Genomic DNA, 72,089 nt, shown 5'->3' with positions numbered 1-72,089 from the left:
TTGTTCGAGCCTCTGCCGGACCTACAGAATCAGATTGTTAGTAGTTATCTCCAATTTGTCTTCACTATCATGAAGCACTCGGAATACCTGCTCGGCCATCTCGGCATGCTCATCCCAAGCCGTCACTAAGTCGACCTAAAGCTTCTCACTAAGAAGCTTGTAGGTATCACTTTTTTCAATGAGGTTTCGAACCTCAACCTCGTGCTCCTCCCGGATTCGGTGGAAAGCCTCGTGATGGAACACTGAAGCCTGCAAACAAGGGAGAAGATGTTAGAATTATCTACATCTCTGAGTTTAAAATAAATAATAGAGAAACCTTTGAAGTTACCCGATTTAGAGCATGTTGGGCCTCATTAAAAAGACAAGCGGCTCCCACCGCGTTCATCACGGCTTGGTCTTCCTCGGTCACTAAGGATCGAAGATATCTAGAAATCCCCATGGGAGGAGAGAAAATCTTGGCATCCGCTGGGATAGAAAGCACTATATTCCGTCTACGGTCTCGATTAACACTTGGGCCCGGGAATCAGTCCACCAATTTTGGGCTCGATGAAGAACTGGTAGTGCCCGATGACGGTACTGTCTTCGGTACTGGTAAACCACGAAAATCGGTGACATCCTCCAAGGCAGCAGACTCAAATCCATCCAAGAAGCATGGATATTGGTCACCCCCTGAAAACCTTCGTAAGAGAGACCTTCCAACATATTGGCCTCGCGGATCATAGCGTCCGAAATTTGAGGAGATCCAGAATTATCGATCACTCCGAGCTCGTCCCTCGAGACATATCCGATCTCCCTTTCGACCATCTCAGCTTGGGATAGGGTGGCCTCAATTCTTACTAGTTCAGGAACATCGGCCAAAGCTCCCTCTTAGATCCGCAAGTTTGGAGGACTTTTGTATCAAAGTACCAGCCCATACGCGGGCCACTAGTTGGGAATTATCTTCCTCTTCTCCTTCTTTGGGCTCATTCCTTAATCGGCTGATTAGTTTCGAAGGCATAACACCAATGTCCCCCTTGGGCTTTCGAGACTTCCTCGCCGGTTTTTTCTTTTCCGAGCCCGGGGAACTCGGAGCCCCTTTTCTCTTCTTCTCTTTAGCCTGCTTCGGAGTAGGTGGAAGGAATTCTTCGTCACCAGATGGGGGCCTCATTGCAACATTCTTTCCGAGGCCTGGAAAAGAAAAAAGATGAGTAAGCTCGAAGAAAAGCATAAACAATCACCATTCTAAGAAGGAAACCGAAAAGCTTCCCTCAGATCCAAAAGAATCGAGGGCCCTGCGCACGAAGCAGCATGATTCAACTTGTTCGAAGACAGAACCTTGTTTAGAAGAATGTTCGATGGCCCACTAGTGATATGTCTAGGGCCGGGCGACACCGAGTATGTTCTGAGGAAAGTTCACGAGGGCACTTGCGGAAATCATTCCGATGTCGGATCATTGGTTGAAAAAGGTAATCAGAGCTGGCTATTACTGGATTGACATGGAGAAAGATGTGAAAGAGTTTGTTCGAAAATGCGACAAATGCCAAAGACATGCACCAGTGATTTACCAACCCGGGGAGCTACTCCATTCGGTCTTGTCACCATGGCCATTCATGAAGTGGGGAACGGACATCGTTGGCCCTCTTCGATGTGCACCAGGTAAAGCTCAATTTATTTTATTTATGACTGATTATTTTTCCAAGTGGGTTGAAGTATAGGTCTTCGAGAAAGTTAGGGAGAAGGAAGTCATCGACTTCATTTAGGATCGCATCATATGTCGATTCGTGATGCAATCCAAAATTATGTGTGATAACGGAAAACAGTTCATCGGCAGCAAAGTAACCAAATTTCTTGAGGATCACAAGATCAAAAGAATACTATCAACACCTTATCATCCTAGCGGAAACGGGCAAGCCGAATCAACCAACAAAACCATCATCCAAAATCTTAAGAAGAGGTTAACCAACGCCAAAGGAAAATGGAAGGAAATTCTACCCGAAGTTCTTTGGTCATACCGCACAACTTCGAAGTCCAGCACCGGCACAACACCGGCGCTACTCCATTCTCTTTTCCTTCTTCGAGCTCGTTCCTTAATTGGCTGATTAGTTTTGAAGGCATAACACCAATGTCCCCTTTGGGCTTTCGAGACTTCCTCGCCGGTTTTTTCTTTTCCGAGCCCGAGGAACTCGGAGCCCCTTTTCTCTTCTTCTCTTTGGCCTGCTTCAGAGTAGGTGGAAGGACTTCTTCGTCACCAGATGGGGGCCTCATTGCAACATCCTTTCCGAGACCTGCAAAAGAAAAAAGATGAGTAATCTCGAAGAAAAGCATGAACGATTACCATTCTAATAAGGAAACTTACCATGATTACGGGCCTCCTATCGACCCTTCGACAACTCTATCCAAGCACTCTCTGAGTACGGCCTCTGTAACACGAGGCCTTCGACCCACTTTCTAAGATCTGGAATTAGGTCCTGCATCTGGGCCACAACTGTAACGCCAAAAAATATCAATAAAGAAAGAAATAAGAAGTAAAGCAACGAGATTAAACCTTCTAAGAGAAGTGCTACTTACGTTTCATATTCATATTCCATTTCTCGGGAAATGGCATGTATTCAGTAGGGATTAGGTCCGAAGTCCTTATTCGAACAAATCGGCCCATCCAACCTCGGTCCCGACCTTCATCTATGCCCGAGAACAGAGCCTTATTGGCTCGGCGAGAAAGCTTGATCAACCCCCCTCGATAAATTTGGGGACTGTAGAGGAGCATAAGGTGGTCGAGGGTAAAGGGACATCCCTCGATTTTGCTCATAAAAAATCGGAAGAGAATCACTATTCTCTAGAAGGAGGGGTGGATTTGGCCGAGGGTCACATCATACCTCATTCAAAAGGTAATAATGATGGGGTCTAAGGGACCCAACATAAAGGGATAAGTGTAAACACTTAGAAACCCCTCCACGTAGGTAGGGATAGAGTCCTCGGGCGAAGGAACCACCACATGCTTATTGACCCAGTTGCAGTCCTGTTTAACACTAGGGAGGAGTTTTTCGGTGATTGTGGATATGTATCTCGAGACCGGTTCACATCGGCCCACTACCAAGGAGGCCTTTTCAACCCTAAAATCAGTAACAGTCGGGCACCCTGCCGGAACGAATTCCTCAGGGCGGGGTTCAGCCGCAGCCTCATCACCGGTGGGCTGTGATGAAGAAGCAACCTCTTTTTGCGGTACTATCTTAGAAGTTTTTGCCATTAAAGAACAGGAGAAAAGAGAATTAAGATAGTATACAGATTGATGAGAATTCAAGAAATTTGGGTGCAGAAGTTGTAAAGAAATGGGCATTTTGAAAAAGAGCAAGAGCAAGAAGAGCTTTTGAGCGTGAAAAGTTTTGAATGAGGAAAAAACTAGGGTACTTATAGCTTGCTGGTGATGGTTTAGAGCCGGTAGTGGCCGACCAGCGACTGACAAGCATTCAATGCCTTGATAGCTGGACCGACGGGACATTTTGAGTTGTTGCTTACATCATGATTGGGTATACAAGTGACGTTCTTTGCTTACATCATTGCCCGTCGAGACGGAACTCGAAAATTCATATCGTTTCTTGTCATCTTCACTCCGAGAAATGGGGGGACTATCTGTATACGGTCAAAACCGGGCTTGCCTTTTGCATGACTTATCAAGAGTAGAACATGATAGTGCTAAGTTCAAACTCATGTTATATCGAACCATGGTACGAAGGCAGATTGCCGAGCTCGTGACTCAGAGATCGATTAAGATCGGGGTCGGCCAAGATCGAGACTGAGCAAGATCAGGTCGGCCAAGATCGAGACTGGCCAAGATCGAGGTCGGCCAAGATCAAGACTGGCCAAGATCGAGATTGGCCAAAATCGAGACTGGCCAAGATCGGGACCGAGCAAGATCAAGTGAAGCTTACCGAGCCAAATAATAAAAAACCAAAATATCCGCAATCAGGCGAGAATCATGGCAGAAATCACAGCGCAAATCAAGGAGCGGCCGACTTATTAGCCTATCATGAGATTCCTAATTGTATTAGCATTGTATTAACAATAGGACTCCCCCACTATATAAAGGGGGTTTAATCATTTGTAAAGACAGATCTTTTCAGGCAATATAAAGAAAAATACTACCTTCTTCTAGCTTGCAATATCTTTATATTCTGTTCTTATATTACTTGAATCTCTACTTGGTTTGAGAGTGATCGAACTCGAGGGCCAAGGATATTCGATTCGTTTGGTTTGCGTTCATTTCTTTTACAGTCAATTTCAATATTAATATACATATACATTTTCTCAATTTGTGCAAAGCTATATCACGTATCCTTAAAACTACATATAAATTCAATTGTTATCCGTTTTTTCGGGTAAACAAATATACTCCTCCAAGACCTCCCCCTCTCAACCGCATCCTCTATCCTTATCTTCATGTCCTCGAACAAATTCAACATAATGAGATCAAGATTCATATATATGTTAAAAACTACAATATATTAATTTACATTTGCTTTGTTATTAATATACTTTTTGAAGCATTCCGTTATATTATCCAAAGGCTTAGAGAAAGATGCAGAGCTATTACAAATTCAAAAGAGCAGAAGTGTGCAACACAAAGGAGCAGAAACTAGTACCACAGTTGTTGATTGATCAAACTAGAACTCGATTACAAAGACAAAGCCAGATGAAATATCAAATGTCGAAATTACAATAAAAGGAAGTCTGGAACTAGCAGTAACTAATGATAAAGGAACTAGAAGGAGATGAGGAATACAGAAGAACTGGGAAGAGAAATAGAATCATTCATAACAACTAAATTGCCTGCCTCGCAATGCCGATTTCGTGGTGCCTAATACTGTTGCTCAACCAATTTTACCCCTTGTCACGTTCATTTTTCCCTTTCCAGACATAGTCCTCAAGTCGTTTAGGCGGAATGATCGTTCTAGAAGTCTTGCATGGCATTCCCATGTGCTCTGCTTGCGTGGCTTCCACGTCATCTCTATTTTCATTCACAACAATAGCACTTTTGACACTTTCATCGAATTTATTTATGTTTGGCAAATGAGTAAGTACTGTGAAACTTTATCTTGCGGTGTTCCAAAACACACAAGATATGAGTGAGTCACTAGGATAAAGATTTTTCTCTGATTTATTTTCTTCTCGTCATTACATATGATGAGCATATTATGAGATAAGCGAGAGCAAAAACTTTGAAGCATTCAATTCATTCAGTGCCTTCTCCTAATTAACAAACAACGGTTAGAATGATTCATGAAAGGATCAAAATGGAAGTTGGAGCAACTGCTGTGAAGGTACGGGCTGTACTGAACGTAGGCATTAGTGTTCGAATTTTCAAGAGTCAAATGAGTTTATTTTACTGCGATATTTTAATAGAACTTTTTAGTATTTTGAATTACTAATTATTGTGACTACGTATTTTTTAAATATATAAATTTTATGTCAAAAGAGATTAAAGATTTTATGCTTAAATTCACGGTAAAAATTATATAATTTAAATATCGAAAGGGGAAAAATGCCACATAAATTGAGACACAAGGAGTACTTTAGTAGTTGAAAAAATAATTACTTTTGGCAGAAGTTTGTCCATCTATCACTTTAGTCCCTTCTAGTTTCTATTATGTTTTTAGTGTTACGTAGGGATGGCAATTTGAGCTCAAACCCAGTTAACCCTCCCAAAACACTGTTACGCATTTGCCCCCATTCATTTACATTTAGTTCCTATCTAGTGACTAGGAGTGTACATGGACCGACTTTGTTTGGTTTTTATCAAAACAAAATTAAACCAATTATTTGGTTCGGATTTTTTGGATTTTTTTGTTACATGAATATTATTTCAATCTTACTTTATTAAAGTTACAGATAAAATTTTGATAAGTAAATTGTATGAGGTAAAATTGGTTAATAACAGATGGTCGAATGTTAACATGACACGTGGAACTGAAGATAGGCAAGGGACGTGCCAGGAAACAGCCAATATCGTATATAACGGGTGTGGCCGGTACCGGATAGATTTCGAAGGCAACGCAGTCGATGATAGAAGTATAAAGATTTGCCATCGGATAACATTCAGTGAGGGAATATTCGCTAGCACTAAATACGCGGCCGTTACAGAGAATATTTGCATTCAAGGCTTGCCGTTATATGTTCATCAATGACTTTTTTATTATCATTTAAGAGGAGCTTGATCCTAGGATCTTGTTTCCCTAGGTAGAGCTATATATAGCGGGGCAACATCCATTGTAAGGACATGAAACATTCTGTGCACAAAAACTTTATTTTACTATCTTTGCTCTCAATTCAACAGCTTTCCTTTCACTTTGTCATAATTTTCTATTCTGCTCTCGGAGACGCTGAGCTCGAAGCTAGACTTGTTATCTTCTTTAATTTCAGTCATTAAATCTTAATTTTAATCCTATATGTTTATCATTTTTAGATTAAATCAATTTGCTTGTCTATAAATCACATAATAAATTTAACTGTACTATTTTACGGGTAAACAATTTGGCACCCACCGTGGGGCTTAGACAGCCGCGCAATTGCTTTGATTCATTTTTTTATTACTAACTAGTTTTGGTTCTCTCCTTAGTAAAAATCAGATATGGCAGCTAATAATGTAAACAACACATACAACGTTGAAACACGTGAAGAATTATTCCAACGTGATGACTTAATCAGTGAGACTCGCAGCGAAAGGGATGAGGCGGCCCCGCTTTGAGATGGTCAATATCCTCGGCATGTATGGGAGCCAACCCCTGATGATGTAGTGGAGGAACACGTTATAGAAACGGTCAAACTGTTGAGGGAGCAGCAGAAAGCAATTATGGACCATCTCTCAAGACAGGATCGGGAGATGACAGAGTTAAAACAAGCAGTGTCCGATGCCTCCAATAACGTGAACGGAAGACGCCTGATTCCTCCAGTGTTCCCCCAAATCAAACGGCTCAGAGAATCGATAACAACACCCCAAGGGGTGAAGTCAGTTTCGACGAAGCCAGAGGGACCGGTAGAGGATCTGGGAATTAAAACGAGAATGTTCCCTTCAAAATCGAGCTCATGAGGTTTATGAGAGAAATGAACGAACGAATGGATCAGAATGCAAAGGAGTTTCACGTTCGGATGGATTAGATTCCAGGCGCATCACTAGTGCTAAAGGGTCCAGATTCGAAAAAATACACACAGTTGTGGTTTAAGCCGAGTGCAGCATCCGCACTAATTTCGAAGAGGTTCAAGATGCCAGACATACCAAAATATGATGGGACTTCGGATCCACAAGAGCACATCACAACCTACACCACGGCTGTGAAAGGAAATTATTTGGCTCAACATGAGATTGAGTCGGTCTTGTTGAAGAAGTTTGGTGAAACCCTCACAAAGGGGCCTTAACATTTTACTCTCTCTTACCCGAGCATTCAATTGATTCTTTTGATATGCTTGCAGACTCGTTGATTAAGGCCCATGCCAAAGCAAGAAAGGATCAGGCCAGAAAGGCAGAGATATTCAGAATTTTGCAGGGCGAATTCGAGCTACTACGAGAATTTGTGATCCGGTTCCAGAAGAAAAGGATGCTATTACCGGTGGTTCAAGAGGAGTGGGCAGTAGAGGCGTTCACGAAGGGTCTAAACTCGTTGAGTTATATGCCTCCCGAAAACTAAAGGAATGCCTGCTCGAGTTTCAAGCAACCACATGCCTCCCAAAACCTGAAGGAAAGCCGGAATGACCTCAAATTTTGCACACAAGTCCCAAATGACATAACGAAGCTATTCCAATTCCCGGAATCACAATCCGAATCTGATATCATTAAAGTCAACCCTCAGTCAAACTTATGAATATTCCAAATCTTCAAATTGCCAACTTTCGCCAATTAGCGCCAAAACCTTCTAGAAACATCCAAATGTAAATCCGGGCATATGCTCAGGTCCAAAATCACCATTCGGACGTAAAGGAACCATCAAAACTTTGATCCGAGGTCAAATACTCAAAGGTCAAACTTGGTCAACTCTTCCAACTTAATGCTTCCTAGTTGAAAATCATTCATCCAAATCAATCCCGAATCACCTGAAAACCAAAACCAAAACCAAAAATTCACACAAGTCATAATACATCATATGAAGCTACTCAAGACTTTAAAAAACTGAACGGAATGCAAATGCTCAAAAAACGACTGGTTGGATCGTTCCTCGAACATGCCAAGAGTTGTTCCAAAGCCATCAAATCACTATGTAAACTCAACTTGCACATACCCGGGAGTTATCCCACGTTACCCAAATCCATATAAGCCTGACAATACAACATAATTGAAGATCCATACTTCAACCTTAGTCCGTAAAGCTTAAAACCCAATTTCCAATATCCAAAATTCGTTAGAAGACCTAAATCTCGCTTCTACACACTGTATAAGTCAGAACAAGGTGTATCAAGACATAATCATAACCCAAGATATAATTACATGATATACCACATAACTCGCATACTTGTAGTAATAATTTCCAATCACATTAGCTCCTCAAAAACAAACCCGTTACTTATAATACACATCATATCAAATAAACCTCGATCAAAACCTTCGTACACTGCCGATAATGAAAGAAACACGCAGATACTCATAACCACTCATTAGATCAACAAGTCATGGAGCTCTCTCTCTCGTCTGACAAGAACCCAAGTTAGGTTCTAAGCTGACTTCCAATATTATTCTTCCAAACATACCATAATCAAATCCGATGGCACCCATTCTAGGTCCAATGCCTCATCTCATCAAACACAACTATTCTACTAACATGCCATACCAATACAACCTAAATTCACAAACCGTGCAATCCGTGAACAATTAAGCAACAATTCAAATGTATTCAAATGAGAGAACCGTCCCGCAAGCTCAAAGAGTACCACCACAAATGCAATGCTATGAACCCATCACACATAGTAGAGCCAAGACACACGAATCTATCACAACAGATCATATCCCAATAAAATCCCTGCTTCAATGCGTGACCCCATCCAAACATCGGTCCATATGAAATACCTCAAGCCACAATGCTCAAAATCAACAACCACATAAAATTCGACATCAAGTACACAAAGTGCATGAACATAACCATGGAGAAGTGAATAACACAATATTCCACAACCTTGAAAGACCATGACCGAGGTGCAATCAACCATTCAACACCCCAAGAGACAGCTCGCCCGAATTCAGCTACAAGGCCCAAACAGAACAACATCATGTGTGCATACAACCAATAGATCGCAACCCATCATATCATAGAAGAGTAACGCATAGAACATATCAGAACCCGAACAAGCTCAACTCTAATCGAATGACACACCTTTCAACACTAACAGTGCCGAGTCAACAAATCCTACCCGGTGTAGAATACACATCCTCATTGGGCATAGTAATGAGCCCGCAAATCAACTCCAGTAATTCCCAAATTGATAAATAATCCTCCAAAAGCCCACAATGACCTAACCATAACACATACTACCATCTGGCTAACTTTGGCCACATCTTCACAGTCCGCAACTGCGAAACAATCTGCTTCTAAGAACTCCCAGTCTCCAAATCTATAGAACACATGAATTACCATAGCTGATCCCAACTCCACCACTCGAATGACTAACACATCTCTCAAACAAAATCATCCCACGAGAAATACTTCTATAATTCTCCCATGCCACGTAGCAAAATCTGCATATACGCCGTCGATCAATGAGGCGAGTATCGCAATACCAATAAAGTATCTGAAGTCAGAACACAATGCACCTTCTGAAATATGCACTTCTCAGGTAATACCAATTAGTGACAGGTGTTCATCTAAACATTTGAGACCGTCCATGCCATCTAAAATTCACGGTCTTCGCTCCAAAACTGAACTGCCACCTTGTAAATGAAAATCTCCATCCCACACGACGCACCGCATCTATTATGCCATCATATGAAAACACGAGAACCCCATTATCAACTTTGAGTGATAAGTATAATACATACCCGATTAGTCAGAATCCTTCCACTTGATCTCATCCAGGAAAAAATCACAATACTCAACATACTCCTCATGCCGGTAGAAAAATCCATTTCAAACTATGGTAGAAATCATCGAGAACTCTACGAAACCGATATGCTCATAACCAATCCATTAGAACTGAATCCCTCTGACTCAACCAAGTTACGCAGGTCGCCAAACCCAAGAGTATTGCCACAAGATACCTGTAGGGACTCACCCCATCATAAGAACCAAAGGAACTGCTTATATCCATCACCATGCTGATTCGAACTACCACCAAGCTGTCATATTTCTCCGACTTTCTTCCAATATACCTTCAAGTTAACACTTCCCCTTGCCAGTACATGACGACCCTTGGCCCAACGCTCACCACAAGAGATCTCAGTATGAAACCGCATTGCCCTAAAGCCCATAAGTCATTGTATTCCCTCTTAAGCGCCCCAAAGTACCATAACCGAGATACCCATTATGAGGAGACATTCTATGAATCTGATGTTGTCTTCTTAGCCTCTCTGATGGTGAAATGTAGAATCCATAATGATATAGAAATACCACGGGCCTCGACACCATCCAACGCAAATCTCAGATTCTAGCCATATACAAATCCGAAAAATTCTCAATTGCCATATGTGAATCTTAAATGCATTAGAACCTTCCCGAGAGTTATCCACCCTATTCTAATCTCAAATGCACCGCCCAAACGAGCCAAATGATCTGTGCTCCATTAGCACACCAATACCCAAAGAAGTAATACACACCTCTAAGCACCCGAGTGGATCCCCTTTTCTTAGTACATTACCTCCATCACGAATGACAAACCTAAACCATTCCGAGACTTCCATATATCCATAAGGTGTAATACATCATCCATCCAGAAATTTCCTTGCTTAAGTTATCCTCAAAACCAACCTCTGCAAGTCATAACCGATCCACAAGCATGCCTCGGATCGAAACCAATACAACACATAACTATGCAATCAAATCGTCGATAACAGACTCCCCCACTTGGCTCGATAACATAGAAAAAAACATCTGATAACTCACAATACCCATACTCTATTACTGCCATAACCCCGCACAGAAATTCAACTAAATCCTTCATAAGCTCATGCAACACAAGCCATAAAATACTTTAAATCATCTGCTGAATTCAAATTCATCCTTATGATAATCACTCAAATTGCAACACATATAACCCATTGATAGAAAGAAATTCTCCACATAACATCATAAGGATTGTATATTTGTACACCACCCCGCAGGACATACCCCACATGCTTAGTCTCAAACTAGCATTTCTTTATGCCTTTTCATGGCAACAACCTCTATGTAATCACTAAATCTTCCTGAGTTCGAACTCGTCAACAAGACATAAGAATTCACTTCATCCCATAACTGGACAACATGAAAGATCCCTCAACACAATCATAACTTGAGACTGTACAACATATCAAAATAGAAATCAAGCATCCAATAGTCCTTTTCACATCATAAACAACCCATCTCGTCACATCAAAGCAATCTGAACACATCCCGTCGTCACCTTAAATTCATCATATAGCTATCCAACCACTATAAGACCAAAAGCACATGTTTACACAATTGAAAACACCGAGCCCAAGCTACGGTCCATCCCCAGACTCAAGTTCTGAATATCTCTGCCTTTTTGGCCTAACACAAAAACACAGAAAATACATCTCACACCTCATCCATGGAATCACAAGCCATCGACGCACAGATGATACTGAGCGCTCACATACGCATCCGAGTGAGTGGAAGGAATTCAAAGAGATATGTTTCAAGCTGAATCAACATCGCACGATAAGGAAAGATAGATGGAAAGTTTATTCTAAATGACATGTAGCCTCTCGAAGATAGGCATGGACGTCATCATACCTATCCGTAAGACTCTACTAGACATTTTCTCATAACTGGTAGAACCTATGTACCTAGAGCTTTGATACCAGCTTGTCACGACCCAAAATCCATCTAGTTGTGATGGGACCTAACCCAACCTGCTAAGTAAGCCAAATGATAGACAACACAACTCAAATAGGATAACAAGAATCAATAAATAACATAACCGAGCTTTCTATACAAAATTCCAAGGATTGGTAGTACAAGTCATGAGCTTCTAAGACTTAGAATTTACAAAGTTGGTACGAAGTAAATACATCATTTGTTCAAAATATACATAAACAGATTTATAAATCTAAAACTATAATGAACAAGAGGTAGCTATAACCGGAACACAGGTACATCTTCAATGCCCAATCCCGCCATACACAGCAACATGAACTCTAAAATTTGCACGTAAGGTGCAAAAGTGTAGTATGAGTACAACCGACCATATTTACTCAATAAGTAACAAACTTAACCTTAGGTTGAAAGCAGTGGCGAGCTCAGAAAATGGCCAGAGTCCAACACCAATAGCCAATATTAACTCATAAGAATATAATGGAGGTAGTAAAAGTAATATCTCAAAAGATATTATGCTCAGCTCATTCAAAGGTTCGGAAAAGTAGACATGCTTTCCAGGTATAATAGTCAAATCCAAATATTACAACTGAAAGTCAACTTAACATGAGTTTATCAATAGAACTGTATTTCCAATTCACAACACCAAATAAGAATTTTCATTCACCAATTAGCATGAGGAAAATATGTCTCTATGCCTACATGTCAATATGCATGCCAAGTCATCAATTACCATATACCGTCTAGCATAAAGGATATCCATATCTATGCCTATATGTCAAATGTACATGTCAAATCATGAATGTCACAGTACAGTCTAGCATGAGGAAAAATGCATCTATATGCCTACATGCCAAGTATGCATGTCAAATGAATGATTTCACAGTGATATTCCCAGGTATTATCACCCTCAATATACTCAAACTGTCTGTCTCAAATTTCCACTTCATCACACACATACACACAATCACTCCGCACTGTACGGGTGCCTGGATCATAAGTCCCTCACCAAAGCACATGTATATATATTTCACTCTACCTGCGCTCACTCCTAGTATGTCAGACTCCAGAGGGGCGGATCTTGCCCATGCGCTAATCAAAAGCCTATAAGGCCTGCTGCAGCATGCAACCCGATCCACAATAATAAATAATTGAATAAGGCCTACTGCAGTGTGTAGCCTAATCCATATTAATAATAATAGAAATAAAGCCAATATGGCCCGCTGTGGCATGTATCCCAATCCACAATAACACCCTCAACACGACTCTAAGGCCCACTTCAGTCATCAACCTCTCAAGTCTCATGGGCTTACAAATATCATACCACTCAGCCCAGCAACTCCACATATGGAAAACCAATGATAACATGTAATGTAACAATGAATGATGAACAAAGACTGAGATACGATATGCAGATGATGAATCATGACTGAGTGTATAATTACAGTTACATCAGATAACTCAAAATAACATAAATAGTCTCATTAGGTCTCAACAAAATAATCACATAGCCTAAACATGTCTTCTAACATGATTCACAACTCAGATAATCAAACAAGTAGGGAGAATATGGATGCAACAAGATATAACAGTAAAATAAGTCCGGTCATAGTCTAACAGTCAACTTGAATCATGATTACCCCGGTGCATGCCGACACGCTCGTCACCTAGCATGTACGTCACCCCAATACATCTCTTTTAACATAGTTTCCAAGGTTAAATACCCTCAAATCCAAGTTTAGATATGTTACTTTCCTCGAACAAGCCAAACAACACTCTACAAATGCCATCCCACATAAATCAGCCTTCGAACGGCTCGAAACTAGCCAAAAGCAACTCAAAAACATCAAATAATGCCTAAGGAAAACAATCCCAAATGATAAAGGTTGAATCTTTAATCATTTACTCAAAGTCAACCAAAAATTCAAACCCAGGCCCGTACCTCAGAACCTGACAAAACTCACAAAATCTGATAATCCATTCAATTACGAGTCTAACCATACAAAGTTTACTCAAATTCGATTCCGAATCGATGTTCAAAACTCAAAAATTCACTTTAGGAAAGTTTAGACAAAACTCCCCAATTTCTCTTTTGAAATCATCAATCAAAGGCCAAAAATGAAGATGGAATCACAAAATATAATAAACAACGGGTAGAAAACACTTACCCCAATCCATTTGGTGAATATCGCCTCCAAAATCGCCCAAATCCGAGCTCCATAGCTCAAAATATGATAAAATGTCTAAAACCTTCGAAATAGAGTACTTATAATGAATGAACAGTCATACCTATCGCGATCACGGGATTTTCTTTGCGATCGTGAAGAAAAAACTCCACTACCCAAAAATGCACCACATGTTCGCGATACAGCCCATGCGAATGCACTGCCCAAAGACGCCAAAACTCTGCGAACGCGACATGACTTACGCGAACGTGGTTAAGGATCCATCAACTGTCAGCTCTCATTTGCGACTCAATACGAATGCGGTAATATGATGCGACCGCGAAGACCAATCCTCACAAAGCTATATGAATGCGACGGGAATTCTGGGAACGTGATGAAACAATTACCCAGCTCCAGATTACACATCGCGATTGTATCCACAATATCACGATCGCGAAGACCATCTGAGACATCAAAAAACCAGCAGTTCAAAATGAAAGGAAAAGGTCTGAAATGGATTCGAAGCTCACCCGAGCCCCTCGGGACCCCATCCGAACATACCAACAAGTTTTAAAACATAACACAGACCTACTCGAGGCCTCAAATCACATATAATAATATCAAAATCATGAATCGCACCTCAAATCAAACTTTATGAACTTTCAACTTCCAAAACTCGTGCCGAACCATATCAAATCAACCCGTAATGACCTTAAATTTTGCACACAAGTTACAAATGACATAATGAAGTTATTCCAATTCCCAAAACCACAATACAAACCCGAAATCATCAAAGTCAACTCTCAGTCAAACTTATGAACATTCCAATCCTTCAAATTGTCAACTCTCGCCAATTAGCGCCAAAACATTTTAGAAATATCCAAATGCAAATATGGGCATACACCTAATTCCAAAATCACCATCCGGACCAAACAAAAACATCAAAACTCCGATCGGAGGTCAAATACTCAAAGGTCTAACTTAGTCAACTCTTCCAACTTAAAGCTTCCTAGTTGAAAATCAGTCTTCCAAATCAATCCCGAATCACCTGAAAACAAAAAACCAACGATTCACACAAGTCATAATGTATCATATGAAATACTCAAGACTTGAAACAGCTGAATGGAACATAAATGCTCAAAACGACAAGTTGGGTCGTTACCTTAGGCCTGAGTTTGAGTAATACTTTCCTGTAAGTGCTTGAGTAATGAATAAAAGAACGGACTTTCTGACACCTAAGCTCTGAGTTGTGACTCTGTATATAGATTATTCTTATTTTGGCATTCGCTATGATCCTGTCTATCTTAGAGTAGAATTGATCCATCTTGATTGATACTTGCGCCATATGGGGTGAGGATTTCTTAAATATATTCCATGTTTTGCATCATAGTTTAGTACTTGCCCTGCATATTATTGAAGTAAAATAAAAATGTTGCTCTGTTTAGAAGATGATGATAGGATTTCTTTGATATGTCTTGTAAATTTTAGCCTTTTCAGATATTGTATCACTAGTAAGCCCTTTAAGCCTATAACAACCTGACCAGTCATTTTGTGTATTTAAGATCTATTTCCCCTTTTGATTCTCCACACATTTGTATTTATGGTTTCATGACTTGCGGGGTTGGTTAGTTTCCTTCTGGGAAGGTTTTGGATTGACTTGGACCCTTTGGTTCTTGGTTTTGAAGCCTCAATTTAAAATATTGACCAAAGTTTGACTTTTGTGAAACGATCCAGGAACAGTGTTTTGATGGCTTCGATAGGTTTGTATAGTGATTTTGGAATGCCCGAAATCAAATTTGGATGTCCCTAGGCTGATGTGACTTGTTTTGCCGAATGTTGGAAATTTGAGTTTTAGAAGTTTTCCCAAGTTTGACTGTAGATTGACTTTTGGCTATCTGGTTCAGAATTTTATTTTGGGACTTGAATAGGTTCGTTATGATATTTGGAACTTATCTGCAAAATTTGGTGTCAATCGTAGTTGGTTTGATAGGACTCGGATGCTTCGTTGCATTTCTAGAGGTTCTTGAACTATTCTTCGAAATTCATGCGTTTTGATGTCCGATTTGTAGTTCTAGATATTATTTTTGTATTTTGATCGTGCGAGAAAGTTTGTATGATATTTTTAGACTTGTGTGGATGTTTGGTTTAGAGCTCCAAGGGCTCGAATGAGTTTCGGTTGTGTTCCGGGATGGTTTTGAACTGAAATAGGACTGTTGGTGTGCTGATGCCTCATGTGTCGCAATTGCGAACACCAACATCGCAATTGCATAGAAGGTATGGAACATGGTAGGCTCGCTTTTATGATGGGGATGGGCTTCGCAAATCGAAGCCAATATCGCATTTGTGACTTCCTCTTAGGTTATCCGGAGCCTCAATTCTGAGGCGTTCTTCGCACATGCGAACCCAGTGTCGCAATTGCGGCATCTGCATTTGAACAAAAGGGTTGGGAGTCAGGATTTCATCTCATTTTCTCTCATTTCAGAACCCTAGACTCGGTAGGAGGCGATTTGGAGAGGGTATTTTCATCTACAATTATTGGGTAAGTTATTCTAATCAATTTTCAACTATATTTCATGATTATATATGAGATTTAACATCAAATTTATGAGAATCAAAGGGAATTTTTAGGGATTTTTGTCTATGTTTTGAAAAAATGAATATTTGTGATTTGAGAGTCGATTTGGACTCGAATTTGAAAATAAAACACATATATGGACCTCATGGGGTGTTATGGGTAGTCAGGAGATACCCTTGGACCCAGGTTTTGACCGAGCGGGCCCGAGGTTGACTTTTGTTGCCTTTTAGGGATTAGTGAAAAATTCATAGCTTTGTTAATCGTAATTGGTTTCCCTTTCATTGTTTGACGTTATTAAGTCATTTTTTGTTAGACTCTTAGGGGAAAAGCCATTTTTGAGGGTTGATTTATCCTAGTTGAGATAAGTATCTTACCTAACTTTGTGTGGGTGAACTACCCCTTAGAATTTGGGTTTATTGTGTTATTTGAATTATGTGGAAGACGTGTACACGAGGTGACGAGAGTGTACACGAGCTTATATGTGGTACCTTGACCGGTTTAGACTCTTAGGCTCTTTTATGCATTCAATTGACACTGTCATACCAAGTTATATCTTCCATTATTAAATCTAGTCATACGTGTTTTACTTGATGTTTTCAACACATGTTCTATCTTCTATTGTCAAACTTGCTCTTATATGCCTTGATTGACGTTGTTACCTCTTTTATTGTCATGTGTCTCTTTTATTGTTGAATTATTCTTATTTGAAGTGTTATCTCATGATATCTCTTTTATTGTTGAATTAATCTCATACATTTAGACGTAGTAGCTATTTCATACTATCTTCTCGTTGTTAAGGTTATTTTATACACTTGGATTGGAAGTTGTCATTTTGTGGAAACACCTCCATTTCTAGTCATTGAAGTTGAAGTCATGAAAACTAATACCACATTGAGGTTGAAGTTGTTGATTACTGAAATACCTTTCCGTGTTGAAAAATTCCCATTCATTCTTAATATTATTGAGATACTTGTACATGTTTTTGTCGAGCCGTGGGATATTTGTTATGGTAACATTGATATTGTTGATTTTTGCATATCGTGGCATATGGGCATGTGTGGTGGAAGTTGTTATCGTGTTGTGATATTGATGTGCATGAGGTGGTACAAGGATAGGGGTTGATGTGCATGCGGCGGAATAAGGCGGGACTTATGTGCGTGTTGCTAGTAAGGGAATTACATGAAGCCACGCGACGACATAAAGGGGCTAAAGCGCGTGTAGTTATTTTGAAAAAAATGTTTTCAAAAATATCTGAATGTAAGGCTCACTCAGGGATATGAGGAGAGATTGTGATTGTAAATTGTGAAATGTGAATATGACGCGTGGTACCTCGATTGTGATTCTTGTTGTACATTCTTGTTAAAGAGGCTTGTTGGTTGACTAGTTTTGGTTATTTCCTCATTTGACTTGCTGTATTTGTCCACACTGAGTTACTTGTTGTCCTATTCATGTGTTCACTCCTTGTTGCCTTTATTGTCTTAAATTCTATTGTTAGACTATGTTATTGTGCTATTTGTTATTGTAACGACCTGGCTGGTCATTTTGTATATTGTAGCCTTGTTTTCCTATTTATTGCTTATTCTATGTTTGTTTGTGGCTATGTGACTTACCGTGGTGGTTGATTAGTTCCAGGGATATTTTAGAGTGAATTGGGATGCTTAGTCCCAAGGTTGGAAGCTTAAGTTGGAAGAGTTTACCGGAGTTTGACTTCTGCGTTTATGACTCTAGAAAGGAGTTTTGATGGTTCTAATAGCTTTGTATGGTGATATTTGACTTCACCGAACATCCGGATTTGGATTTGGAGGTACGCAGGTTGATTCGATGATTTTGGCGAAAGTTCGAAAGTTAAAGGTTTGGAAGGTTGAGAGGTTTGACCAAGAGTTGAGTTTGTTGCTATCGGGTTCAGATTTCGGTTCTCGGACTTGGAGTAGGTCTGTTGTGTCATTTATTACTTGTGCGCAATATTTGAGGTCATTCAAAATTGGTTTGATATGATTCAACATTAGTTTTAGAAGTTGGAAGTTCATTAGGTCATTAGGTTTGAATTGGGGTGTCATTCGTGATTTTGGCATTGTTTGATGTGATTTGAGGCTTCGAGTAAGTTCGTGTTGTATTTTTGGACCTGTTGGTATGTGTAAGGCCCCATAAAATTTTACCAAAAACCCGGGGTTTTGCTTATTATTCCGGTTGAGACTATTGAGGTTAATGAAGAATTGATGTATGAAGAAATTCCAGTTGCCATTCTTGATAGGCAAGTTCGAAAGTTGAGGAACAAATAAATTGCCTCCGTGAAAGTGTTATGGTGAAGCAAACAAGTCGAAGAGGCCACTTGGGAAGCCGAGGAGGAGATGAAGCAGAAGTATCCTAATTTATTTGAATAGCTATGTAATTGTGTCCATAATGTTGAAAGCTAACTTTCTATAAACTATATTTCCCCTTTACGACTTATGTTGAGGTTGCTCCTCCTTGGTAATGTAATGTTTAATGGCATTGTGGCTGGTGTTGTTTCCCTGTTGTTTTATATCGTTGTGTTGTGGATATGTTGTTAGGAATGGTTTTGGGATTCTCTGGCAGGTAGATAGGCCCCAATTACAGGGGAGACTCTGGCGAAATATTTGGGAATTTAGGGAGTTAGTCAAAAATTGATACTGCTGGTGTGTGTTTCTGAGTCGCATTGGGTGCTAATGCTGAATTTTGACCCTCATTCGAGGACGAATAATCCTAAGTGGGGGAGGATGTAAGGCCCCGTAAAATTTTACCTAAAACCCGGGGTTTCGTGGTACCAAAGTAGACTTATGTGTTGACGAGTGTTCAGACTTTTGTGGTTGAACCGTGCGTTGTGGAGTTGAAATTGTTTTTTGGAAGTGCATGGCATTTCTACGATCCACTCTACGGTCACAGAACTAATCTGCAGACCGCAGATTTGCCGCAGACTGAGGCAAAAATCTGGGCAAATTTTCGGACCATTATGCGGTCCATTATGCGGGTCGCATGTACCATCAAGGGTAGTGAGAGGATTGTTGAGTTCATTTGGGTAAACTTTGGGTAATGGGATGAAAGAATCCACCATAGGAGGACCGTGAAACCTTAATGCACACCTAGTATTTGATAAAATGCTCAAATGAGTTGAAACCATGAATATCTTCCTAAATTGTGTTCAATTTTGCTATGTCTCTAAATAGATCGAAGTTGCTAGGATTTTCGTAACTGTGTAATGAATTAAGGAAAGCTCAAATCAAGGTATGAAGGCTAAACTCTTCTTCTAATTTTGGAATTCCCGAATCCTTGTAAACTTCTATCATGCCTAGTCGAACTTGAAACGCTATTGATGTGGGGTATTCAAACTAGTAAAATTGATTCCCGATTGGCATAACGTGCTAGAATCCTCGTGTGTTAATGATTCTCTATTATTGACTTAATTATGTTATACCCCCCTTTTGGGAGGAGATCTTGTATGAAATCAATGTGATTAAACACTTATTTCTCATATGATGAGACCTTGTGAGCTTACACTTGCTAAGGCCAAAGGTGCCAAATGGTTGATTTAAAAGGGAACTCTCTTGTACAAACTATTATCATTTTGGGAATCCGAAGTGTGGTATTATGAATACACCTTCACTCGTATACATTGGGATGAGGCGGCGGGGCCGCTTTGTGTAGAGTAATGGTATTGTGAATACACTTCCACCCGCATACATCGGGGTGAGGCGGTAGGGCCGCTTTGTGTAAAGTTTGTGGCATGGTGGATGCACCTCCACCCGCATACATTAGGGTGAGGCAGCAGGGCCGCTTTGAGTAGAGTTTCTGGTATTGTCATTGCACCTCCACCCACATACGCTGGGGTGAGGCGGCAGGGCCGCTTTGTGTAAAGGTAGTTGTAGCGGATCCTCGACTTATGAATTTATAAATATTATTGAAAGCTCTTAATAAATTTTCTATGGCTTTAATGGCCAACTAAGCCTTTTATTGTTACCATGATTCATCATATCCATGTTGTAATTCCAAGTCCTTGCATATGTTTCGGTTTTATACTAGAACTATTCGACATGTACTAACGTCCCTTTTTGCCGGGGGTGCTGCATCTTTAATGGATGCAGGTGGTTCCATAGCAGGTGGTATTGATCAGTGATAGAAGCACACCCTCTCCTCAGCTGACTTGGTGAGCCCCACTTCATTCTGAGGTCATGTATCTCTTGTTCCATGTACATAGTGTTTTGAGGTATGTTGGGGCCTTGTTGCCGGCACTGTTGTAGTACTATTTTATTTCTGTTAGAGGCTCCGTAGACATAGTGTGGGTTGTATCTTGTTTTGGGAAGATTGAACTAAACTTGTTGTAATTGTATCACCTGTCCCACTTTAGCTACGAATGTATAGTGTACTGTTTTGGGGACTTGTTAATGACGTAATGGAAGTGAACTGTGTTATTCACATGACCTCTTAATGTTTAATTAATGTTATAAATGTATCTTCTCTTTATTTATGGGCGAGTTGGGTAGAAGGTATTGTTCAGGCTTTCTCGGTCGGGGTATCTCGGTTGAGCGCCGGTCGCGCTCCCCAAGGTCGGGGCATGACAATATGATTGGTTGAGGTCCCAGGAGCCTCAAGTGTGTTACTGATGAGTTTTAGACCATTCTCTTCATGTTTGGATAGCTCGTGAGGAAGGGAACGCGTTCGCGAAGATTTGGAGGTTAGTGCCCATCGCGAACGCGAGAGGGTGGTCGTGTTCGTGTAGAAGGGAGGTTAGTTGAGGGGCACTGGGATTTAAGCCTCCAGGTTCGCGAAAAAGAATTTTGGTTGAAGGCGAAGTTTTGCTTCGCGAACGCGAGGCTTCTTGCACGTTCACGAAGGGTAAGCACCTAGCAGAATATTAAAAAGCCATTTCGAAGGTTAGAGTTGTTATATCATATTTTGAGTTCTACAGCTCGGTTTTGGGAGAATTTGGAGGAGCTTTTCACGTCTTGGATCGGGGTAAGTGTTTTTGACTCGGATTTGTTATTTACCATGATTCCATCCTCGTTTTTATCATTTATTTGGTGATTTGGAGTAGAATATAGGGGATTTTATAGAAACCTTTCAAAAATGAAAAATGGAGATTTGAAGGTTGATTTGAAGTCGGAATTGAATGATTTTGGTATGGTTGAACTCGTAATCAAATGGATGTTCGAAATTTGTGAATTTTGTCGAGTTCCGAGGTGCGGGCTCGGGGTTGACTTTTTGATTTAGGTTAAAGATATTAGCTTTATCATTTGGAATCAATTTCTATGGCTTTTATTGATTATATTAAGTTGATTTGGCTAGATTCGGGTTGTCCGGAGGTTGATACACGTGGGAAGGGCTTGTTAAAGGAGTAATTTGGTGTGCTTGAGGTAAGCATCTTATCAAAACTTGGTTGAAGCACTAGTTGCCTAAATTATTTATGATAGCTAGGTGCTATGGGTGCGCATATGTGTGGGATTTGAGCCCCTGTGTTATCACCGGGTTATTTATCCATGCTTGGGTAGTGATTAGGATATGACAGGGTTGACTGTTAAGATTTAAGCTATACTATGTGTCATACTTGTAATCTTTTTGTGAACTATTTGAGCCATGTTTGAGGCTACATAGAGGCTAAATTCCTCAATGAACCTGATAAATGCTATTTATGTGATGAAATTGCCGATTTGAGCTATGATAGCACACTTTGCACGTGCCTACACTTTAGCATGTCAGTTATACCAGTCCAGGAGCACGAGATCTATTATTCATCCATCACATACATGTATTCTTATTTATTTGCTCCTGTGTGATATGACTGGATTGTATGCCTGTTACCACGTCGAGTGGATTTTGTTGTTATGCCTGTGACCACACGGGGCGGGTTGTGTTATTATGCATGTTACCACACCGGGCGGATTGGGTTGTTTCGCTAGTGACCACGCAGGTCGGATTGTGTTGTTCTACCTGTGACGTCGGGCGGATTATGTTGTTATGTCTGTGACCACGTTGGACGGATTATGATATTGAGCCTGTAACCACGCCGGGCTGGTAGCACGTTGAATTGGCGGTGCTTGCGTGTGGATATGGATCAATCCCCCTAGGGCCAGCCTTTCATGTTTCTCTCTTGATGGTGCACACGCAGATATTGAGGAAAATTGATCCGTGGTTTGGTACGAATATGGAAAGGTTGGGGAAATCTTGCTAGTGTTTTGTTTGGATTTTGCATTTCATCCTTCCTTGCAATCTCCGAGGTTAATTACCTGATTTAACTGCATATCATCTCTATATGATGAATATTGATTGATCAGAGTATTTAAGTAACTGTACCACACACACACACACATGAATGCTTCTTTCTGTGCTTTATGACTTGATTTCATTATTGTTTTGTACTTGTTAAAATGATGAAACTGTACAGGTTGTAGCAAGTATGATTTTTAGTTCTCGCTTTTTTTACCTCGCTGGGGTTATTTACGATACTTATTGAGTACATTGGGTCGGTTGTACTCATACTACACTCTGCACATTATTGTGCAGATCTAGGTGTGGAGACCCAGTAGATTTGTTTGTTAAGATGAGCTTCGAGAGGTGAGGTAGAGGTGCATTCTTGGCCGCAATTTTGACTTGTCTTTTCTTATGTACTATTTTTTTAGTTCAGACAATATTGTTATTTGGTTTGAAGACTTGTATTCCGTTGTAGAGCTCATAACTAGGTATTTACCAGTTTCTGGGGGATTTATCTTTTATTAACAGTATTTTGTTATATTGAGGTTCAAGCTTATGTTATTTCTACAAATTATATTGTGGTTCTTTATTGTTATGTTTCGACTTTCCTAGCCGGTGTATTAGGCGCCATCACGATGGGTTGGGATTTTTGGTCATGACAAGTTCATATTATAGCCCTAGGTTCATAGGTATTATAAGTCATGAGCCAGTTTAGTAGAGTCTTGCGGATCGGTACATAGACATTTGTACTTTTCTTCGAGAGGTTATCGAACTGTTATGAAACTTCACTTTCTTTTATTCTTATCATGTGGATTTGTTATTTTTGAAATTTGATATTGACTATTCTATTCTCTCACAGATGGTGAGGACACATGCTACCGGATCAAGCGGACAGCCACCAGTACCACCAGTTAGGGTCGCGAAAAGCTGGGGCCACAGTAGAGGCCGAGGTGTGGCTCGTACTACATCCAGAGTAGCACCTGTGGAGCCACCAGTTGCTCCAGCTCAGGAGCAGGTACCATATGTTGTTGAGCCAGTTGGACCAACTCAGGAACCTGTAGTGCCCATTGTGATCCCAGGCCTACACAAGAGGCCTTAACTCAGATTTTGACTGTGTGCACAAGCCTAGCTCAAGGAGTCTTAGTTCCAGCTGCCCCAGCAACTTCAAGAACATGGAAAATGCCCACTCTCCTGCCGCCCGTACTCCAGAGCAGCTAGTTCAAGGACTCCAGACACTGGGTGTATTGCCAGTTCAACTGGTTTGCAGGCAGGAGCATGAGGAATATGAGGCCAAGAGACCTTATAGTTCAGGTGGTTTCAACAGTGCCTCCTATGGAGGTCAGTCCCATTAGAGTAGAGGTCATTCTTCTAGACCCATTCAGGCAGCTCGCCATGTTCCTCGTGGTTCTTTAGTTATCCACAAATCCTACAGTGCGAGCCCAACTCAGTCATTATTCAGTGCGTTGCCAGCATAGAGGCTTCCACAGCCAGTTCTTCGAGCTATCAAGATCAGTAGCCTTTTAGGAGGGTTTGCTATGAGTGCGGAGACTTGAGTCACCTCAAGAGAGATTGGCCTAGACTATTAAGTAGGATCTTACGGCAGAGTTCTCATCCTATGATTTTAGCACCAACTGCTACACCACCCGCACAACCAGCTCGAGGTGGGGCTCAGTCAGCTCGAGGTCGCCCAAGAGAAGGAGGTCGATCAGGTGGTGGCCAGGCCCGTTGCCATACATTTCCAGCCAGGCCATAGGCAGTTGCCTTCGATGTCATGATCACAGGTATTGTTTAACTATGCCACAAGGAGACTTCAGTATTATTTAATCCGGGTTCCACTTATTCATATGTGTCTTCATACTTTGCTATTTATTTGGATATGCCCCATGATTCTTTAGCTATGGATGTTCATGTATCTACACCGGTGGGTGATTCTATTATTATGGACAGTGTGTATCGGTCGTGTGTGGTGACTATAAGGGGGTTATAGATGAGAGTTGATCTTTTATTATTTAGCATGGTTGATTTTGATGTGATTTTAAGCATGGATTGGTTGTCACCATGTCATGCTAAGACTGTGACATCGGCGATGTCGGGGTTGCCTAGTGTTGAGTGGAGAGGTTCCTTGGATTATGTTCCCAGTAGAGTGATTTCATATTTGAAGGCTCATCAGATGGTTGAGAAGGGATGTCTGGCATATTTGGCTTTTTTGAGGGATGTTGGTGCTGCTACTCCTACCGTTGAGTCAGTTCCGGTAGTGAGAGATTTCCCATATATGTTTCTTGCAGACCTGCCAGGCATGCCACCCGACAAGGACATTGATTTTGGTATTGACATGGTGCTGGGCACTCAGCCTATATTTATTCCTCTGTATCGTATGGAACTAGCAAAGTTGAAAGAATTAAAGGAACAACTTCAGGAGCTAGTTGATAAGGGATTCATCAAGCCTAGTGTGTCACCTTGGGGTGCACCGATTCTGTTTGTGAGGAAGAATGATGGCACTATGCAGATGTGCATTGATTATATGTATGTAATACCCCAAAAAATTTCAAAATATTTTAAGACCATTAAGAAGATTGGCAGGTACTAATTATATTAATTCGGGTATGAACAAGACTAATAATATGAATGATATCAATTGATCATGATAATATATGTATGAGGTGCATTAAGAATGGTTTATGGTCTAAGAAGAGCCCCAAGGCTAAGTCAAGTTGGAAATTATACGATGGGGTAAAGTTTCTAGTGAGTTCGCACAAGACCTAACTTCTATAGCTCTCAAGATATGAAGTTTTATATGGTGTATAGCCTATCAAATGAAAGTTCTATGTGTCTAGTTTCTAATTCTTTAAACCGTTCGTCATTTGGAGATTCCTACAAGAAGTTATGACCTTTTTACAAAAGGGTTACAGAAAAACTATGCGAGTCTTGCGTAGCCTACACACCATAGCAGCGTAGCCTACGCACCACTGCGTAGGCAAATCCAGCAACATCCAATTGAAGGGAAATGGAAGTCCACCATGCGTAGCCTTTGTGCGTAGCCTAGAGAGAATGTGTTACTTCTTCATCTTGGAATGGATTTCAAGAGAGAAGGAGGAGCTCTTCCACCATGGATACACTTCAAGGTATGTTTTTTTGGCACAAGGATGATTATATAACATAATTTAGTAATAACACTAACATTATTATGGATCAAATCTATAGAAAATGGGTTGAATCTTCAAGAACACCAAAAAGAGGAAAAGTGAGATTCTTCCACCAAGAGTTAATCCCTTCACTTGAGCTTTATATATATGTCATATTGGAGTATGGGTAGCATGTTTATGAGTTTTATTTGAAGTTATAAAGGGATATTGTATGAACCCTAAGGGTGGGTCTTGAGAATGCCATTTTTGGGTAAAGAAGAAGATGAATAATGATGAATTGATATAAATACATGTTTTGAGTTTCTAATGATTCTAATAGACTTGATAACTTAATTGATGAATGAATTCAATTGGGAATCACCATTTGGATAAGATACAACACTAGTTATTGAAATGGATGTACTTGAACCTAGAGTTTTGTTGGAGAAAGCAATGAATAGTGACTTGATGATGTCGGGTAATTAACATAGTATTATTAATGACTCCAAATGAGTATTAAATGATAAGAATTAAATTGAATAGGCTAATGGATGAGCCTATTGGATAATTTGGGATGGTTGAAGGCTTGTTGCCAAATTGTGAAGCCTAAATGGATATTTATGAATCATTTCGTATTTATTTTGATGTAGTTGGGATATCTAATTGTAGGTATTGAATTGTGGGTGATATTTGGAAATTTTAATCAATTGGAGCATTGTAGTATTTTCGGAGCTTGAAGGTTGAGATTGGGATTGCTAGGATTTTTGGAGCATTGTTGTAATTTAAGAAAAGCACAAATAGAGGTATATTGGCTAAACTACTGTCTTAGAATTGAATTTCACGGTATTCATGTAATTTATGTAAGTCCCAAGTTGCTCACTATAAAAAAATTGGCTATTCCGAATGAGTTGTGTTGAAATATATATGTTCAATATGTATACCAAATGATTTTATCATGTTATGTTATCATTTGAGAATGTGTTCAAAGTATGAGTTGTGCAAAATAAATGTTTTGACTTCAAGCCAAGTAGAAACGAAGGCTATTATGCCAAATCTTGTGAAAAATCTCTATGTGCCTAAGACTCTTAAGTGCTCACATGTGTACTAAGAATGTCGATTTGAAATGCCTTGTTGTGGATGATGATGATGATGTTTGAAGGTGAAAAAGGTGAGCATGAAATACTAAATACGCCCGACGTGCTAAATTTTTTTTTATAATTATGGCCACTAGTGCCAATAAAATGAAAAGATGTGAAAGAATTATGAAATGAGATGATTGGTATAAAAAGGATGATGTCTCGAATGAGATGGCCTAGCCAATCGGGTCTTGATCGGACGTCATGCCGCACACATGATGCTGATTGTGCTAGAAATTATAAATTGAAATTGTGATTGTGGTTGATCTCTAGAATGAGATGGCCTAGTCGATTGGGTCGTGATCGGACTCCGTGCTAAAAGTACGGTGGTATTGGTATTGTGAATATTGGTATAGTGAACGGTGGTATATTGGTATTAACGATCTCCCAACTTAAGATATGGAAATTAATTTGAACACAGTCTTGATCCTAATTTGAGGTTTGATATTATTTATGGCTTCTAGTGATATTATGATTGTTATTCCTTGTATTATTTATCATTCTATTGAGAGGGTATTTTGTCATTCATACTAGTACTATTCCATATGTACTAACATCCCTTTTGTTGGGGGCGTTGCATCTTCAAATGATGCAGGTGGTTCCACAGCAAGAGACATTGATCAGTGAGAGCGGTACACCCTCTTCCCAGCTGACTTGGTGAGCCCCACTTCATTTCGGGGTCATGTATCTTTTGTTCCTTGTGTATTGTATTTGAGGTATAGCCGTGGCCTTGTTGCCGGCATTATCATAGTACTTTTATGTATCTATTAGAGACTCTGTATATAAAGTGTGGGTTGTATATTGGTGCTGTGGATGTCAAACCATGTTATGTTGTGTTGGAATTACTTATTCCACTTTAGACCATGAAAATGTGTGTAATTGGAGACTTTAAAACGAACTAACTTATGGTAATGAATTGGTATTGTACACGTGGTCTCCTTATCATATAATTAACGAAAATATGTATTTTTTTTGTATTCATAAGTGAATTTGGGTAGAAAGTATATAACAGACTTGCTTGACCGGGTTCACTCGGTTGAGCGCTAGCCGCGCTCCCCGAGTTCGGGACGTGACAAACTTGGTATCAGAGACTAAGGTTTTAAAGTGTCGTAGGATGTCTCGGAGCCGTGTCTAGTAGAGTCCTTCTTATTGGTGTGTTGTCGAACACATCTATAATGGGGAGGCTACTTGGCAATTTAGGAATGATACCCTTCTTTCATGTTCTTGATCATGCAATAGAGCTGATTGCAAGATTGTTCCTCCTTTAACTCGTACATTGGTCTAAATTTCCATACATGGCACCTAAGAATAAGGCAAGAACTAGCCAGAGAGCCAATGTTGCCCCAGGAGTGGCAGTTGATCCTATATTTGATGATGCGGGTGAGCACCCAAGGGGTGAGGATATTCCCCCAATTACTATACTGCCTGATTCTACTATAACTGATCAGACTGCACCTGTCCCTACACCTACTAAGGGTGCAATGATCCCTCCAACTGATATTCCAGTTCCACCTCCAGCTCCAGCTTTCGATTCTAGTGTTTCTGATGTTGACTTAGGGGAGCCATACAGATGTTGGCTCAGATAGTGGTTTCCCAAGCCCAGAGATCGAATGTTGCACCTACTTATTCCAGTCAGCCAGAGGATTCTCCTAGTTCCAGGGTGAATAGGTTTCTCCAGTTGGATCCTCCAGTATTCACGGGTACTAGCACAGAGGAGGACCCTCAGGACTTCATTGATGAGATGCACAAGACTCTCCGAGTTATGCGTGCTACTGAGATGGAGGCAGTAGAATTGGCCTCCTACCTCCTGAAAGAGGTGGCATATTCTTGGTTTGAACTATAGGAGGATTCTCGTGAAGAAGGGAGCCCTCCGGCGAGGTGGGGTGTGTTTGCCGATGCCTTTATTGATCATTTCTTGCCTGCCGAGACTAAGGTAGCCCATGCCGCTGAGTTTGAGAGCCTGAGGCAAGGTAGCCTGAGTGTGTGGGAGTACCATAAGAGATTCGTGAACCTGTCCAAGCATGTTATTTACATGTTGCCCACTATGGAGGATAGAGTGCGCTAGTTTTTGCATGGACTTAGTCCCTTGGTAATTAATAAGGCCTCTACAGTTGCCTTGAATTCTAATATGAACTATGGGAAGATGATGGAGCGAGAGGGTAGCAATAAGGCCCGGTCTGTGGGCAACTTTGGTGGTTCTTCTGGTGGAGGCAGGTCAACGTTCAGGGAAGGGTCATCAGGGTCATCTCAGTCCATTGCTCAGTCTTCAACTAGTGCACCGCCATCAAGGCCCATTCAGCAACAACAGTAGTGGAGCCGTTTCAGGCCCAGTTAGGGCAACAAGGGCTCCTATCAGCAGGCTCATCATGGTGGTAGATTTCGGTAGCAGCGGAGGCCCCCATGCCCTAGGTGTGGAAAGACGCACTTAGGAATATGTTATATGGACTTACCCGTATACTACGGATGCGGATTGAGGGGCCACATTCAGAGGGATTATCATTCGTCCCGCCAGAGTGCGGGTAGGGGCATAGCACAGCCAGCCAGTTCTGCAGCTACTACATTCGCAGCACCTCCTCCACTTCGAGGCACTCCAACAACCATAGGGCGTGGTGCAACTAGGGGTGGAACACAGAATTCAGGAGGATCCGACCGTTTCTATGCTATGAGGGGTCGCCAGAATTCAGAAGCTTCTCCAAACATTGTCACAAGTATATTGACTGTCCAATCACATGATGTGTATGCTCTTATTGATCCCGGTTCCACTTTGTCATATGTCACTCCATATGTTGGTATGAAATTTGGGATAGAACTGGAACAGCTTCATGAGCCATTTTTTGTATCTATTCTGGTTGGTGAGTCTATTTTGGCCGCGTGGGTTTATAGGGATTGTGTTGTCATATTGCGCGGTCGGGACACCATGGCCGATATTATTGAATTGAGAATGGTCAATTTTGATGTAATAATGGGGATGGACTGGCTTTATTCATGTTTTTCCAAGCTTGATTGCCAAACCAGGACCGTTAAGTTCAAATTTCCAAATGAGCCAGTTATTGAGTGGAAGGGGGATGATGTGGTGCCAAAGGGTAGGCTTATTTCTTACCTTAAGGCCATGAAGATGATCAACAAAGGGTGTATTTACCATTTGGTCAGTGTTACGGACATCGATGTTGAGGCACCTACACTTGAGTCCGTGCCTGTTGTGAATGAAGTTTCGGGAGTCTTTCCGAATGAGCTCCCTGGTATACCAGCAGACATGGAGATTGATTTTGGGATTGATGTGGTGCCAGACACGTAGCCTATATCTATTCCACCCAACAGAATGGCACTGGTAGAATTGAAGGATCTAAAGAAACAATTGAGAGATTTGTTAGAAAAGGGTTTCACCCGGCCGAGTGTATCGCCTTGGGGCGCACCGGCTCTCTTTGTAAGGAAGAAGGATGGGTCACTACGAATGTGTATCGACTATCGGTAGCTCAACAAGGTCACAATCAAGAATAAATACCCACTGCCAAGGATAAATGATTTATTTGATCAGTTGCAGGGTGCTAAGTACTTCTACAAAATTGATTTACGATCTAGGTATCACCAATTGAAGATCAGGGAGCAGGATGTTCCGAAAACAACTTTTAGAACCCGATATGGGCACTTTGAATTTTTGGTGATGTTTTTGGGGCTAACGAATGCCCCGGCGGCATTCATGGATCTTATAATTCGAGTTTTTAAGACTTTTCTCGACTATTTTGTGATAGTGTTTATTGACGATATCCTTGTATATTCACGCAATCGAGAGGACCATGCCGATCATCTCAGGGTAGTTCTACAAACCCTATATCAGCACAAGTTATATGCAAAGTTTTCAAAGTGTGAATTTTGGCTTTAATCTGTCACATTCTTGGGTCATGTCGTCTCTAGTGAAGGAATTAAGGTTGATCCTCAGAAAATTGCAGCTGTGAAGAATTGGTCGAGGCTTACAACTCCAACAGAGATTCGTAGTTTCTTAGACTTAGTTGGGTATTACAGAAAGTTTGTGGAGAGGTTCTCTACTCTTGCCTATCCGTTGACTAAATTGACGCAGAAAGTGGTTAAGTTCCAATGGTCAGATGCTTGTGAAAGGAGCTTTCAGGAGTTGAAATTGAGATTGACTACTGCACCAGTGTTGACCTTACCAGAGGGTACAAATGGGTTTGTAGTATATTGTGATGCTTCGAGAATCAGACTTGGGTGTGTATTAATGCAACATGGCAAGGTGATAGCTTATGCTTCTAGGCAACTCAAGAATCATGAAAAGAACTATCCAACACATTATTTAGAACTTGCGACGGTGGTATTTGCATTGAAAATTTGGCGTAATTATTTATATGGGGTTCGTGTGGATATATTCACGGACCATAAGAGCCTTCAATATATTTTCAAGCAGAAGGAATTGAATCCAAGGCAGAGAAGATGGCTTGAGTTACTCAAGGACTATGACATTGATATTCTATATCATCCAGGAAAGGCTAATGTTGTGGCAGATGCTCTTAGCCGGAAATCTATGGGTAGTTTAGCACACTTGGAGGCATATCAAAGGCCATTGGCCAAGGAAGTTCACCGATTGGCTAGTTTGGGAGTTCATCTTGCGGACTCTAGTGAAGGAGTGGTGATTGTGCAAAATAGGGCTGAATCATCACTTGTTGTGGAAGTTAAAGAGAAGCAGTACAACGATCCATTGTTAGCACAATTGAAAGAGGGGATTCACAAACATAAGACCATGACCTTTTCTCTTGGCATGGGTGATGGTACACTAAGGTACCAAGGGCGTTTATGTGTTCCAAATGTAGATGGTCTCCAGGAGAGAATCATGACCGAGGCTCACACCTCTAGGTATTCCGTGCATCCGGGCTCTACAAAAATGTATCATGATCTTAAGGAAGTCTATTGGTGGAATGATATGAAGAGGAATGTGGCGGACATTGTGGCAAGATATCCAAATAGTCAGCAAGAGAAGGCCGAACACCAAAGGCCGGTGCATTGGCACATAACATAGAAATTCCAATGTGGAAGTGGGAAATGATTAATATGGACTTTGTGGTAGGACTACCTCGCACTCCTCGTAAGTTTGACTCGATTTGGGTGATTGTGGATCGACTCACGAACAGTATGCTAAGCTGTATATCAAGGAAATTGTCAGACTGCATGGCACTCTAGTTTCCATCATTTCTGATCGGGGGGGCACAGGGGGGCACAGTTCACGACTAATTTTTAGAAGAAATTTCAGCAAGGTTTGGGTACTCATGTGAATCTTAGTACAACCTTTCACCCCCAGACTAACGGACAGGCAGAGTGGACTATTCAGACGCTTGAGGATATGTTGTGCGCTTGTGTTCTTAACTTCAAAGGTAGCTGGGATGATCATTTCCCACTCATAAAATTTGCCTACAATAATAGTTATCATGCTAGCATTCATATGGCACTATTCGAGGCTTTATATAGTAGGAGATTTATATTCCATTGGGTGGTTCAAAATTAGGAAAACAGAGTTGCTAGGGTCAGACCTCGTGCTTCAGGCTATGGAAAAAGTTAAAATCATTAAGGAGCAGTTGAAGACTGCTCATAGTCATCAGAAGTCCTATTTGGATGTTCATCGTAGGGATTTGGAGTTCAAGGAAAATGATTGGGTATTCTTGAAGGTTTCCCCCATGAAGGGTGTAATGAGATTTGGTAAGAAAGGGAAATTGAGTCCGAGGTATGTCGGACCGTACAGAATCATTCAAAGGATTGGTGAGGTGGCACACAAGCTTGAGCTTCCACCTGAGATATCATTAGTGCACCCGGTAGTTCATGTGTCTATGTTGAAGAAAGTAGTTAAAGAACCGACATTCATTGTTCCGGTTGAGACTATTGAGGTTAATGAAGAATTGACTTATGAAGATATTTCAGTTTCTATTATTGATCGGCAAGTACGAAAGTTGAGAAATAAAGAAATTGCCTCTGTGAAAGTGTTATGGCGAAACCAGCAGGTTGAAGAGGACATTTGGGAGGCCGAGGAAGAAATGAAGAAGAAATACCCTCATTTGTTTGAATAGTCATGTATTTATAAAGTTGTGTTCTATGAAAATGCTAAGAGTCACCTTCTATGATTTATGTATCAATTGTATAGCTGATGTTAAAAGTGTTCCTTTTTTGTAGTATACTGCTCGTGAGGCCCCGGTTGGCATTGTTTTAATGTTATGTTGCATCGTTGGTTCATGTATATATTGTTAGGACTGGTTTTGGTGATTCTCTGGTAGGTGGTTAGGCCCAATTGCAGCGGACACTCTGCCGAAATTTCTGAATATTTTGGGAGTTAGCCAAATTTTGGGGCCTTAAGGAAGTTGAAATGTTGGAAGAATATCTAAGATCTATATGAAGTCAAGAACGATTAAAGATGATGGTTAAGGTGAAAGGGGGATAATAATGTGCCTAATAATGACTTGTAAAAAATTCGAGGATGAATGTTCTTAAGTGGAGGAGAATGTAACACCCCGAAAAATTTCGAAGTGTTTTAAGACCATTAAGAATATTGGCAGGTATTAATTATATTAATTCGGGTATGAACAAGACTAATAAAATGAATGATATCAATTGATCATGATAATATATGTATGAGGTACATTAAGAATGGTTTATGGTCTAAGAAGAGCCCCAAGGCTAAGTCAAGTTGGAAATTATACGATGGGGTAAAGTCTGAAGTGAGTTCGCACTAGACCTAACTTCAAACGTGCATAACTCTCAAGATATGAATTTCATATGGATTATGACCTTTTAAATGAAAGGTCTATGTGTCTAGTTTCTATTTCTTTAAACCGTTCATCATTTGGAGATTCTTACAAGAAGTTATGACCTTTTTACTAATGGGCGACAGAATAGCTACCGCGAGTCTTGCGTAGCCTACGCACCATAGCAGCGTAGCCTACGCACCATTGCGTAGGCAAATCCAGCAACTTCCAATTGAAGGGGAATGTAAGTCCACCCCGCGTAGCCTTTGTGCGTAGCCTACGCAGCTTCAAGGGTCATTTTAAGGAGCTGAAAACGTGGGTTTAGAAAGAGAATGTGTTATTTCTTCGTCTTGGAATGGATTTTTAGAGAGAAGGAGAAGCTCTTCCACCATGGATACACTTCAAGGTAAGTTGTTTTGGCACAAGGATGATTATATAACATCATTTAGTGATAACACTAACATTATTATGGATCAAATCCATAGGAAATGGGTTGAATCTTCAAGAACACCAAAAAGAGGAAAATTGAGATTCTTCCACCAAGAGGTAACCCCTTAACTTGAGCTTCATATATATGTCATATTGGAGTATGGGTACTATGTTTATGAGTTTTATTTGAAGTTATAAAGGGATATTGTATGAACCCTAAGGGTGGGTCTTGAGAATGCCATTTTTGTGTAAAGAAAAAGATGAATAGTGATGAATTGATATAAATATATGTCTTGAGTTTCTAATAATTCCAATAGACTTGATAACTTAATTGATGAACAAATTAAATTGGGAATCACTATTTGGATAAGATATAACACTAGTTCTTGAAATGGATGTTCTTGAACCTAGAGTTTTGTATGAGAAGGCAATGAATAGTGACTTGATGATGTTGGATAATTAACATAGTATTATTAATGACTCCAAATGAGTATTAAATGATAAGAATTAAATTGAATAGGCTAATGGATGAGCCTATTGGATAATTTGGGATGGTTGAAGGCTTGTTGCCGAATTGTGAAGCATAAATGGATATTTATGAATCTTTTAGTATTTATTTTGATGTAGTTGGGATATCTAATGGTAGGTATTGAATTGTGGGTGATATTTGGACATTTTAATCAATTGGAGCATTGTAGTATTTTCGGAGCTTGAAGGTTGAGATTGGGATTGCTAGGATTTTCTGTACATTGCAGTAATTTAAGAAAAAACTCAAATCGAGGTATGTTGGCTAAACTCCTCTCTTAGAATTGAATCCCATGGTATTCATGTAATTTATGTAAGTTCCAAGTGGTTCACTATAAAAAATTGGCTATTCTGAATGAGTTGTGTTGAAAGATATATGTTCAATATGTATAACAAATGCTTTTATCATGTTATGTTATCATTTGAGAATGTGTTCAAAGTATGAGTTGTGTATTAAAAATGTTTCGACTTCAAGCCAAGTCCAAACGAAGGCTATTATGCCAAATCTTGTGAAAAATCTCTATGTGCCTAAGACTCTTAAATGCTCACATGTGTACTAAAAATGTTGATTTGAAATGCCTTGCTGTGGATGATGATGATGATGTTTGAAAGTGAAAAAGGTGAGGATGAAATACTAATTACGACCAACGTGCCAAAAATAATTTTATAATTGTGGCCACTAGTGCCAATGAAATGAAAGATGTGAAAGAAGTATGAAATGAGATGATTGGTATAAAAATGATGATGTCTTGAATGAGACGGCCTAGCCGATCGGGTCATGATCAGACGCCATGCCGCATATATGGTGGTGATTGTGCTAGAAATTGTAAATTGAAATTGTGATTGTGGTTGATGTCCCGAATTAGATGGCATAGCCGATCGGGTCGTGATATGTTTCCGTGCTAAAAGTACGGTAGTATTGGTATTGTGAATATTGGTATCGTGAACGGTAGCATATGTCACGCCCCGAGCCTGGGGGCGAGACCAGCACCCGGTGCCTCACTTATCTTTGCGTACCAATTTGCGACTAATGGACTCTGAACATATAATGTCATACCTTAGCCATGGGCCACATTGCAAGACAATTTGCGAACACTGACTAAACATCAACATAAAGCTGGGCCGACAAGGCCGTCATAACTACTTCAGCTAACAACCCACAAAATATACATACAAGGCCTACAAGCCCAACATACTACGCTAACTGACAGGATATGTCTACAAGCCACTACTGATGGATGTACTGTGATCGGAACAGAGCCCCGACCTACCCATAACATATATATACATATATACACAAGATGTACATAAAACTCTAGATCCAGCAACTCCGAAGGACGTGGAGCTTACCGATAAAGCTGAACTCGGACAACACCTACTTAGGAGGTCTACCCGTCTGTCTGTTTGAACCTGCACGCATGAAATGCAGCATCCGCAGAAAAGGGACGTCAATACAAAATAATGTACTGAGTATGTAAGGCAGCAGAATAACTGAAAGCTGAACTGAACTGATAAAATAATAACTGAAAGTAACTGGGAGTCAAAGATAATCTGAAGATACGCTTACCTGTTGGTACTGACTCAGCTCTCTCAATATAGTAAGTAAAATAGTTGTTCGACCCTATAAGGATCGGTATATATAACTGCTCTGCCCTAGTAGGCTTGCTCATAGGCGCTCGGCCATACTAGGCTCTGTAGCTTGGCCATACTGGGCTCGCTCATAGGCACTCGACCACAGTAGGCTCGGTATATAACTGACCATCTAATCAAAGATTGCCCAATAGGGGCCTGCCCACCGGTTATAGCTTGATGGTGGTGAAAATACTGTAATACTGTATATATATATAGACCCCCTTCTCTCTTGACCGGAAGAAGACAATACTCAATTGAATATAAAGTCCCAATACGGGAGAATACTGTAACTTATGAGACTAGGATAGTGTATACAAATTCGGGAGTATGAACTTCTCTTTATGCCTCGTTATCAAACACATGTAATTACGAGATCATGCCAAAATGAAAGAAGGGCTTAGCCTTAACATACCTGAGCCGATTCTCTTGACAATACCTCTAACACACGTCTTTTGCGAAGAACACATAACGGCGGATCGAAGTAGGGTAAAATCCGTATGATATTCTTGAGAAAGATTGCACCGTGCTCTCATTGAATCGCAAATTCTCACGTTGCTAAGTAGTATTGTATGAATTTTTGTATCAAATTCCATATGATCTCTTTTTGAATTTAATCATAACCTTGTATTATATTTGCTGAAGCCATCACATTGAGATTATGGCTTTGTGAATTCCATCCATAAGCTTAGCAAGCTTATAGATCTTCCTTAATTGTTTTTATCAAAGTGGGTGATGACTTGGCCACCAATCTCATCAATTGTGCCACCTAGCTTTATAGTGTAAGAGTCACTCATTTGAGTTTTAATTCCCACCTAATTTGCAGCCACGTTTTGGGACACCTTAAGCTTTATCCATAATCTTAATTACTTAATTAATCTCCCACTAAAAATTCATTATTACCTAATTATCCACATAATTAAGAGTTATCTCAAATTACTTAAAATACTACTCACTTTTAACACACTTTATATGTCTTACTATCATGGTCATGTGGTACCTTGTATGACACTAGTCCATAAATATCGGGTATTATAGCTCGGACCGTATTTTATCCCAAAATGTCAAACTTCCACGAATTTCATTTTCTTCGATTTGCTTGCCCTCCCACCTTCACGAATTTACTCATTACTTGTTTGAAGTAGCGTAATGCTTATAATCTCCAAATAATATCATTCCCGAATTTACGTCGATTAACTTACGACGAAACTTTAACGTACAAAAATGCGAGATGTAACATCTCATTTTCGAGTTTATATCAATTTACTTATGGTGTACTTCCACGTACGAGAACATGGGGTGTAACATCATTCCCCCTTTTGGAACATTCGTCCTCAAATGTTAACTGATACACTTATCATTTTAATAACTTATGTCTTCTGAATACTTTAGTACTCTACTTGCCATCTAGGCAACTGTTCTGTGAATAATTCTAAAGGCCAGGGCATTCTCCCCTTTAGGCCTCTTTTTCACACCACGACTTGTAGTCAGAATCCTTTCAATCTCGTAACTGTTGCTACCTTCTATCATGCAGTCTGTACGACACTGACCTTATACGTGCGCCTATGCAACTCTTCTCTCCTTTTTGCTCCAGCTTCTAGCTAATCTCTAGGCCTCACTTTAACATATACAGAGCTTGATAAAATGTCCCTCTGGGCATCTATAGGTATTCTTAAGTTCTTCGCTAGGTACGTTGTCGAACTTACGAATATTGCTATACCTTATTTCATAGATCTGTTTATCCATCCGTATGACTTTACTACAACTAGGTAGGGCATACTATACCATAACTCTTACTTTGATTTATCGTTACTGAGGTGTGCTACCAAACTATAGGTTACTCTCGTTGCTTATCCTTAAGACTGATGGCCTAATCTCATCTCATACTTTGTAACTTTTATCCATCCATTGTTGATTCACCTCAATATTGATTTACAATTTACCACTGATAACTTGAAACTTTTTACGTAATCACTAGGGCTGACGTCTCGTCGGGAAACGTCTGAAATGATTAGACTGATCCACCTGGGGGCGATACCAGGTTTCCATAACCGTGTTTCATAGCATCCCAATGTGATTTACCTTACATGGGTATTTAAATTCCGTACAATTCATGAATCCTTTCTTTTTTTCTTTTTTTTTTTCAAATCGTTACTCAATCGAAGGACCAAATGTCATCCTTTATCTATCACAATTACACCCTCATTTTACTACCAGGGCAGCATTTCATCTCTCCCAAATGCTATTAGTCTTAGGCTTCTTTAAGTTCGTTCAGGCTATGCTGAGCTTTCTATAACTTAGAGAAACCATTAGCTCTCTTGTTTTCATGGGCTTAATCCTGAGGACTTATCCATTTCTCATCACCTTCTCACTCGCCCTTTCTTATCTTTACTCCTATCATAATACCTTGTCGCTCTACTATACTTTAACTTGTGACCTATATATATCTATTTATACTACTCGCAACCTCCCTTCATCTTACTTGTACCATAGATTTCCTAATGTTATTTTGGAACATCAAGCGAGACATCACATCGTCTCTAACTCTTCTTTACTCTCTTGGATAGATCTCTTGGTACCTAAAAACCATAGGCTGGAAGATATGCCACTAACGACGCTGCTATCATTCCTGGATACAGAATCTCTACGCTTCTAGCCTTCTATCTGAAGTATGAACTGTTCACAACTTTCTGCATTTGAGTATTTCACATGCTGTTTATCTTTACCTTAAAATCTCACATCATATCTTCTATCTTTTTCATGACCTACCCTCCACATAGGTATAATTCACATCCACAACTTGAAGCTCTTATTATAACACTTGTACCTTTGGTGCATACACGATCCGGTGAGAGCTTCATATTGACTTCTTATCAGGCTGGTACTTTTCCAACTAACTTTATCGTAGAGCCGTTATAGAATATGGCTACTGTACTATCTCTCTTGTACCTCTTATATTAAGAGTGATTCTGCAATGTTCTTAATCACGATTTCTAAAAAATTTTGGGTCCAATAATCAGACTCCTGATTTATTTGGTTGATGTAACTCTTTAGTTTCCTCTTCCTTCTGATCAGCCTTCATGAAGGCTTAAGCTATCTTCCGATCTGCGGCTCCTGGTATTAGTTATTACTTTAGCCTTTCATGGCCGCTATGGAATATCTATGATACAATCTTCTAACAATTCAATCCTTTTTCTATGCCCTGGGCTCAATTCTTTCTTTTAACTTATACCAGAGTCTTCTACGGCTGTATGAATGTCAGTATATATGCTGCATGGATAATATTCCAAAATCTTAAGTGCATTCATAACGTAACTACTCTGGATCATTGATCGAATAATTCCTTTCATTTCTTCTCAACTTTGTAAGTAATTACTTATCCTGGTCTTTCTGTACCCTTGTTGCGTGCATACATAGCTTATCTTAGTTCCCACACATGCCGAAGTTTTTGTGCAACTTCATACGATCTCGGATATTAATTTTGATTTTCCTTCCCGTTCAGTAGCCACAGTAGGTGCCACTTTCTCATGGAGTGCGTACAATGTTGTTGTGAGACTGTTTTTACATGACCATTTCTCCTTCAAGTTACCATGTTTAGGTTGAAGCCTTCTTCCTTATTTCTTCATCTAGTCTTTCATTGTAGTACTTAGGGAGGACCTTCTAACTCTTGTAAAGCTGCGAGCTTATTATATTATATCCGACGGAATTTTTGATGTCCTTCCTTGCCTATAATTATTCGTAGTTACCTACCTCCACGCCCCTATGCTTGTAGGGTTGTTTCTGAACTAATATTTTGACTGTCTTCCCAGTGGCATCCTCTTTTATTTCCGTAACACTCATACGGTACATATAACTTTCCCAACTCTTATTTGAATATACCTCAAGTATTATAATGTCATATCTGCGAGACTGAATACCCCACGTTGGGGTTCACTATGTTTATCTTGCACGATCTATTGATTTGTCTGTATTCTCTTGTCTAGCCATAACTAGGCTCTTCCTGAATCAACTATTAACTATTCGTTGGCCCATTCTTATATCAATATTCCGCGTAATCTTTTTTGGATTATTTCCTTTGTCTTAACTTACGTCTCCTACTGGCTCGTTATTTATCAATAACATCTCGGGCAGGAACCCTTACTTCCTCTCCTTGACGTCGTGTTTGCATATTGTTCTGGAATTATAGCATATCTGTAGGCTTTAAATAGGTGCAATTTTATCCCTTTCTCATTTTTATCGCATTCCTTCTTTACCATTCCATAGTTACTAGAACTACTTAATTCTGACTTAATAACACGTTACTCCATATTCCCCCTTTTTGGGGAGTACTAAGAGTTGGAGCTACGACAATATACCTATAGATGTTTTACCTCTTTATTTTTGGCGTCTTTTCATATCATCGATGACCCTTACTCGCCTTGCGGTAATCCTTCTATACTAAGGATAACGAAATTCCTTACTCGCGAGGGTGACAATTACTATAACTGGCACATATAGTCTCTTAAGCTTAACTTTGCTTGCATTGCTTGCTTTAGGGAAGCATTTTCATAAATTCTCTGAATTTCTCATGAATCTTCTTATGTTGTCCATTCTGTTATCGCCGGAACAAAATCTGAAATTCTCATGATGTCGACCACTATCAAATCACTTAGCCCCTAATTCATGTTTAGTTTATCTTGTTCACCAGCCCATACTGATTTTTATTATTCTGAGGTCTAACTTTTCCTTCTGGTAGTCGCGTTTGAGTCACGAACTTATTTCTTGAAATGAGGATATGACTTTATGGCCTATACTCTTTAGTTGTCTTAAGGCCTGTCACTTCTCGTCTTTTCCTTCCCTTGACCATAGACTCTGTAATACTGTCATTTTTTGATCTACCGTTGTCATCCATGTATCACGTCTTACTCATAATGCTCCATTAACTCTCCTCTTATTTCTTGCTAACATTTCTGTCAATCACTTTATTCCGAAAACTTCGACAAGACATTTTTTTGCTTCTAGCTCCCCTTGCTCACTCCACGGGCTCTTCGGGTTGCCTAACATTCTCTCCCTACTAACTCAAAAGGCTTACATTCCTATGCCTGAATTGTAAATACTGATAATCTTCATTAACTGGGCTCCTCGTACCCTTCTTCATCTTGCTTCTTTTACTTGTTGAAACTTGTATCTCTCTTCTGAATCTCTCATTGCCTTTCACCATATGGGTGGATAGATATTCTTGCCTTAAGGCTCCTTATCAAGAGGCTCACACGTCTTAGTACACACATGATCTACTGAAGACCTTACATTTACTCATCATAAACATCATGAAAAATTGAGTTCCTCTGACTCAACTCTTCCATAGCCACATTCAATCTCTTACCAACTGTAGGTATCGTCTTGTTACGAATGAAATAGAAGCTATGAGTTTGAATTCTTATAAGTGAGCTCTACCACACGATCTAGAGTAAGAAGAAAGAGTGACAATCCTAAATACCCTGTAGCCTCCTGCTTATAAGTGTGGTGCACTGCACACCCATAAACAAGACTCTACTAGACACGACTTGTAGACTCCCTAGGACAGAACTGCTCTGATACCACTTTTGTCACGTCCCGAGCCTTGGGGGGGGGTGCGTGAGACCGGCACCCGGTGCCTCACCTATCCTTGCATAACAACTTGCGACTAAGGGACTCTGAACATATAATGTCATACCTTGGCCATGGGCCACATTGCAAGACAATTTGCGAACGCTGACTAAACATCAACATAAAGCTGGGCCGTCAAGGCGGTCATAATTACTTCAGTTGACAAGCCACAAAATATAAATACAAGGCCTACAAGCCCAACATACTGTGCTAAATGATAGGATATGTCTACAAGCCACTACTGATAGATGTACTGTGATTGGAATAGAGCCCCGACCTACCCATAACACACACACATATATATATATATATATATATATATATATATATATATATATATATATATATATATATATATATAAAAGATGTACATAAAACTCTAGACCTAGACAACACCTACATATGAGGTCTACCCGTCTGTCTGTCTGAACCTGTACGCATGAAATGCAGCGTCCATAGAAAAGGGACGTTAGTATGAAATAATGTACTGAGTATGTAAGGCAATAGAATAATTGAAAGCTAAAACTGAACTGATAAAATAATAACTGAAAGTAACTGGGAGTCAAAGATAATTTGAAGATATGCTTACTTGCTGATACTAACTCAACTCTCTCAATATAGTAAGTAAAATAGCTGTCAGGCCCTATAAGGCTCGGTATATATAACTGCTCTGCCACAGTAGGCACGCTCATAGGTGCTTAGCCATACTAGGCTCTATATCTCGGCCATGCTGGGCTCGCTCATAGGCGCTCGACCGCAGTAGGCTCGATATATAACTTACCATTTGATCAGAGGTTGCCCAATAGGGGCCTGCCCACCGATTATAGCTCGATGGTGGTGAAAATACTGTAATACTGTATATATATATATATATATATATATATATATATATAGACCCTCTGCTCTCTTGACCGAAAGAAGACAATACTCAATTGAATATAAAGTCCCGATATGGGAGAATACTGTAACTTATGAGACTAGGATAGTGTGTATAAATTCGGGAGTATGAACTTCTCTTTATGCCTCGTTATCAAACACATGTAATTATGAGATCATGCCAAAATGAATAAAGAGCTTAGCCTTAATATACCTGAGCCGATTCGCTTGATAATCCCTCTAACACACATCTTTTTCCAAGAAAACATAACTGCAGATCAAAGTATGGGAAAATCCGTATGATATTCTTGAGAAAGATTGCATCGTGCTCTCTTAGAATTACAAATTCTCACGTTGCTAAGTAGTCTTGTATGAATTTTTGTAGCAAATTCCATATGATCTCTTTGTGAATTTAATCATAACTTTGTATGATATTTGCTGAAGCCATCACGTTGAGATTATGCTTTGTGAATTCCATCCATAATCTTAGCAAGCTTATACATCTTCCTTAATTATTTTTATCAAAGTGGGTGATGACTTGGCCACCAATCTCATTAATTGTGCCACCTAGCTTTATAGTGTAAGGCTCACTCATTTGAGTTTTAATTCCCACCTAATTTGCTGCCACGTTTTGGGACACCTTAAGCTTTATCCATAATCTTAATTACTTAATTAATCTCCCACTAAAAATTTATAATTATCCAATTATCCACATAATTAGGAGTTAGCTCAAATTACTTAAAATACTACTCACTTTTAACACACTTTATATGTCTTATTATCATGGTCATGTGGTACCTTGTATGGCACTAATCCATAAATACTGGGTATTATAGCTCAGACTGTATTTTATCCCAAAATGTCAAACTTTGATGAAATTCATTTTCTTCGATTTGCTTACCCTCTCACCTTCACGAATTTACTCATCACTTGTTTGAAGTAGCGTAATGCTTATAATCTCCAAATAATCTCATTCCCGAACTTACGTCGATTAACTTACGACGAAACTTTAACGTACGAAAATGCGGGATGTAACATCTCATTTCCGAGCTTATATCAATTTACTTAAGGCATACTTCCAGGTACGAGAACATGGGGTGTAACATCTGGTATTAAAAATCTCCCAACTTACGATATGAAAATTAATTTGAATACTGTCTTGATTCTAATTTGAGGTTTGATATTGTTTTGTGGCTTCCACTGATATTATGATTGTTATTCCTTGTATTATTTATCTTTCTATTGAGAGGGTGTTTTGTCATTCATACTAGTACTATTCCATATGTACTAACATCCATTTTACCGGGAGCACTACATCTTCAATGGATGCAGGTGATTCCACAGTAGGAGACATTGATCAGTGATAGCGGTTCCCCCTTCTTCCCAGCTGACTTGGTGAGCCCCACTTCATTTCATGGTCATGTTTCTTTTGTTCCTTGTGTATTGTATTTGAGGTATAGCCGGGGCCTTGTTGCCGGCATTATCATAGTACTTTTATGTATCTATTAGAGGCTTTGTAGATAAAGTGTGGGTTGTATATTGGTGTTGGGGAAGTCAAACCATGTTATGTTGTTTTGGAATTACTTGTTCCACTTTAGACCATGAAAATGTGTGTAATTGGAGACTTTAAGATGAAATAACTTATGGTAATGAATTGGTATTGTACACATGGTTTCCTTATCATATAATTAACAAAAATATGTATTTGTTTTGTATTCATAAGTGAGTTTGGGTAGAAAGTATCTAACAGGCTTGCTTGACCGGGTTCACTCGGTTGAGCGCCAGTCGCACTCCTTGAGTTCGGGGCGTGACAAGGTAGTTGAACAAAGATACAATCAAGAACAAGTACACATATCATGCATTGATGACTTATTTGACCAGCTTCAAGGTGCTAGAGAGTTGTCCAACATTGATTTGAGGACTAGATATCATCGGCTGAAGATTCAGGATTCTGATATACTGAAGACGGCATTCAGGACCCTCTATGGTCACTATGAGTTTCTTATGATGTCTTTTGTGTTGACCAACACCGCAACAACCTTTATGCACCTGATGAATAGTGTATTCCAGCCATATCTTGATTCGTTCGTCATAGTATTCATTGATGATATACTGGTATACTCACGCAGCCAAGAGGATCACGAGTAGCATCTGGGGATTGTACTCCAGATGTTGAGGAAGAAGAAGCTTCATGCTAAAATCTCCAAGTGTGAGTTTTGGCTTGATTTTGTGGTGTTCTTGTACCACGTAGTGTCAAGTAAGGGGATCAATGTGGATTCGAAGAAGATTGAGGCAGTTCAGAATTGGCCCAAACCGTCTTCAGCTACTGAGATTCGTAGTTTTCTTGGCTTGGCCGAATATTATTGCCGATTTGTGGAATATTTCTCTTCCATTGCTTCACCTTTGACTAGATTGACCTAGAAGGGTGCTCTATTCAGGTGGTCAGATGAGTGTGAGGAGAGTGTTCAGAAGCTCAAGACTGCCTTTACAACAAGTCAAGTTCTAGTTTTGCCTTCAGAAGCGGGTTCATATACGGTTTATTGTGATGCTTCTCGGATTGGTATTGAGTGTATCTTGATGCAGGATGGTAGGGTGATTGCTTATGCTTCACGCCAATTGAAATCCCCTGAGAAGAACTATACCGTTCATGATCTAGGGTTGGTAGCTATTGTTCATGCACTGAAGATTTGGAAGCATAATCTCTACGGCGTGTATTGCGAGGATTCACAGACCATCAGAGTCTACACCACTTGTTTGAGCAAAATGATCTAAACTTGAGGCAGCAGAGGTGGTTAGATTTGTTAGAAGACTATGATATCATTATTCTGTATCATCCTAGGAAAGCCAATGTGGTGGCTGATGCCTTGATTAGGAAAGCAGAGAGTATGGGTAGCCTTGCATATATTCCAGCTGGTGAGAGACCATTAACATTGGATGTTCAGGCGTTGGCCAATCAGTTTGTGAGATTGGATGTTTCGGAGCCTAGCCGGGATCTGGCTTATGTGGTTTATCGATCTTCTTTGTATGAGTGCATCAGAGCGCGTTAGTATGATGACCCCATTTGTTTGTCCTTAAGGACATAGTGCACTACGATGATGCCAAGGAGGTTTCTATTGGAAATGATAGGGTGTTAAGGAAGCAGGGTCGGATTTGTGTGCCGAATGTGGACGGGTTGCGTGAGTTGATTCTTGAGGAGGCCCACAGTTAGCAGTATTCCATTCATCCAGGTGACGTGAAGATGTATCATGATTTGGGGCAGCACTATTGGTGGAGAAGAATGAAGAAAGATATAGTAGAGTATGCGGCTTGGTGCTTGAACAATCAACAGGTGAAGTACGAGCATTAGAGCCCGAGTGGTTTGCTTCAGAGACTTGAGATTCCTCGGTGGAAATGGGAGCGTGTTACCATGAATTTTATTGTTGGGCTCCATAGACTTTGAAGACATTTGACGTAGTTTGGGTGATTATGGACTGATTGACTAAGTCCGCACACTTCATCCCGTTGGCAACTTTTTATTTTCGTAGAGCGATTGGCTCAAATCTAAATTTGGGAGATCATCCGTTTGCACGGCATGCCCTTCTCCATCATTTCTGATCGGGGCACATAGTTCACATTGCAGTTTTGGAGATCAGTGTAGCGAGAGTTGGGCACACGGGTTGACTTGAGTACAACATTTCACCCCATACGAATGGGCAGTTCGAGCACACCATGTAGATCTTTGAGGAAATGGTATGTGCCGTGTTATGGATTTCAGGGGTTCTTGGGATCAGTTTCTACCGCTTGCAGAGTTTGCCTACAGTAACAGCTACCAATCGAGTATTCTGCTGGCTCTTTATGAGGCCTTATATAGGAGGCAGTGTCGTTCTCCAGTTGGTTGGTTTGATCCGGGAGAGGCTCGGTTGGTTGGTACTGATTTGGTTTAGGCTGCCTTGGAGAAAGTCAAGTTGATTCAGGATCGGCTTGATACCGCACAGTCCAAGCAGAAGAGTTATGCTGATAAAAAGGTTCATGATGTTGCATATATGGTGGGTGAGAAGGTGTTACTCAAAGTTTTTCCCATAAAGGGTGTGATGAGGTTCGAAAAGAAGGGCAAGTTGAGCCCTCGGCATATTAGTCATTTTGAGGTGCTTGAGAGGATTGGAGAGGTGGCCTACAATCTTGCATTGCCACCTAGTCTATCGGGTGTCCACCCAATGTTTCATGTTTCTATGCTCCTGAAGTATTATGGTGATCTGTCACATGTTTTGTATTTTAGCACGGTTCAGTTAGATGGGAATTTGACTTATGATGTGGAGTCGGTGGCCATTTTAGATCGGCAGGTTCAAAAGTTGAGATCAAAGAATATTGCATCAATGAATGTTCAATGGAGAGGTCAGCCGGTCGAGGAGGCTACTTGGGAGAGGTCAGCCGGTTGAGGACACCAAGTGGGAGAAGCAGAGTAGTTATCCACAATAATTTGAGACTCTAGGTATGATTCTAGACCCGTTCGAGGGTTTAAGTGGGGGAGAATATAATGACCCGGCCGGTTATTTTGTGCATTGTAGCCCTGTTTCCTATTTTACTACTTATTCTATGTTCATTTGTGGTTATGTGACTTGCCAGGGTGGTAAATTTTGTTTCGGGGATGTTTCAGAGTGAATTGGGACACTTAGTCCCAAGGTTGGAAGCTTAAGTTAGAAGAGTTGACCAGAGTTTGACTTCGGTGTAAATGACTCCGAAATAGAATTTTGATGTTTCTGATAGCTTCGTATGTTGACATTGGACTTAGGCATATGTCCGTATTTAGATTTGGAGGTTCATAGGTTGATTTGATGATTTATGGCAAAAGTTTGGATGTTGAATGTTTGAAAGGTTGAGAGGTTTGACCGAGAGTTGACTTTGTTGATATCGGGTTCAGATTTTCGTTCCGGGAGTTGGGGTAGGACCTTTGTGTCATTTATGACTTATATGCAAAATTTGAGGTCATTCGGAATTTGTTTGATATGATTCGGCATTAGTTTTAGAATTTGGAAGTTCATTAGTTCATTAGGCATGAAATGGGGTGTGATTCATGGTTTTGATGTCGTTTGATGTGATTTGAGGCTTTGTTGTGTTTTAGGACTTGTTGGTATTATTGGTTGAGGTCCCGGGGACCTCGGTTATGTTACAGACGAGTTCCAAACCATTCTCTTCATGTTTGCATAGCTTATATGGTGTATGGTGTGTGCTTCTTCGCGTTTGTGAGGAAGGGAATGCGTTCATGAAGATTTGAAGGTCAGTGTCCTTCACGAATGCAAGAGGGCGGTCGCGATCGTGTAGAAGGGAGATCGAGTGAGGGGCAGTGGGGCTTAAGCCTTCACATTCGCGAGGGAGGTCTCGCGTTCGCGTAGGCATTGTCTAGGTGGTCATCGCGTTCACGACTGGTACGTGGTGATCGCGAAGGAGAATTTTTGTTGAAGGCCAAGTCTTGCATCGCGAATGCGAGGCTTCTTCCCCGTTCGTGAAAGGTAAGCACATGGGCAGAATATTAAAAAGCCATTTCGAGGGTTAGAGTTAATATATCATATTTTGAGTTGTAGAGCTTGGTTTTTGGAGATTTTGGAGGGGATTTTCATGTCTTGGATCAGGGTAAGTGTTTTTTACTCGGATTTGTTCATTTATCATGATTCCATCCTCGTTTTTATCATTTATTTGGTGAATTGGAGTTGAAAATTTAGGATTTTGTAGAAACTTTTCAAAAATGGAAACTAGAGATTTGAAGTCGGAATTGGATGATTTTGGTATGGTTGGACTCGTAATCGAATGGGTGTTCGGAATTTCTTGATTTTGTCGGGTTCTGAGGTGCGGGCTCGGGGTTGACTGTTTGGGTTGACTTTTTGATTTCGGTCAAAGATCTTTGCTTTATCATTTGGAATCAATTTCTATGACTTTTATTGATTATATTTAGTTTATTTGTCTAGATTCGAGTCGTCTGGAGGTTGATACACATGGGAAAGGCTTGTTGAAGGAGTAATTTGGCTTGCTTGAGGTATGTATCTTATCAAAACTTGGTTGAGGCACTAGTTGCCTGAATTATTTATGATATCTATGTGCTATGAGTGCGCATATATGTGGAGTTTGATCCCATGTGCAAGCACTGGGTTATTTATCTATCATGCCCCAAACCTGGGGAGGCATGGTTGGCACCCAGTGCCATACTGGTCAGAGCTAACCACTCTGTAACTCATGATCGTTCGACAAAAACCAGAACATGCATAGGTTGAGTTGGCTAAACTCATTCTTTATGTAACCATCATGGGCCAACATGGCCATAACTCGTAATGCATACCTGTAAGTGGGCAAACATTATATCAGCGATCCATCATACTTAAAACATAAATACACACGGGACGTCAATGTCACGACCCAAACCGATGGGCCATGACGAGTGCCCGAGTCCTACCTGTCGAACACCCCTAAGCATGCATCAAAGATATAAATATGAACTAAGGGTAGGTAATGAATAACATCTGTCAATAAACTGCTGTATCACGTGAATAACATACTTGAGAAAAACATGTCCAAAATACATATATACATATACATGCGGAATACAGTAGGGCAAGCCGACAAGGCTGCTATAGACAACTATATATCCAACACTAGAAGCCGACAAGGCCACATATTTTCCAACTATACATGACTGTATACAAACCTCTAATTGAAGGACGGGACTGGGCCCTGTCGTACCCATATCTACATACAAAAATGCATACCAAAACTAATAACAGCTCCGGATTAAGTGGAGCACACCAACTCTTGCTGATCAAGGATCCTAAAAAGGGGGTTCGTCAGCCTGTCTACCTATACCTGCGGGCATGAAACGCAGGCCCCGGGAAATAGGGGCATCAGTACGAATAATGTAGCGAGTATGTAAGGCATGAAAATCAGTACATAAAAGAAACATGGAGTAAAGGAATCCTCCTGTAAGTCTAAATAACTTTGTAAATCCTTAAATATTTATAATATCATGCATGTGCATATAAATGTCGTATCATGCATAGGTATATGTGTACATAACATCATCAAGCCTTTGAGGGCATCCTGTCATATCATCTCGGCCTCTAAGGGCTAAATCATCAACGTACACCAACTGATCAGGTGGTGATGCGTATATAATGCAATAACCTTTTCCCATATCCCATATATATATATATATATATATATATATATATATATATATATATATATATATATATACGCGTATATAACGCCATCTGGTCATGGGTCAATGTACATGTATAAATGAATGAAATGCATAAGAAGTAAGTTAATAAGATTTCTCGGAATGCCATAAGATCAATACGCCTTCGGATAAGTTTTATCAATTACGTATTTCTTTGAGACACATGAACAGAAGATATAATAATAAGACACATGAGGAATCAAGAACATCGGCACCCCTAGTGCTTGTATAAATAGAGACATTTATGAAAGTTGTGCGTTTACTCGTTTCGTTTGTATCATGTGGATCATGCCAAAAGGAAAGAAGGGATAGCCTTAACATACCTGAGTCGATTATCTTGTCAATCCTTCTAACACACGTCAATCATGATAAAACACGTAACGGCGAGATCGAAGTAGGAAAAAATCCATATGATGTTCTTGAGAAAGGTTATACCGGGCTTCCTTAGAATTGCAAATCACGTTGCTATTATATTATGTAGTCTCGTATGAATTTTGTTATAGATTCATCCGTTACTTTGTTGATGCTCTCATCCATCTCCCTTTGAATTAGGGAGGTTTCTTATTATAGTTGTTGTGGGGCCCACTTGATAAAGATTAATTTGCCAACATCCCCCAAATAATGCCACCTTGCCACCTAGCCAAAGAGTAACCATTAGGTTTTTGATCCATATTTTCACTTGCTTCCACGTATGGGCAGTGATTCCACAAAATATTTATCCACAAATTTCTAATTAATTTGTTAATCTCCCACTAAAAATATTAATTAACCCATTACCACATAATTAAGAATTTTTTCAAATTACTTAAAATACTAATCACTTTTAACACACTTTATATACCTTACTATCATGGTCATGTGGTACCTTGTATGGCAATAGTCCATAAATACGGGGTATTATAGCTTGGACCATATTTTATCCCAAATTGACAAACTTCAACGAATACTCATTCTTTGATTTGTTTACCCTCTAATCTTCACGGCACTCACTTATCACTTGTTACAAATAACATAAATACTTATAACCTTAAAAATAATCTCATTCCCGAGCTTTCATCGATTAACTTACGGCGAAACTTTAACGTACGAAATGCGGGATGTAACATCCTTCCCCCTTAGAAACATTCATCCTCGAATGTTTAACTCTTCGGGGTCTATATAAATTTTTGGCAGAGTCGCCTTTTTAACAGTACTACTACCAACCCAACCTGTAGAAAACTCAATAATTCAATGCCACATAGGGCCACAATCATCAATAACGACAATAGCCTCACACGACCAATGATAATAACTAACACAAGAATCCATACACGAACCTTAAGGCTGTGATGTCTCATTCGGATCCTCCTATGGAAGAGGAAATAAGTGAGGATACCTAGACTTCATGTCTTCTTCGCCTTCCCAGGTCATTTCTTCCACATTATTATTTCTCCAAAGTACTTTCACTGAAGCTATGTCTTTAGTCCTGAATCTCCGAACCTATCTATCTAGTATAGCAATGGGAGCTTTCTCGTATGATAACTGATCTGTGACCTGAACATCATCAACTGGCACAATTCTAGAAGGATCTTCGATACATTTACGGAGCATAGACACATGAAAGGCTAGATGTACAGACTCTGTGTCAAAAGGCAAGTGTAACTCATATTCTACCTGCCTACCTTATGTATGATCTTATATGGTCCAATGTACCAAGGGCTAAGTTTTCTTTTCTTACCGAACCTCATAACGCCTTTCATTGGTGATATGTTTAGGAATACCCAGTCGGCAACCTAAAACTCCAAGTCTCGTCGTCGATTATCCGCATAAGACTTCTGATGGCTTTGAGCTGCTAATAGCCTTTCCTGTATAATTTTAATCTTCTCGATTGCCTGTTGTATCAACTCTAGTCCTACTAACTTAGTTTCCCCAACATCGAACCATCTTATAGGCGACCTACACTTCTGTCCGTAAAGAGCTTCGTATGGAGCCATCTGAATAATGGAATGATAGCTATTATTATACGCGAACTCAATAAGTGGCAGATGATCATCCCAGCTACCCTTGAAGTCTATCACACAAGCCCGTAACATATCCTCAAGTGTCTGAATATTACACTCAGTCTGTCCATCTATCTAGGGATGGAATGTTGTACTAAGACTTACTTGAGTCCTCAATCCTTTTTGGAAGGACCTCCAGAAATTAGCTATAAACTGAGCACCTCTATCTGAGATAATAGATATAGGGACACCATGAAGTCGTACTATCTCCTTAATGTAAAGCCTTGCATAATCCTCTGCGGAATATGTAGTCCTAACATGCAGAAAATGGGCCGATTTTGTAAGTCTATCAACAATCACCCATATAGAATCGAACTTACGCTGGGTACTAGGTAAACCTATGATGAAATCCATATTAATTACTTCCCACTTCCAAGTTGGAATATCTATAGCCTGCAATAATCCACCGGGTTTTTGATGCTCAATCTTAACCCGCTGACAGTTAGGGAACTAAGCAACAAAATATGCTATATCCTTTTTCATTCCATCCCACCAATATATTTCCCTGATATCATGATACATCTTTGTTGCTCCTGGATGGACAGAATAACGAGAATAGTGAGTCTCTCCCATAACCTGCTGATGCAGCCCTGCAATATTAGGGACACATAATCATCCTCGATATCTGAGGACCCCATCTCCTGTAATCTCAAATGGTGTCTTCTCCCTCGGAGGGGATGTATTTCTATAATGAGCTAACACAGGATCATCGTACTGGCGTTCCTTCACTTTATTTACTAAAGAGGATGTTGCCGTGTCTTGAATAGTAACTCCAGTATCACCTGAGTCCAGTAATTGAACTCCAAGACTAGCTAGATGATAAATCTCATGGGCTATCACCCTCTTCTCTAGCTATAAATATGATAGGCTACCCATAGATCTACGGGTGAGGGCATCGGCTACTACATTCTCCTTCCCTGGATGGTATAAAATATCAACGTCATAGTCTTTCAGTAGCTCCAACCATCTCCTTTGACGTAAGTTCAATTCCTTTTGCTTGAAGATATACTGAAGGCTTTTATGATCCGTATAGATATCAACATGAATGCCATACAAATAATGACTCCTCATCTTTAGTGGATGAATCACCGCGTCTAACTCTAGATCGTCGGTCAGGTAATTCTTCTCGTGCTTTCTTAGTTGTCTAGAAGCATAAGCTACAACCTTCCATGCTGCATCAGTACACAACCCAATCCAACGCCCGAAGCGTCACAATAGAATAACCATCGGTTCCCTCTGGGAGTGTTAGAACCGGTGTTGAAGTTAATATGTCCTTCAATGCATTGAAACTCCGCTAGCAAGCATCAGTTCATTGAAACTTAGCTCCCTTCTGAGTCAACTTTGTCAATGGTGCTGAAAGAGAAGAAAATCCCTCTACGAATCTCCTATAATAACCTGCCAAGCCGAGGAAGCTACGAACCTCCGTCGGTGTAGTGGGTCTAGCCAAGTCTTTATTGAACCAAGTTCTAACTTGCACTTTCCAAGTCTTATCTTCTACCAAACACATCAACCACAATAGCAATAGTATTATTAAGTTATTTCTACTGATTTCCAGCCATAAAACATCAAGAATTCAACTCCAAAATAATCCAGTAACTACAACACTTCAATCATGAAGTTCAAATTACTTCACAAGTTTCCTTTATCAAATTAACTAAATATACATAGATGATCTTAAATACATATAAGAGAAGTTAAACTTTACCTTGGCAACAAGAATACTCATCCAACTAAGCTTTACTTCAAGCTCAAATAAGCTCTTTACCCCAAACCACAAAGTAGAGAGATAACTAGGTGATCTTGATCTTCCAAGAGAGAAATCATATTACCAACTTGTGGATTTGGTCTTGAACCCTAGGAAAGAACTGCTCTGGTACCACTTTTGTCACGACCCAAACCGATGGGCCATGACAAGTGCCCGATTCGTACCTGTCGAACACCCCTAAGCATGCGTCTAAGATATAAACATGAATTAAGGATAGGTCATGAATAAAATCTGTCAATAAACTGCAGGATCACGTGAATAACATACTTGAGGAAAACATGTCCAAAAGACATATATACATATACATGCAGAATATGGTAGGGCGAGCCGACAAGGCTGCTATAGACAACTATATATCCAAAACTAGAAGTCGACAAGGCCACATATTTTCCAACTATACATGACTGTCTACAAACCTTTAATAGAGTGTACAACTTTATGAAGGATGGGACTGGGCCCCGTCATACCCATATCTACATACAAAAATAGCGTACTAAAACTAATAACAGCTCCGGATCAAGTGGAGCACGCCAACTCTTGCAGATCAAGGATCCTAAAAAGGGGGACGTCAACCTGTCTACCTGCATCTGCGGGCATGAAACGCAGGCCCCGAGAAATAGGGGCATCAGTACGAATAATGTACCAAGTATGTAAGGCATGAAAATCAGTATATAAAAGAAACAAAAGAAACATGGAGTAAAGGAATCCGCTTGTAAGTCTAAATAACTTTGTGAATCCTGAAATATTTATAAAGTCATGCATGTGCGTATAAATGTCGTATCATGCATCGGTATATGTGTACATAACATCATCAAGCCTTTGAGGGCATCCTGTCATATCATCTCGGCCTCTGTGGGTGAAATCACCAACGTATACCAACTGATCAGGTGGTGATGCATATATAATTCCATAAACTTTTCCCATATCCCATATACATATAATATACGCGTATATAACGCCATCTGGTCATGGGTCAACGTACATGTATAAATGAATGAAATGCATAAGAAGTAAGTTAATACGATTTCTCGGAATGTCATAAGATCAATATGCCTTCGGATAAGTTTTATCAATTACGTATTTCTCTGAGACCCATGAACAGAAGATATAATAATAAGACACATGGGGAATCAAGAACATAGGCACCCTTAGTGCTTCTATAAATAGAGACATTTATGAAAATTGTGTGTTTACTCGTTTTGTTTGTATCATATGGATCATGCCAAATGGAAAGAAGAGATAGCCTTAGCATACCTGAGTCGATTCTCTTGACAATCCTTCTAACACACATCAATCGCGACAAAACACATAACGGCGAGATCGAAGTAGGGAAAAGTCCGTATGATATTCTTGAGAAAGGTTATACCGGACTCCCTTAGAATTACAAATCATATTGCTATTACATTATGTAGTCTCGTATGAATTTTGTTGTAGCTTCATCCGTTACTTTGTTGAAGCTCTCATCCATCTCCCTTTAATGAATTAGGGAAGTTTCTTATTATAGTGGTTGTGGGCCCCACTTGATAAATATTAATTTGCCAACATCCCCCAAATAATGCCACCTAGCCAAAGAGTCACCATTAGATTTTAGATCTATATTTTCACTTGCTGCCACGTAGGGGTAGTGATTCCACCAAATATTTATCCATAAATTTCTAATTAATTTGTTATTCTCCTATTAAAACCATTAATTAACCCATTACCACATGATTAAGAATTATCTCAAATTACTTAAAATAATAATAACTTTTAACACACTTTATATACCTTACTATCATGGTCATGTGGTACCTTGTATGACACTAGTCCATAAATACGCGGTATTATAGCTTGAACCGTATTTTATCCAAAATTGACAAACTTCAACGAATACTCATTCTTTGATTTGTTTACCCTCTAATCTTCACGGCACTCACTTATCACTTGTTACAAATAACATAAATACTTATAACCTTAAAATAATCTCATTCCCGAGCTTTCGTCGATTAACTTATGGCGAAACTTCAACGTAGGAAATGCGGGATGTAACAGTCAAGGCCTCTGACATACTATGCATAATGAACCTGTGTCTACAAATCCTTTGAGAGTATTCGACATCAAATGGGACAGGGCCCCGGCCTACCTATAAGTCTGTAGCAAAACTCTGACACGATGACTTATAAACTCGGCTGCACTCCGAATGAAGTGGAGTCTTGCCGATGCTTCGCTGAATGCTAACCTCATCTACTATGAGGGCTCACCAAACTGACTATCTATACCTACAGGCATGAATGCAACATCCACAATAAAAAGAACGTTAGTACGAATAATGTACCGAGTATGTAAGGCGGAACTGAAACATAAGAATAAGTCAACATTAATTAAAACGATATAATAATCAAACTAAATCTCTGAGGTGCCACCATATATGCATACTAATTATACTTATATATATGTATGTATATATATATATATATATATATATATATAATTCTTCTCGTAGGGACTATTATCCATATCGTAACATGACTACCCAACTGATCAGTGGTAACTGCCCGACCGACCGTAGCTAAGTGGTAAATGCATGACTACCCGACTAGCCGTAGCTCGGTTGTAAATATGTGACTGCCCGACCGGCCGTAGCTCGGTGGTAAATGCGTGACTGCCCGACCGGCCGTAGCTCGGTGGTAAATGCATGACTGCCCAACCGGCCGTAGCTCGGTGGTAAATATGTGTCTGTCCGGCCGGCCCTATCTCGGTGGTAAATACATGACTGCCCAATCGGCCGTAGCTCGGTGGTAAATAAATGATTTCCCAACCGGCAGTAGCTCGGTGTTAAATGCATGACTACTCGACCGGCTGTAGCACGATGGTAAATAAAGATATATGACTGCCCAACCGGCCGTAGCTCGGTGGTAAATGTATGACTGTCTAACCGGTCGTAGCTTAGTGGTAATTGCATGACCGTCCGACCGGCTGTAGCTCGATGGTAAATGCATGACTGCCCAACTAGCCGTAGCTCGGTAATAAGTGAATGACTGCCCAACTAGCCATAGCTCGATGGTAAATGCATGATTTCCCGACCGGCCGTAGCACGGTGGTAAATAAATGATTGGTCATCCGGCCGTAGCTCGGTGGTAAATACATGACTGCCCGACCAGCCATAGCTCTGTGGTAAATGCATGATTGCCCCAATCGGCCGTAGCTCGATGGTAAATGAATGACTGTCCAACCGGCCGTAGCTCGGTTGTAAATGCATGACCTCCCAAGAATCAACGCAAGATAATCACCTAAACCCCTACTAATCTCACCTTAATCCCATATTTGCCTACCAAAAAACCTTAAAAAATTATCTACCCATACCAAGATAAAATTCCACATATTTCCATACTATCCGGGCCCCACTTTCACATGCTTCAACATGCTTCGTCACATGGAGCACCCTACTTTCACATGCTTTCACATGCTCCCACATACTTCAACATGCTATACCATGTATATTTCACTTCTTTCACATGTTTTAAGGAGCTTTTTAGTTTATATTAGTTGCTTTGCCTAAGGTCCTTCACATGTAAAAAGGGACCCACTTGTAGATAGATTTTCCATATAAGATAGGTTTATTTTATAATATAAGTTTGTCTTGTAATAACCTCCTAACCCTATATAAAGGAGGCAATGTAGTAGTTGTAAGATCATCTTGTAATCTTGTAACCTTTGTAAATCTTTGTGATATATTACATATGAGTTCTTTCTAAATTTCCATTTGTTCTTTCTTTCGAATGGATGAAAAGGCTGGTCCATCTATGAAAATACAGTAAGAATACTCTAAGAAAGTTAGCTTACTGTAGCACGAAAGTTTTCTAAGTTATAACAGCTAATGTTGGTTATAGTACAAAAGTGTTTTGAGTTGTGTAGCTTGGCAAGTTGTCCCTTATGGGTTGTTGAAGCCAGCTCCTTTGTAGGAAAACTTTTGTGACTAAAAGCAAATTTACTGTTTGTGTAGCTTAGCAAGCCGTCCCTTGTGGGTTGTTGAAGCCAGCCCCTTTGTAGGGAAATGTCACGAACCAAAATTCCGCCACAGGCGTCGTGATGGCACTTAGTCTTTAAGACTAGGTAAGCCGATTTTATAACAATTCAAGCCATTTTTTTATATATATAAACCAACAACGAAAATAATTACAAATATAACAACCTCCCAAGACTAGTAATACTGAGTCACAAACTCTAACTGAATACATGAAATGATCTCAAAGATTGAATACTCAATACTGTTTGAATAATAAATAACAGTACAATAATATGGAAAGACTCCAAGGAACTGCGACGACCAGGCAACTCTACTTTGAATCCTTCCGATCCAACTCTAACTCTGTTCGAGTCTGATATCTCCAATACCTGGCTCTGCATAAAAATGTGCAGAAGTGCAGTATGAGTACACCATGGTCGGTACCCAGTAAGTATCAAGACTAACCTCAGTAGAGTAGAGACGAGGTACAATCAAGACATTCACTAGTCTAATAACCTGTGCAATATACAAAATAATAGGAAACAAATAACAATAAGGGCAACACAAATCAACCAGTGATATGCACAACAGGGCAACAAGAACACCATTAATATCGCTCAACAAATAGTAAATACAAGTACACCGAATTAAATCAAGTCCTTCAAATAAATATCTTTCACATATATTCTTCCAAATAACTCTCTTTCAAATATAATTTCCTCAGAGAAATATCTTTCAAATATAATTCTTTCAATAAATCTCTTTCAAATATAATTTCCTCAAATAAATATCTTTCAAATATAATTCTTTCAATAAATCTTTTTCAAATATAGTTTTTTTCAAATACTACTTTTTGCATAAAACTCCTTCCAAATAAATATTTTAAATAAAATTCTTTCAATTAAAAGTCACCATGTGACACCTAATTTCATAATCATAAAAATACGGGTCTCAGCCCACTTTTATATTTTTACGGCACTTCGTGCCCATAATTAAGTTATCATATTTCCCCGGCACCTCGTGCCAACTTTGCATATCACATCTGCACGGACAATTCACGTGCCAATAATAAAACCATCATATTTTCTCCGGCACTTCGTGCCCACGTTTCATATCTCAATTGCACGGACAATTCATGTGCCAATATCATCATTATTTACTCACGGAACCTCGTGCCCACATTTCTTTTCATAATCCGCCTGGCAATAGCCAGAGGCTCCCAATTTCAACATAAATCAGACTATTATCAATTTACCAACAACAAGATAAATTGCACAAGGTATAAAAATGAACACAAGAAAAATCACAACATTACATAAAAATCACCAATGCAACCACCCCACATCATCACATATCATCCCTGACAATAGCCACCCTTATCTCTCCTATAGCCACCCTTATCACTCCTATAATAGCCTCCCTTATCCCTCCGCCCTGACAATATCAATAGCCACCCTTATCACTCCTATAGCCACCCTTATCGCTCCGCCCAGACAATATCCCAAGACACATAACAACAGTGAAATGCCTCCCTTATGCCCACATAATATCAACAGTGAAATGCAACCCTTATATCCTCAAAATAATAACTCAATTAACACAACAATTTACACGGAATATTATCACAACAACATAACAAATTCAATTCATACCACAATTTGCCCAATGGACACAACCAATTCCAAGGATATAACAAAATCAATTAATTTCACAACAAATAGCCCAAGGCTCGACACAATGTATATAAAACCTCAAAAACAATCAACAGAGATAGAAAATAATCAGCATAGGGCAACACCTTCATTAATCCAAATTTTGATAATTATATTAACACTTCTTCTTAAACTTAATTAATTAATTATTTACAGAGGAAAAATCCATAATGAGATTAAATTCCAAGAAATATCAAGCCAACAAACTCACGGAATTACATAAATATTCAAATAACAATCACATCAAATTGTCTTATGAAAACAAATTCAACAAACAAGGATTTAGGCATGGTAAACAGATGATTTAAGAAATGCCAACGATTATCCAATTTACTTCACAATAATGCCTAAGACTTTAACCCAATAAAATTTGCTCATATAAGACCGAGTACGTACTCGTCACCTCACGTACACGGCTTTTTCACATTTCACAAATGACACATAAGACACGATGGCTAAGGGGTAATTCCCCCACTCGAGGTTAGGCAAGATACTTACCTTTTTGAAGTTATGCCGATTTTCAAAAATTGCATTCTTGCTTGAATTGACATCCTGATAGCTCAAATCTATCCAAATTAATTGTACAACTTCATTAAAATTCATCAGAAATAATTCCGGATAATAATACGTCGACTTAAAATTTTATTCCAAAAAGTCAACAAAAGTCAACGTGGGGCCTGCCTCTCGGAACTCGACATACTTTTTATGAAACCCGAACACCCATTCCGATACGAGTTCAACCATACCAATTTTATCGAATTCCAATAACCACTCGACCTCCAAATCTTAAATTTTCTTTTTTGGAAGATTTTGCAAAAATCTTGATTTCCTCCATTTAAATCCGAATTAAACGACGAATATAACCATGGATTCATGAAATATAATCACTTTAGTATATAGAACACTTACTTGAGTTGAAATCGTGAAGAAACACTCAAAATTGCCCAAGAGCCGAGCTCCTAAAATTCCAAAACGAAATGGCAAAGTGACTGATTTTTGGTCCTTATGTTTCTGCCCAATTCCGCTTCTGCGAGCACTATTCACGCTTATGCGGGCACTGTTTACGCTTCTGTGCTGCCTCCGCTTCTGCAAGTACTGTTCACGCTTCTGCGATCACTGTTCATGCTGCTGCCCATAAATTCCAGCAACTTTTCTTCAAGTCCAAATTGATCCGTTAACCATCCGAAATTGACCCGAGGCCCTCAGGACTTTAACCAAATATACCAACATGTTCCAAAATACAATACGAACTTAGTTGAGGCTTTAAACCACGTCAGACAACGCCGAAATTACGAATCGCGCATCGAATCGAATTATGAGTTTTCAACTCTTCCAACTTCTATATTTTGCGCCGAAACGTATCAAATCAATCCAAAATGACTTCAAATTTTGTACACAAGTCATAAATGACAAAATGGAGCTATTCAAATTTCCGGAATCCAAATCCGACCTCGTTATGAAAAATTCAACCTTCGGTCGGACTTTCCAAAAATCTTCCATTTTCCAACTTTCGCCAAAATACGTCGAATTGTCCTACAGACTTCCAAATCCAAATCCGAACATATGCCTAAGTCCGAAATCACCATACGAAGCTATTGACATCATAAAAATTTTATTCCGGGGCCGTTTGCTCAAAATTCAACTCTCCGGTCAACTCTTTCCATTTAAGCTTCTATATAAAAATTGTTCTTTTATTTTAACTCTAAATCTTCCGAAAATCAAACTCGACCACACCCGTGGGTCATAATACATATTATGAAGCTGTTCGAGACTTTAAGTCACTGAATGATACGTTAATTCTTAAAATGACAATTCGGGTCGTTATATTCTCCCTCTCTTAAACATACGTTCGTCCTCGAACGTGCTTAAGAATTATTCTGATGACATTAATTTGATGAGGGCATTATTTCACACATACTCACGGGTGATTCTACGTCACCGTAAATTTAACAGGGGTCCGACAACATCATCTCAGTGGAGATTATTTCTTTTATTCACACTTATAAGCCTTTAAGCCAATTCCTTACACTCCAAACATTTTCAAAAGGCATGATTTTTACATCAACGCTCGGTATTAGTCTCAACTGGCTATAGCAACGCGTGCCTACGCACACATCAACTTTCTTGATAGTATTGAAGTTCTTCGAAATTTTACTGGGGTGTTACATTCTCCCCCGCTTAGGATCATTCTCCCTCAAACACATAACATAATTTATCTCTTCTTTTGCACGTCTCAATCCCCCAAATTTTATTAACTCCCAAATTTTTCAGAAATTTCGGCAGAGTCTCCCCTATAAATGGGCCTATCCACCTGCCAGAGTAACACCAAAACAATTCCGAACATTACATCCACGACCCAACAAAGCACCACAATGTATATATCAATAGCACTAATCTCAGCTTTACAAGCACTGCGTTATCAAAATGGTATCACGACATGAAACACACCATATGTATGCCCATCACCACATTTCTGGTATTAATAGTTGTTCATAATCGATTACAACATTGCCAATTAACCTCATATTAACCCAAACCTCGTTTAAAATTTTCACAACACTAGTAGTAAAATATGAGGCATGAAGACATCATAACTATTTACCCGACTTAACGAGCCACATTTAACGCCGCTTGGGAACTCATCTCGTAGGTTAAAACTCAATATTTTTCTCATAATTATGGATAAATATGCACAAAAACACATAAAAGAATTGTCAAATAAGCCTAATAGACATGTGTCTATATTAATACTATAGTACAAATTTTAATTTAACAAAAGGAGAATTTAGACTCATATAATTTTCACCACAAGGACCTCATCCTTATATAACTTCCACCACAGCTCGTAGCCCAGTTTAAATGTTTTACATCATATAAAAATGCGAGGATCTCGTCCTCAACTCCGAATCACAAGTATTATGAAATTTTCAATTTCCTTTCTTTCTTCTTTTCAATAAATTTCGTAAATATTTTTCATAACACATAATGAACCCTCATACCGGTAGGGAATATAATTCATAAAATTGGAATCAGTTATTCCTAAAACACATCAAACCCACTGTAATGAATGATAAAAATTACTTTTAGTCTTATAGCCCTCAATGGTGCCAAAAAATAAAAATGACAGACACGGGCTCACATCTTCAAATCTCCCAACAAGGATAAACATATAAGTGGATCACAAAATTACGAAGCTCACCCATAAGCGGAGCATAATAGGAGGACTCACCTCTATATTCAGATTCGAATCAAATTAAGGGAAACTATTCTTTTATAACAAATCGGGATCGTACCTGTAACGACACCATCTAGTGTATCGGCCTCACCCAAATCATTGTGATTATATCAACGGGCTGGCCCTCCCCCTCTTTGGCGCCCTCTACCCTCCTATCCTCCACCCCTAACTGGCTGTGCACGTGGAGTATTAACTGGAATAAAGCTTGTAGCCTAAGTATTCTGATGAAATCTGCCTCTCCCAAGTCTGGGACATTATCTCATGAATTGCCTAGTACAGTCACACCAATAACAACCCCTCTGCGGGTTCGGCTGCTCATACTGAGTCTCTGCCAGATAACTGGAATAACCATTATAGGAACCTTGTGTCGGTGGTGCATTAAAAGAACTTACTATAGCACCCCGACTATTCTGAAATTATTTCTGTGACCTCGTTGGTACTGAAATCTAGAATTATTAAGGAAGCGGGAATACCGCAAATCCTAGCATCATCCCATACAAATCTCAGCTCTTAATCATATACAAATTTCAGAGAACCTTTCAATACCACATAAATACATCTCAGGCCAAAACAGATATAACACATTACCCCACAATCTGATTGTTGATAGTGGAGTCCTCTCACTTGGCGTGAAGCTATAGGACACAGTCCGATGATCCATAACACTAACCTTCATCGCTCGTACGACACCGGTCATAAGACACCTCAAGCCATTTATTTGGCGCACGACATCCTCGTGACAGTTAAACTCGCTTCCTCCAGTGCCTTGGCTGCTAGTTTGTACCCTTCGCTAAATAGAAATCCCATACGAACTACATAGTCTCTAATACCACCAACTATCTTCTGATCTACATCCACCTCGTGAACCAACCACGATTGTGATGAATAGGCAATTAATCAAAGCTTCTCAAGATCATAGTTATCAACCAGATGGCAGAACCTATTGCACCTCCATGTGCACAACTGAATGATCTCTCAATATTTCCGCATCCTCGATCTGGACGACGCGTTATAACAATAGTTGAGCAACCCTGGCTCCCGTATAACCCCTATGTAGTATCATGAACCGTTGGCGCATAGTTGATACCGAGTGTGCAATTTCATACCCGAGTGGATGCAAAAGAACATAAGATATATGCTTCAAGCTGAATAAAATGTCGCACGATAAGGATTGAAAGAAGTGGAAATTTTCCTACTAGCTCTGTAGCCTCTCGAAGATAAGTACAGACGTCTCCGTATCGATCCGCAAGGCTCTACTAAAATCGTTCATCACTCGTAGTGCCTATGAACCTAGAGCTCTGATACCAACTTGTCACGATCCAAAATCCCGTCACAGGCGTCGTGATGGCATTTAGTCTCTAAGACTAGGTAAGCCAATTTTATAACAATTCAAGCCATTTGTTTTATATATAAACCAATATCGAAAATAATTACAAATATAACAACCTCCCAAAACTGATAATACTGAGTCACGAACTCTAACTGAATACATGAAATGATCTCAAGGATCGAATACTCAATACTGTTTGAATAATAAATAACAGTACAATAATATTGAAAGACTCCAAGGAACTACGACGACCAAGCAGCTCTACCTTGAATCCTTGCGATCCCACTCTAACTCTGTTCGAGTCCGATATCTCCAATACCTGGCTCTTCACAAAAATATACAGAAATGTAGTATGAGTACACCATAGTCGGTACCCAGTAAGTATCAAGACTAACCTCAGTGGAGTAGAGACGAGGTACAATCAAGACATTCACTAGTCTAATAACCTGTGCAATATACAAAATAATAGGAAACAAATAACAATAAGGGCAACACAAATCAACCAGTGAAATGCACAACAGGGCAACAAGAACACCATTAATATCGCTCAACAAATAGTAAATACAAGTACACCGAATTAAATCAAGTCCTTCAAATAAATATCTTTCACATATATTCTTCCAAATAACTCTCTTTCAAATATAATTTCCTCAAAGAAATATCTTTCAGATATAATTCTTTCAATAAATCTCTTTCAAATATAATTTCCTCAAATAACTATCTTTCAAATATAATTCTTTCAATAAATCTTTTTCAAATATAGTTTCCTTCAAATACTACGTTTTGAATAAAAGTCCTTCCAAATAAATATTTTGAATATAATTCTTTCAATTAAAAGTCACCATGTGATACCTCATTTCATAATCACAAATATACGGTTCCTGGCACCTCATGCCCACTTTTCATATCACATTTGCACGGACAGTTCACGTGCCACTAATAAAACCATCATATTTTTCCCGGCACTTCGTGCCCACGTTTTATATCTCAACTGCACGGATAATTCACGTGCCAATATCATCATTATTTACTCATGACACCTTGTGCCCACATTTCTTTTCATAATCTGCCTGGCAATAGCCACAGGCTCCCAATTTCAACATTAATCAGACTATTATCAATTTACCAACAACAAGACAAATTGCATAAGGTATAAAAATAAACATATGAAAAATCACAATATCACATAAAAATCACCAATGCAACCACCACACGTCATCACATATCATCCCTGACAATAGCCATACTTATCTCTCCTATTGCCACCCTTATCACTCCTATAATAGCCTCCCTTATCCCTCCGCCCTGACAATATCAATAGTCACCCTTATCGCTGCTATAGCCACCCTTATCGCTCCGCTCAGACAATATCTCTACACACATAACAACAGTGAAATGCCTCCCTTATGCCCCCATAATATCAACAGTGGAATGCCACCCTTATATCCTCAAAATAATAACTCAATTAACACAACAATTTACACGGAATATTATCACAACAGCATAACAAAATCAATTCACACCACAATTTTTCCAATGGCCACAACCAATTTCAAGGATATAATAAAATCAATTAATTTTACAACAAATAGCCCAAGGCTCCACACAATGTATATAAAATCTTAAAAATAATCAGTACCGGGCAACACCTCCATTAATCCAAATTTTGATAATTATATTAACACTTCTTCTTAAACTTACTTAATTAATTATTTGCAGAGAAAAAACCCATAATGAGATTAAATTCCAAGAAATATCAAACCAAAAAACTCACGGAATTACATAAATATTCAAATAACAATCATATCAAATTGTCATATGAAAATAAATTCAACATACAAGGATTTAGGCGTGGCAAATAGATGATTTTATAAATGCCAACGATTATCCCATTTACTACACAATAATGCCTAAGTCTTTAACCCAATAAAATTTGCGCATATAAGCCCGAATACGTACTCGTTACCTCGCGTATACGGCTTTTCACATTTCACAAATTGCACATAAGACTCGATGCCTAAGGGGTAATTCCCCCACTTGAGGTTAGGGAAGATTCTTACCTTTTTGAAGTTATGTCGATTTTTCAAAATCGCCTTCTTGCTTGAATTGACATCTTGATAGCTCAAATCTATCTAAATTAATTGTACAACTTTATTAAATTTCATCAGAAACAATTCCGGATTAATACGTCGACTTAAAATATTATTCCAAAAAGACAATAAAAGTCAACGCGGGGCTCGCCTCTCGTAACTCGACATAATTTTTATGAAAGCCTAACACCATTCCGATACGATTTCAACCATATCAATTTTATCTAATTCCAATAAAAACTTGACCTCCAAATCTTAAATATTCGTTTTTGGAAGATTTTGCAAATCTTGATTTTCTTCATTTAAATCCGAATTAAACGATGAATATAACCATGGATTGATGAAATATAATCACTTTAGGATATAGAACACTTACTTGAGTTGAAATCGTGAAGAAATACTCAAAATCGCCCAAGAACCGAGCTCCAAAAATTCCAAAACGAAATGGCAAAGTGACTGGTTTTTGGTTCTTATGTTTCTGCCTAGTTCTGCTTCTGCGAGCACTATTCACGCTTCTGCGGATACTGTTCATGCTTCTGCGAGGTACTGTTCACGCTTCTGTGCTGCCTCCACTTCTGCGAGTAATGTTCACGCTTCTGCGTGCACTGTTCATGCTTCTGCGATCACTGTTCATGCTTCTGCGATCACTATTCATGCTGCTGCCAAGAAATTCCAGCAACTTTTCTTCAAGTCCGAATTGATCCGTTAACCTTCCGAAATCCACCCGAGGCCCTCGGGACTTTAACCAAATATACCAACATGTCCCAAAATACAATACGAACTTAGTCATGGCTTTAAACCACCTCAAACAACGCCGAAATTACGAATCGCGCATCGAATCGAAGTATGAGTTTTCAACTCTTCCAACTTCTATATTTTGCATTGAAACGTATCAAATAAATCCAGAATGACTTCAAATTTTTCACACAAGTCATAAATGACGAAATGGAGCTATTCAAATTTTCGGAATCGAAATCCGACCTTGTTATCAAAAATTCAACCTTCAGTCGGACTTTCCAAAAATCTTCCATTTTTCAACTTTCGCCAAAACACGTCGAATTGTCCTACGGACTTCCAAATCCAAATCTGAACATACGCCTACGTCCGAAATCACCATACGAAGCTATTGACATCATAAAAATTTCATTCCGGGATTGTTTGCTCAAAAGTCAACTCTCTGATCAAACTCTTTCCATTTAAGCTTCTAAATAAAAATTGTTCTTTCATTTGAACTCTAAATCTTCCGAAAATCAAACTCGACCACACCCGCGGGTCATAATTGTCACGCCCCGAACCTAGGAGCGAGACAAGCACCCGGTGCCTTACCTAACCTGGCGTACCAAATTGCGACTAAGGGACTCTGAACATATAATGTCATACTTTGGCCATGGGGCCACCTTGCTAGACAATTTGCGAAGCAAAATATAAAACTGAATGGAAACTAGCGCTAACTAAACATCAATATAAAACTAGGCTGAAAAGGCCGTCATAGCTACTACAGCTGACAAACCACCAAATTATACATACTAGGCCTACAAACCCAACATACTGCACTAACCAACAGGATATGTCTACAAGCCTCTACTGATAGATATATTGTGATCGGAACAGGGCCCCGACCTACCCATATTATATATATAAATACATACATAAGATGCACACAAAAACTTAGACCCGATAACTCCGAAGGATGTGGAGCTTACCGATCAGGCTAAACTCTGGAAACACCTACTGAGGAGGTCTACTCGTCTGTCTATCTGAACCTGCATGCATGAAATGCAGCATCCCCGAAAAAGGGGCGTCAGTACGAAATAATATACCGAGTACATAAGGTGATAACATAACTGAAAGTTGAAACTGAACTGATAATATAATAACTGAAAATAATTGGGAGTCAAAGATGATCTGGAGATATACTTACCTGTTGATACTGACTCAACTCCTTCAATATAGTAAGTAAAATAATTATACGGCCTTATAAGTCTCGGTATATATAACTGCTCTGCCGTAGTAGGCTCGCTCATAGGCGCTCGGCCATACTAGGCTATGTATCTCGACCATGCTGGGCTCGCTCGTAGGCGCTCGGCCACAGTAGGCTCGGTATATAACTTTCCATCTAATCAGAGGTTGCCCAATAGGGGCCTGCCCATCGATTATTGCTCGATGGTAATGAAAATACTGTAATACTGTATATATAGGCTTGCTGCTCTCTTGACTGGAAGAAGACAATACTAAATTGACTATAGAATCTCGATAAGGAATAATATTGTAACTTATGAGACTAGAATAGTGTGAATAAATTCATGAATATGAACTTCTCTTTTGTCTCATTACTAACACATGTAGCTACGAGATCATGCCAAAATGAAGGAAGGCTTAGTCTTAACATACCTTATCACAATCTTTCCAATCACCAATTTGAACTCACCTCTTCGCACCTTAATCTACAAGAATGATAATAATACTATCGTTAAGTTACGAAAGTTACAACTATCGCACCACGAACGACAAACTTATTTTGTATTAAAACGGGCAGCATCTCCCCTATAATCCTTACTTCCTCCAAATTCAAGATAACACCAACAATACAAGAACAGAACAATGACAACATATATACATCATTTTCCAGCCCTATATACACCATCAAATACTACAAAACAGCCCAACATACCCCAATCTCTTCATACACAAAACGACCACCGTAGTAGTGTCAAACGACCCGAAAATGTTATGACGAACGACCAAGCCAACCACCCTACATTTATATGGTGTTTCTACACCCCCTTACTCCTCCAAAACTCCACAAAACAGTAGTAAAACACGCAGCTCAACAGCAACACAAAACAGTCCACAAAATAGTCCGCTACAAGTGAATAACTCGAACTCACGGCTTCCGATCACCGTCCCGTGAGTTCTCACAAGTATAGAACGACTTACCATGAATTTATAGAAGAAAAACTGGATGAAAGAGAGCAGTAAACTCACCTTATTTGTTGGATAACTCAGCTCCTATCTTGGTTCTTCAAACTCTAGGTTTTACCTCCAATTAGAACTTGAAAGGGAGAGAAAATCAATTAGGGTTTGTGGGAAATTTTTGGGAGGATTCTTTGCAGAGCTTATGTCTGGTTATTATGCTCTATTTTAAGTCTAATATATGAAGAAAATAGGCCTTTAAAAGGCCTCTTTGGACGACCCGAAATGGCCCATTTTTGGGCTTTCATTTAAGCAAGTAGGTGACACACCTACTTGTCACCTAGCAGCTTGCGCAGTATCGCAAACATGCCCATATCTCTCTACTCCGATGTCGTATTGACAAACGGTTAAATGCATTGGAAAATAGACTCATAGATATTTAATTTGATGGGTGGAACACCCCATAAATATAAGTATATGGGGATAAAATTGCAGTTAGATTTGACCCAAAGTTTCAGTAAAACTTATGAGTGTAACTTGTGATGACTTTCATCGACTTTTGTTCCACAACTCGCTTGACATTAAAACATAACACACGGATGTCATAAGACTAATATAAATCATAACATAATCTCCTTATCATGTTAATCACCCTAGTCTCACCCCAAAGGTACATGTTATAACATTCCCAACTTGTCGACTTTCGACAAAACATTGTTTTATTCAATTGCTTTAGCTTCTGAACTGTCCAACCCTCTTTGTACTTGTTGTTCATGATCTTCAATATTTGTAACCTCATAGGTAACATGATTAACTTACTTTATATACTTTTAAATATTATCTTATTTTTGGTCCTACATTAGTTTGCTTACGACGCATTTTTACGTACAAAAATATAGGGTGTAACAATAATACATATTACGAAGCTGATCGAGACCTTATGTCACTGAACAGGGTGTTAATTCTTAAAATGTCAAGTCGGGTTGTTACATTCTCCCCCTCTAAAACATACGTTCGTCCTCGAACGTGCTAAGAATTATTCTGATGACATTAATTTGCTGAGGGAATTATTTCACACATACTCATGGGTGATTCTACGTCATCGTAAATTTAACAAGGGTCCGACAACATCATCTCAGTGGAGTTTATTTCTTTTATTCTCACTTAAAAGCCTTTAAGACAATTCCTTACACTCCAAACATTTTCAAAAGGCTTGATTTTTACATCAACGCTCGGTATTAGTCTCAACTGGCTATAGCAACTCGTGCCTACGCACACATCAACTTTTTTGATAGTGTTGAAGTGGTTCGAAATTTTTCTGGAGTGTTACATTCTCCCCCGCTTAGGATGATTCGCCCTCAAACACATAACATAACTTATCTCTTCTTTTGCACGTCTCAATCCCCTAAATTTTACTAACTCCAAAATTTTTCAAAAATTTCGGCAGAGTCTCTCCTGTAATTGGGACTATCCACCTGCCAGAGTAACACCAAAACAAGTCCTAACAATACATCCACAACCCAACAAAGCACCACAATGTATATATCAATAACACTAATCTCAGCGTTACAAGCACTGCGTTATTATAATGGTATCAGGACATGAAACACATCATACGTATGCCCATTACCACATTTCTGGTATTAATAGTTGTTCATAATCGATTACAATATCGCCAATTAACCTCATATTAACCCAAACCTCGTTTCGAATTTTCACAATACTGACAGTAAAATGTGAGGCATGAAGACATCATAACTATTTACCTGACTTAACGAGCCACATTTAACGCCACCTGGGCACTCACCTCGTAGGTTAAAACTCAATATGTTTCTCATAATTATGGATAAATATGCACAGAAACACATAAAAGAATTATCAAATAAGCCTAACAGACATGTGTCTATATTAATACTATAGTACAAATTTTAATTTAACAAAAGGAGAATTTAAACTCATATAATTTTCACCACGAGGACCTCATCCTTATATAACTTCTACCGCGAATCGTAGCCCAGTTTAAATATTTCACATCATATAAGAATGCGAGGATCTCGTCCTCAACTCCGAATCACAAGTATTTTGCACATTGTGCCAACTGAAATTTTCAATTTCCTTTCTTTCTTCTTTTCAATAAATTTCGTAAATATGTTTCATAACACATAATGAACCTCATACCGGTAGGGCATGTAATTCATAAAATTGGAATCAATTATTCCTAAAACACATCAAACCCACTGTAATAAATGATAAAAATTACTTTTAGTCTTATAGCCCTCAATGGTGCCCAAAAAACAATGACAGACACGGGCTCATATCTTCAAATCTCCCAACAGGGATAAACATATAAGTGGGTCACAAAATTACGAAGCTCACCAATAAGCGGAGCATAATAGGAGGACTCACCTCAATATTCAGATCCGAATCAAATTAAGGGAAACTATTCTTTTATAACAAATCGGGATTGTACCTGTAACGACACCATCTGGTGTATCGGCCTTAGCTAAATCATAGCGATTATATCAATGGGTCGGGCCTCCCCCTCTTGGGTGCCCTCTACCTGCCTGTCCTCCACCCCTAACTGGCTGTGCACGTGGAGTATTAACTGGAATAAAGTTTGTAGCCTAAGTATTCTGACGAAATCCGTCTCTCCCAAGTCTGGGACATTCTCTCATGAATTGCCTAGTACAATCACACCGATAACAACCCCTTTGCGGGTTCGGCTGCCCATGCTGAGTCTTTGCTGGATAATCAGAATAACTATTATAGGAACCCCGTGCCGGTGGTGCATTAATAGAATTTACTATAGCAT

General features: G+C 39.5%; 2 protein-coding genes across 2 annotated transcripts in view; one reads left to right on the top strand and one right to left on the bottom strand.

Annotated features, from left to right (window-relative positions):
- The window catches only part of LOC138892546 (uncharacterized), a 3,796-nt gene extending 573 nt beyond the window's left edge, over nucleotides 1–3,223 (bottom strand). The window contains exons 1-5 of the mRNA XM_070176278.1: nucleotides 3,058–3,223; nucleotides 1,992–2,264; nucleotides 917–1,167; nucleotides 193–249; nucleotides 1–21 (exon numbers count right to left, since the gene is read on the bottom strand). The exon at nucleotides 1–21 is cut by the window's left edge and continues 573 nt beyond it. Coding sequence (XP_070032379.1) covers nucleotides 1–21; nucleotides 193–249; nucleotides 917–1,167; nucleotides 1,992–2,264; nucleotides 3,058–3,223 — 768 coding nt within the window. The remainder of the gene's footprint in view (nucleotides 22–192; nucleotides 250–916; nucleotides 1,168–1,991; nucleotides 2,265–3,057) is intronic.
- A 26,400-nt stretch (nucleotides 3,224–29,623) lies between these two features.
- LOC138892545 (uncharacterized) lies at nucleotides 29,624–47,419 on the top strand. The gene is made up of 6 exons (XM_070176276.1): nucleotides 29,624–30,054; nucleotides 30,199–30,463; nucleotides 31,259–31,365; nucleotides 45,443–45,661; nucleotides 45,844–46,009; nucleotides 46,928–47,419. The coding sequence occupies exons 1-6, from the start codon at nucleotides 29,624–29,626 to the stop codon at nucleotides 47,417–47,419; spliced, it is 1,680 nt and encodes a 559-aa protein (XP_070032377.1).
- Nucleotides 47,420–72,089: the final 24,670 nt, after the last annotated feature.

Source organism: Nicotiana tomentosiformis, chromosome 5 (genome assembly GCF_000390325.3).
Source record: "Nicotiana tomentosiformis chromosome 5, ASM39032v3, whole genome shotgun sequence".
Lineage (NCBI taxonomy): Eukaryota > Viridiplantae > Streptophyta > Magnoliopsida > Solanales > Solanaceae > Nicotiana > Nicotiana tomentosiformis.
This window is presented reverse-complemented; position numbering and strand designations above follow the sequence as displayed.

Excerpts from the sequence above, each read along its gene's own strand:
- LOC138892545 (XM_070176276.1), top strand. The coding sequence starts at position 29,624 with ATGGACTTACCCGTATACTACGGATGCGGATTGAGGGGCCACATTCAG. Across the intron at positions 30,464-31,258 it reads TTGATTTTGGGATTGATGTG|AAAGTGGTTAAGTTCCAATG; the intron begins GTGCCAGACACG and ends AAATTGACGCAG. Across the intron at positions 45,662-45,843 it reads TATACCGTTCATGATCTAGG|GAAAGCCAATGTGGTGGCTG; the intron begins GTTGGTAGCTAT and ends GTATCATCCTAG.